Here is a 72,089-nt window from a genome sequence, read left to right as displayed (position 1 = left end):
AGGGTTGACCGTTGACTTTTGTTGATCGTTGACTCTTTGACTAGTTCGACTTCGGGTCAAACTTGAAGGAATTGGGTTATTTATTAAGGTTCCATCTTGGTTTGGTGCTAGTCGGTTCGCGGGAGCGATCAATGTCGAGAGTCAGCATGTTGATGTGTTTCATTGTGTCTTCGATTCAGGTGAGTTTCCTCATTATACTACGTGTTGCAATATATATCCTTGTATGTTAGGATATATGAGTAGTGGTATGCTGGTTAGAGTACCAATAGGTTGGTTATCGTCTAATAGGGTTCTCTAGGGGATGTATGTAGTTACGTAGGATAGCCTGAGAACTCTTGATCTAGGCTTTCTTTCTTGTTACTTGTTTGGTTATGGCTCTAGAGTGGGATATTCGGATGTCTATCTCACCTCTGGTTACATATAGTTATGCATTCCTTGGAGATTTGCCAGTAGCGATGTAGTGTGCTGTGAGAGGCCTAATATGCGGTAGTGGGTTGTTAGACAAGTAGGCTAGTGTAAATAATTGTCAGTGTTTATGTGTTTACTTGATTGCTTGTTTGATTATTTATGTCGACATACGGTGATGGGTCTGGTTGACGTGGTGTTGTTTTGTGTTGTAGGCCAACAAACCCAAGAACAATCCAGTCTTATGTTGTGGGCCCATAGGCATTCTGTGACATCCCGAATTTCACGGCCAGAAAAGACCGATTTAGTTTATGCTTTTTAAAATAAAATCAGAGTAATCTTCTAAAAGATGTTGCGGAATTTGTCCCCAGAAAAATATGATAAATATATTATCATGGCATTTTCGGAAGAAATGTATTTTATTCATTTTAAAACTTGGGATGTCATCGTCAATATAGAAGCATAAGCATAAACAGAACTTACATTCATTTACACTAATGATTTACATCTCCTTTAATCGCTCAGTGAAATATGTCTTCGTATTGATACCTGTGATACAAAGAAAACTGAGTGGGTCAGGCTTGGGAGCCTGGTGAGCATATAGGGTTTTCAACCCACAATAATACAATTATTATATTCAATCATCAAACAATCAACCCAATTACCCATCCCCATATCTCCCTTATTTCTTAAGGATTTACCCTAAGAATCGACTATCCTTCATCCATTCATTCTTCAGGATTGACCTAAGGAATTTATCCAAAGTCCATTGCTACCAAGGTTCATACAACAGGCACCACGTCACATAGTCGCCCGGGTTTATACAATAGGCGCTACGTCTCATAGTCGCCAGGGTTTATACAATAGGCACTACGTCTCATAGTCGCCAGGGTTTATACAATAAGCACTACGTCTCATAGTCGCCAGGGTTTATACAATAGGCACTACGTCTCATAGTCGCTAGGGTTTATACAATAGGCACTACGTCTCATAGTCGCCAGGGTTTATACAATAGGCCTCTCATCATTTTATCACACACCAACTATTCCATCTACCCATGTTATACCCAACATATTTGTAGATAAAATATATATATATACAGTTTAAATCATTTTAAAACTTGTATAAATCATTCATTCAACAATCATTTCAAATAAACAAACAATACATATACATATAGCACATATTTTATATAAAATACTTCATATCTATGTGTAAGATGAAAGTGACTATACACTCACTCGATAAGACGATAATCGGGCAGCACTTCGTTTCTTAAAACGATCGTTTCCAATAAAACCGGGGGCTTTAATGAAAAACCGGGTCCTGCGAGGTTGGAGCTTCAAAACCGAAAAGATAAATTTTCCGGGCTCTACGGGCACTTCGGGGCGTATTCTGGGCGTTAAAAATGATACCGGGGCTTCGGGGAAGTAGAAATAGCTAAAATATTGATTTAGGGGTGAAAAATGCCAAATTTCCAATTCTAGCCGGGAGATCTCGCAACCCCCCTATTTATAGGGTGCGAGACCGAAGTTTAGTGGCTAAGAAGGCTCCACGCGTCAGCTGCGAGGCTCGGAGGTGGCTTGGATGCGAAGGCGCGTCGGAAGCTTGTAGGCGAGACGTGGCTCGCTTCGGACACCTCCACGGATGCGACACGCGCCTGATTTCGGTTGGACCTCCTTTCGGTCGTATCAGCAGCTGACACGAGGCGGACACGCGTCGGTCTCGGACTGGGCCACGCTTCGGACTCGTCATCAGCATCGGACATGGGTCAGCAGGCGAGGCGAGGGTGACGTGGCCGAACACCAGCCATGCGAAATTCCTCGGATTTCGAACTTTTCTTGATTTTTGTGCTCCGAACTTCTAAAATCCATAACTTTTGCATACGGGCTCCGTTTTTGACGTTCTTTATATGCACACATAGGCGAAATTATGCTCTACAAATTTTGTTTAGACTCCGTTGGCTAATTTTGAATTTATTTTTAATATTATTATTTTTAACAGACCGGGACAGGAAAATCCGTTAAAAATTCATAACTTCTTCATCCGACGTCCATTTTCGTCTGTCTTTTTATCGTTATGCTACTATTAACGAGATATTCGATTCTCGTTTAGGTTGTGTCGGCTAAAAATCACTCGATCTAAAATTCGAGTTTTTAGTTGTCTACTGCTAAGCTGAAACTTAGAAAAATCATAATTTCCTCATACAAAGTCAGATTTGGGCGTTCTTTTTATGGACGATATCGATTTAACGAACACTACGACTTTCGTTTAGATCGCTAAGGCTAAATACTGCTCTATCGTAAATTCACCATTTACGTTTACCGGTGCCGTGCCAGTTCCGTCGCGAAACTTCGACGGGCCATAACTTCTTCGTAATAACTCGGATTTCGGCATTCTTCATATTTACAGAACCCTTGTAACATATACTACCAATTGATTAAGATTAATCCTTCTAAATAATCTTCCACCAAAAAGTCATTTTTGACGCTTATTGTCTTTAAATTGACTAGCCCGGATCTACGGGCGTTACACATTCCAGTCATAAGTTGTGGGCTCGGGAGCAATCCAGTCTTATTTTGTGTCCCCGAGGGCTTTCCAGCCATAAGTTGTGGGCTCGGGAGCAATCCAGACTTATGATGTGGGTTTGAGGGAATTCGGTCATAAGTTGTGGGCTCGTGGGCATTCGAGTCATAAGCTGTGGGCTCGGGGGAAAGCCATTCTTATGTTGTGGGCCCGGTGTGCATGCATTGTATGTGTATTGTGGTGTGTGGTATTTTGGGGGAACTCATGAAGCTTTAGCTAACAATTATGGACTAAATGTTTTTTAGGTACCGTTGGTGACCGTGGGAAGGCGAGGCGTGACTATACACACACATCAACAACAATGGAGGTTCAGTGTTATATTTATTACTATGATTTATAAACAACTACATTTTGGAACAAATGGGTTTTCTTAACTTGGAATCTATAACATGAAGTTTTACCTTAGTTAAAACCAAAAAAAATTGTTAGTGAAAATGGGACGTTACAAGTTGGTATAAGATCCTTGGTTTGAGGAATTTGGAGGAACAGTTGTGTGAATCCAAACTCAAACTAGGATCCAAGAATTTTCACAAATGTTTTTGGAAGGGAATTTTAATAAAATGGTTGGGTTGGAGACATGGGCTCAGTTTCTTGTCTTATTCTTGTTTGATTTCTGGATTGAGAATGTGAACGTGGACCTCTGTCTCAACCTTGGATTACCAAGAAGATGTGGTGTGTACAGTCAACCAGAGCCCAAACAGGAAAGTGATTCCAAAATACCCATACTGGTTTAATATGTTGATTTTGAGCTTGCTGATATGTGAATCGTTAGGATTACATGTTATTGAGTAGGCTAAGGATTCCTTCAGGGACTGTATGATAAGTATTTCTTGATTTTTGTGATACCTTATAACCTAGGGAGTTGCTTGTTATACATTATATGATTATGTGAATTGCTAAGTGTATGTTGATTAGTTGTAAATAGTAAAGATTACATAGCCTTACAATGAGTGGCTCAACCTTATTTCTTGTTCACTGTTTGGTTGTGGGCTTAGGGTAGAGTCATGTATTTGATAGTCTATTTGATCATGTATTGTGTACAACTAGAATGCACAAGGCAACCAACAGTGTGTAAGCGTGATTGAGGAGAATCCTAGGAGGAGCGCCTAGGAAGTTAGTTGCGGCTCTTAGGAGTGTATGGGTGTTAGTGCACCTAGAGGTGGTCTACTGCAATAACTTAGGACCTTGAGATGAATTCTGAGTCGACTACAGATAAGTGTGGAAGGTAGTATGGGCCCGTACTATTGAAAGCATAGAATCGTATGAGAGTCAATTGGGTAAGCGCGAAGCTTAGTGAGTTCCCCAAAATACCATATACCACAATACATATTGTAACGTCCCAAAAATACCGAGTCAAAATTTTATTTTAAATTATTCAAACCATTTAAAACATCATAGTAAAATCATAAACAATCAAAGCGGAATAGTTCTCCACAGGATGCAGTTTGATCAACCCGACCCTTCCTTTTGAAACCAGAAGTACCTGAAAACATTTTAAACATAAACCGTAAGCACAAAGCGTAGTGAGTTCCCCAAAATACCACATACCATACAAGCAACGGGCCCCGCCCAATAAGCATAATGGACCTCGCCCTAACTCGCATAAAGGACCCCACCCAATGAGTATAACGGGCCTTTCCCTAACTCTCATAACGGGCTCCGCCCAATGAGTATAACGGGCCTTGCCCTAACTTGCATAAAAGGCCCCGCCCAATGAGCATAACGGGCCTCGCCCTAACTCGCATAACGGGCCCCACCCTACTCGCATAATGGGCCTCGCCCAACATACAAAACATGCAAGTATCACACAGACAACTAGCATCCTACAAACATAATCCAGTGGGCCAACATTGGTGCCTTCGACTCATGAGTACAGTGAAGAGACTCACCTGAACTACTCAACAAAAGCCCAACAACTACCTCATCATTAGAACAGCCAACCCAAACTTTCTAAAAGTAAATTGAGACCAATCCTTAGTCAAATACTACCAAGTTTGACCAAAAGTGAAATTGGTCAAGAAGTCAACAGTCAACTTAGTCAAAGTCAACGCCACGTTGTGACCATTCCTTGGTCACGTCGTGAGAATGCAACGACAAAACAATCGTGATTCTGGACACTGTCACGTCGTGACACATCCTATGTTACGTCACGACTTCTGTTCAGAAGGCCAAAATCTTCATTAAGGGCTTAATCTCTTCAGACCAAGGCCCATAACCTCAGAACTAATTCCTAAATAGCTTCTTAATGGATAAAGTTTCCAATTTTATCCATTAGGATGGTCCAAACAACCAAGATGTAGTATTTAAGTCTCCAAGAGACCAAGAATGCATCTTTCTCAGCTAAATCCATTAAGTCCAAGTCTCCAACCTTCAGATCTGAACCAACATGATGTTTAGATGGATAAAATTCCACCTTTATCCATAATAATGTCTCAAGCTTTCAAGATCTAAACTTTAATACACCAAAATGGCCTAAATGACCAAAATAACTTGCAAGGATGAAAGGGAAGGCAAAAGCTCAAAACTTTCCTAGTCCAGGAGGTCCATGAAAACATTCTAAACTGATCAAACCAGATCTGAAACATACAATGTTCTTGGGACCTTGGAGAGTAATAAAGTTTCAAACTTTATTACCAACTCTCACTCAAAACTCATTAAAATGGACCAAAACACCAAATACACTTAGATCCAAAGATGAAACATAAAAAAGCTTGGAACTTTATAACTTACAAAGGTCTAGAAGGTAGATGAAAGTTGACATCTTTAATTTCCAAGCTTCAAGGATCAATCTTGCATGAAAACATTGCTCCAAAACCACCAAAGACTTCAATAAATGGATGAGATATGAGAGGGGAGGCTTAAATCTTGAAAATGGATGCTAGGGTTTCTCCCAAGAGGTTCTAGATATGATGGAGGCTAAGAAAATACCCTAAAACATGAATCCTTACCTTTTAAATACCTTGAAAACCCTAAAATTTTTGTGGGTTTTGGGCTGCACAGTTCTCACGTCGTGAGAATGGGTTTTCACCCAATTTCACTCCAACTTCAAACATTCATAACTTCTTTGTTTCAACTCCATTTTCATCATTCTTTATATGCACGAAATAGTATTGACGAGCCCCATAACCCTATCTAATTAATGTTGACTTAAAACACACTCAACTAAAATCCTTAATACATGAAAGAAGTATGAAACATCACTTTTCCCATTTTACCCTTTGACTCCAAGACACAAACCAAGGCTTTAATCACTTATCCAACATTATCATCATCCAATAAGGTCTAAACCATATTCCCTTGAAGCCTAAGGAGTTTACTTGATCCATTTATTGTCCACAATCTTGGAATAAGAAACTTCTCAAAACAGGATGTTACAACTCTCCCCCACTTAAACTGGATTTCATCCTCGAAATTCGTCTTTGTTAGGATCTCTGAAAAAAAATGCCAACACATTCCATAAGCTTCCTCTAACCACTTCGAAATCAGTGCATCTTATAAATAAAACATCAGAGACTACTTAGAAACCCACAACTGCCAACAAACAACCCAAAAAGTTGAAAATACTCAACCGCAACAACTATCTTTCTCTCCCTAACTTAAGTCCAAACTTCCACTGAGAACCACTCAAACCGGAAACTCTCAAAACTACAACCACAAACCAATTCCATCAATATACTTCCCGGAACCAGGAACCCATTAGTCTAAACTTCAGAAATGATACCCTAAGTCTGATAATCACCCCTTCGTCGTACCTACCCCTAATTCCCTGACTAGGAACACTACCAACCCATGCATAAAGAATACTCAAGACATCCCAATCGTGAATTTCACCCAAACCTAAATCTGAAAATTGTGCCCAAAACATTAAATACACACTTGACTTCCTGACAAATCATCACTATCTCGCTGCTCCCACGAGCATAGTGATGGCCAATCCAAGAATCTCATGTTGCATCCAAATCCCTTATCAGCTCAGGTGTACATCCACCTGACGAAAACACTCGAGACATTTACAGCGAACTTCATGACTCGAGATTTCAGAACGGAACAATAGTAACCAACTCCTAATAGAGAGTATGCAAGCAACGAGGATCAATATGCAAACATTCAACAAGAGACTTCTGATGCACCATTAATATTCCCAACATACCTTTTACTGACCACATGATCCGAACCAGCTGGTCATTAAGTGCCCTGAATACCAACAATGCACTAACACCTAAACATGCCAATAAGACTAACAATCCGAGACCTAACAGTCTCAATCAAATGACTACCAGGTCCCACCCATATGAATCATACAACTACTGGTTCACGATACATCATGACACATTCTAACCACTAAAACGACAATTTCACGGTACTACACCGATCTTTCCATCATTCCATCACTGTCCTAAAGACTCATGAACAACAACATAAAGGCCTAAAGATACTCAATCATCAACCTACCTACTTGCAGGAACCCAATCAACATCCCTCTCAACACTAACCAAAGACAACCTGAGCAATACCCTTCTATAAAGCACAATTCCTTTCATAAAACATGATACTACCAACACAAAAATAAACAAAAACATGGTCACACACAACCAGAGAATGAGATAGGTTGTTGTAATCTTGTTCCATTTTGAAGGCTAGAACCTAAATTAGAACCATGACAACATTCGATCCAAGTGTTCCTTTGCAATATTTTTCAGTCCACATACACCCCTCATGACAATATCTAATGGACTTACCACAATACACACCATCAAGAGACCCCATCACCAACCTTGGATCTACTTCGATGGATGCTTATCATATTTTAACGCTATTGGTGAGTTTGAAAGCTTGACGATGAACACAGAGCACATAAAGAAATTTCTAAGGCAAAGAGAGATAAAAAGCGTGAAGGGGGAATAGTTTGGCTTCAAAATCCTTTTATAGTTAGGTTTGTTGCGGGTCAGTTTGGAGAACCAATAATGACACCCGCATCCGAAACGGGTTTCATTAAATGTTGGGTACTCAATAACCCTGAAAGTGACAGTAAAACCCAAAATGGGAAGACGTTTGTTTGTGCAAAAAGGGTAATTATCGATTTAGCTCAGAGAAAACACTTAATCAATTTCTTATTTTGCATGCCAAAGCATGTTTATTGGAATTAAAAGATAATCATATAACCATTGAGTGAAAATTCTTAACGTTTCATTAAACAGAATTAAATGAAAACCTTAAAATTGAGCATTATTCATTTATGAGGTCGGAATAAAGAAATTCTGAAAGATATCAGACATAAGATGCTTCTGAGAAAAGGAAAATCGATCACTAATGTTTTATATTTATCTGAGAAGAGGCACAAATTCTTGTATGGATATCAGTGATAAAAGTTACATGGAAGATCTTAGAGGTATTAAGGTTTGAAATAGATTTGAGAAATTCCGAGAGCTAAAGGATTAGTGCTCGGAAAAAGAGAAGGAAACAAAATCACATTACAATTTCATATTTGAATTCTGAAATGTGTTTATCATGGAGATATCGGAATGTGAAAGTTCAGATCTCAATAAGGAGCTTCTCAATATCTCTGACAAAAGAATTTTCAGACCGAATTGGCTTGATTAGGCCACAACAACCTGGAAGAGATTAAAACTAGATGAAAGGTTAGACAAAAAGACATATAATAATCCTTTATTTTCTGAGAAGAAATATTTCCAAAAAGGAAATGTATTTAACTCAGAATTATTTGGTTTTTCGATGTTCCCATCAGAGAGTGCAAACTTCTTGGAAAACCCGAGGACCGGGCATCATCATTCCTATTTTGTTTAGAAAGCAATTGAATTTGGTCTCATCCTATGCCTTTGTAAAGACAACAACGATCTCGTGATCATTCGGAACAAAAAAGAGCTCAATGTTACCATTAAGAACATGATATTTAATTAAATGATACCGAATACCAATGTGCTTAGTGATGGAGTGTAGTATCGGATTATGAGAAATCGCGATGGCACTTTGTGAATCACAATAGATCAAAACCAGCTGAAATCGGAAACCATTGTCTAACAACTAAGATTTCATCCACAAAACTTGTGTTGTGCAGCTTGCAACAACGATATATTCCACTTCAGCTGTTGAAAGTGCTATGAAGTTTTGCTTATTGGACGACCAAATTTCCAATCTTCCACCAATAAATTGGCATCCACCGGATGTGCTTTTCCTATCAAGTTGCAGGCCACCATAATTGGAATTTGAATAAGCTTGCAACAAAAAACTTTCATTTGTAGGGTACCAAATTCTAAGGCTTTGTGTACCTTTGAGATATCGGAAAATTTGCTTCACAACCAATAAGTGATACATTTTCGCATTATCCTTGAACGTATCACATAAGCAGGTTGAGAACATGATTTCAGAGTGACTAGTAGTGAGGTATAGCAGTGATCTGATCATTACCCTATACTTCTTTTGATCAACAGATTCAACAGATGGGTTGGAAAAAATCTTGTGTCCGAAACCCATTGGAACTTTTTACAGGGGAACAAGTGTCCATTGAATACTTCTTAGAATCTCGTAAATTTATTTTTCCTAGTGAATAAAGATTCCCTTATTTGTTTGTTTGACTTGCAATCCGAGGAAGAAACTTAACTCACGATTCATACTGATTTGGAATCGGCTAACCATCAGCCCAACAAAGTCGGCAACCATCGTCGGATCGGTTGATCTAAAGATGATGTCATCAACATATATCTGAACTAGCATGATATGTTTCCCATTAGTTCTTCAGAACAGGGTAAGATCAAGAACTCCTTGTTGAAAACCAGATCGCTTCAGAAAACAAGTAAGAGTCTCGTACCATGCGCGAGGAGCTTGCTTAAGGCCATATACAACTTTCTAGAGTTTGTAGCAATGGTTCAAATTGGATATATATTAACAAAACCAGGATGATGTGGAAGGTAGACTTCAGTTTTGATTTCACCATTAATTAAGACACTTTTGACATCCATTTGGTTAACCTTGAAGGCCTTGTGAGTAGCATAAGCGAGAAAGATACGAATGCTTCAAGATAAGAAACAGGTGCAAAGGTCTCATCGTAATCTAGAACTTCAATCTATATGAACCCTTTGGCCACCAGTATTTCTTTGTTTCAGATGATAACTCATGCGTCATCGAGCTTGTTTCGGAAAACCCAACGAGCTCCGACAATTGGGTGATCCTGAGGAAGAGGGACAAAATTCCATACTTTATTTCTGTCAAACTCAGCCGACTCTTCTTGCATGGTTGTAATCTAATAGGAATATTCTAAATCTTCTTTGATGGGATTGGGTTCAACTGCAAAGCGAGTTTGAACTCTGGTGTTTAAATTTCCAACAACTTGATTAGGAGGATAATCCTTTATCTATATATGTAATCTCAAAAGTTCTTATTCAACAGATGATCCGAAATCAACAACGGGGTTGTGTCGCTCTCCCTGAATAGTTTGAATTTGAGCATGATGCTCCCCCTGAACTTCTGAACCAGAGATATTTGCGTCGTCATCATTTGGAAAGTCAAAGAAATTTTCATTATCATTGTTGTTCGGAATAGGATCAATTTCGAAAAATTGATCTGCTACATCTTGAAAACCTTCAACATTTAATTCGAGTGTTGGATTACTTCCCTGCCCTTTAGGTATAGAAGTGGAGACATCCTCCCCCTCAACTGTACATGGGAATACTTCAGAATAAAATGGAGGAAAAGTTGGCATCGGACCAGACATATTTTGAGAAGTAGGTGGATTTGGAGTTGGCGAGGGTCTTAATCGATATTCCGAGTCTAGAGATGTTTCTACAGGTTAACTTTCAAAATCAACTTCATAGATGACTTGATGATTTGAAGAACCAAGAGGTGGAGCATCAGAGTCCATGATGTGGGTTGTAAAATGGGTTGGTTCTGAGTTCTGAGTGAAGTTGTCATCAAAATTTATATCAACACTTTCTTCAATAACACGGGTACAACAATTAAGGACGCAATAAGCTTTGATTTAGCAGAGTATCCCAAAAAGATAGTTTCATTAGATTTCGGTTAAAACTTGGTGAGTTGATCACAATTGTTCTTGATAAACATCTACATCCGAATATGTGTAGAAATCAGATACTGGTCTTCTGACCGTTCATATCTTCATAAGATGTTATGTAGAGTCGTCGATTGATGATGCTTTGGTTTTGGGTAAAGCAAGCTATGAAGACTGCTTCAGCCCAAAGATAGAGATGTAGATTTGCAAAGTTCAACATAGATCGAGCGACTTCAATAAGAGTTAAATTTCTTCTTTCAATGGCACCATTTTGTTATGAGTGTTGGGAATAGAAGAGTTGTGTTCAATGACTTTTTCAATCAGGAATGATATAAGCGTGGCATTAGTGAAATCGGTTCCATTATCACTATGAACTCTTCAGACAGGTAGCTTTTTTTAAAATTCGGTTCCCTTGCTAAAATTGATGAGCTCAGAAGTTGATTCCGATTTCAATCTAAAAAAGAAACCCCAATTAAAAGTTGTGCAATCATCAACAATCACAAGGATGTATTTCTTTGGATGCAAACTTTTAACCATATGACCTTTCTAGTGGTTCAGAGATAGAATTTTCAATCAGAACCAGACGACCTTTCTTGTATTGCTTCCCACATTCACAAGTAGCACAAAGATGATCGTTTTTAAACTTGAGGAGTGGAAAATCTTTGACGATTTCTCCAGAAACTAGATCATTCATGTATCGGAAATTCAAATGAGTGAGCCTTCGATGCCATATCCAACTGAAATCACGAACGACCTTTGTAAGAAAACACATTTGAGGCTTTCCGAAAAATCATGTTAATATCCAATAGATACATATTTTTCTTTCGCTCTGACTTGATGAGACATTCTTTCCGATCTTCTGTCATGGCATAGTTACGCTTCTTGCAGAACTCAACTCTCCGATTTGCATCAGTAAGTTGGGCCACACTAATCAAGTTGTGCTTGAGATCAACCACATAAATTACATTCGAGACATAGAAGTTGCCATTGGTCAGTATGCCATAACCTCGAATTTGAGAATTTGTATTGTTCCAATAAGTAACGTAACCAAATTTTGGAGTCAAATTGAGATCTCGCAGAAAATCCTTATGCCCAGTCATGTGTATGAAACAAGAACTATCAATGTAACATATTATATCTTGTTCTGAAGCACAAAAGACTGCAAAATCAGTGAGTTTTGGAGTTTTTAGGCTCTGGGATAGAACGTGGGACTTTAGCATGGGCTTTGGACTTGGTTTTGGATTTTCGAACAGCCGAGATCTCAGATTGACATGATTTAGCATGTCAGGGCCCTTTCATTAATCCAGAAATCATATTCCACTTTTGGCGATTTAGACATGATGTTCTTCGGAATGACAATTTTCTGAGAAGATTTTTGAAGAACTGTTTTCCGAGATTCATTAGGAATGACATTCCCTTTAACTTTCCATTCATATTTCAGAATTGAACCTCTTGAGGAATTTTTTACACGAGAGTTCTAAATATCCTTTCCCTTATACACTGTTCTCATAGGCACATTTGATTTCAGAATCTTTTTTTTGTGTGAAAATCTTGCCTTCCGAGGTAGCAATGAGTATTAGAGAGGATACTTTCTAAGGAGAGTTACTTTATTTTGATGAAGTCTTAACATTAACATATTTTACACTATTTTAGCTAAATTATCATGATTATCCGAGCTATCAGAAATGAATGGTCATTTGAGAATCTTAATAGGAGCAAACGTATTGTGATTCCTAGTCGCTGGACTGACAACTTTTTGTGACACTTTCTAGTTCGAATTTTCAAGGAACCTAGAGCATTGTCTAGACCTAGTTTCCTTCTCTAAATCTTTTATAGCTTCTACCCTCGGATGAACAATATCCTTCTTGTTCAACCATGGTTTCTTGTTTGATTCAGATGTTGACTTAGAATATTTTCCAACAGATGGATTGTTGAAACAGGGTTTTATCGGAACTAGGGTAGAATTTGAAACAACTATGGATTTTGGAATGGAGGAATCAGACAATGAGTCGTCATCACACCTAATTTCTTCATCAACGTCACTATCTATAGATGCCCAAAATAAGTTATCATTTTTAGTTGGTCTATCAGAGTCATGTATGGATAGCTCAGGAATGATTTCCTCGATAAACATACTTGTTTGGAGGGCTAAAGTTTGGAAAATGAAATCCTGACCCCCCTGTGTCACATGGAATTTCTTGAGATAGATTCAGGTCCAAGGATATCAGAGGCGGAAGTTATGTGGAATCATGACATGCGATAGTGATTGGTTTGAACTCAGGAATCAGGGATTGATATCCTAATATAGGCTCTTGAAGGGATGAAAATGGAGAGAAAGGAGTATCGGAATAAGTGTGGTTCATAATGTCACCCATAAAAGTCAAGTTTTGAAATTCCTTCAAGGGACTAGCAATTGGTTTCAAAAAATCGCTTCCGAGACTAGGAGCTTTAGACCTTGGATAATGAATTTTATGAGTCATTCTTTCATTTGATTCAATAATATCAATGCAATTATGCAGACTATCAATCTCAGCATTAAGACGCATATTATCATTAACCAAAAGATTTCTTTCACTAACTGAAATAGCACATTTTTCATTTAAGATAATACATTCATCCTTAGCTATTACAAGTTCTCTTTCTAACGACTTTATCTTAATCTTGCAATCTTCAAAACATAATCTAAGTCTGGTTAATTCACTATTCAACTTCTTACTCACATTTATGACAGACTCATACGATTTTAGGATAACTGTCAAATCTGACTCGATTTGAGTTAGATAAGGTTAACAAACAGATAAATCAAATTTGTTTTCAGAGATCATGGATTTTACCTGCTAAATGATGCTTCTTCCAAGTGGGTCATTTGTTGCCATGTAGAAATAGTTGGGCTCATCATCCTCATCTTCATCTTCTGAACTAGATGACCAGTACCTTTCATCACATTCTATAATTTTCCTATCCACGAAACACACATTTTCCTAGAGTTATCCCCATCATCTCCAGATGACCAATACGCATCCACATTCCGAGAAACAGTAGTAACAAATGCTTTTCCACTCTCTGTTAGCTCTTGTGCATGACAAACATAGTAAGTAGAGTCTTTTACCTTCGGTCTCTGAGGAATTTCAGCCATACAATCTTTTACATAGTGGTTTCTAAGACCACATTTGTGAAAAATGATTCTAGGTTTAATTTAAGTTGCAATATCTTAAGGTTCCGAAGTTTGATTTGGAATGTTTAGCCGGTAAGATGGTGGGTTTTCAGTAGGTTTGGGATAAGTTTGAGGATTGCTTTGGTGAGGTGCTTGGTATGGATTTTGAAATATGTTCGAAGATGGTTTTTGATTGTTGTTCCATGGTCTCCTGTACTTAATAGACAATGTGAACTCTTGTTGGAAACGAGGTTCGACATCTGCAACATCTAGATCAGAACTTTCTACAAATGGAGAGTTCATAATGGGTGGAACATAATTAATAGCTTTGAAAGGGTCCGAAACAATAAGGTTCATAAGAAGTGGATTGAACGAACGAATTAGCGCAAGAGGACTGTCAGAGAGTTCTCTTAAGGTTTGAGCAACATTGGACTCATAGCCTTGCAGTTCGTCAAACAATTGATAGAGCTTTAGTTTCTTCAGAGATCCATTACTCTGAAGATAATACTTGACATTGCCTCATCCTTTTCCAAGATTGTTGATGAACTTTAAATTGTACTCAAGAGGAGTTCAGACTACACCATGTGTATTCATGTTGTTTACCACTATTCTGTACCGATTCGATGTCGAGGCTATAGATTTTTCAAGAGTTATAGTGAATGTATCAAAGTCATTCGCCACAGAGGTCAGACGCTTGTCTTTCATGTTTTTTGAACCTTCAAATAGATCTTGAAGAGTGTCCCATATCTCCTTAGCTGATTTTCACAACTTGATGTGCTCAAAGAGAGATGGTGAAACACCAAACACCATTTCAGATAATGCTATTTGATCGACATGGAGCTTCACAATGTCGTTGGTTGTTTGAGGTACATGTCTGAGTTCATCTTGATCCATGAGAGTAGCGGTAGCATCTCTAACCATTTGTCTAACAGGGACAAGAGGACCTTCTTTCACATATCTCAATATTTCTCCACCTTTTTCTTTTCCAACCAAGAATCTACTCGTTCTAACTTTCCAGTGATCATATTCTTCAACAACTAGCAATGAGGCTCTAGAAGGGAAACCCACGCTAGTTGTGATTTGCATTGAATACATTTGTTAAGATTGACTAGAAGCAGCCATTGTTGTGTGACATTTAAGAAAAAATGGTATATAGAAGAACTTTTATCCTGAAACAGAAATGATTGAGATACCAAGGTAATCTCATCGAATTATAATATGATCTTATGGATTCAAAGGACAACCATTTAGGATCCGATACTAATTGTAAGTTCAAGAACGATATCCAAGATATCTAGGAGAAGGTTTGATAACATAAACCTACAGATAAACACGAAAATGGGTGTTGATAATGTTTCTAGTCAAGTCTAGAAGATAATAAATACCTCAACAAAGTATTCACGATAATATGATAAGTAATAAAAGTGTGAACAAGAACAAAGAGAATGATAGAATGCGTTGACTGAATGATTCTTGATTTGATATTTCAAAGGTGAAAAAACGGTAAGGAATTACATGGGGGATGGTCCTATTTATACTAACATAGGACCAATCATATTAGGAGACAATTATACTAAAAGCTAATCACAAATCAACCACCTAACACTTCGGTGTGGTTGAACCTTGTCTCCTACATGCACTACTGAACATAAGACAAAATACAAAAAAAACAAAATTATACAATCATGGAATCACCCAGTCTTCAAACATCGGAACACAAACAACTTCGGATACTCATCAATCTCTGATTTCTTCACACTATATCTCATCGGGAAAGCAGTTAGCTCGGATCATAGAATTTCGGATTACCAAGGGATCACTTGTTTTGAACTAACACCCCCACCACCTTCTCTTTCTTCAACCTGAATTGAAGGATTCTTAAAATCGAAAGCTCACTTCGTCAAGGGTGTTTCCAGTGGTGATTTTTAAGGTAAAAAAAATCAATTTCTTTCCATTCTTTTGTTTCAAAATTCAAGAAGAGGATGGTGTTTCATGGTAGTTTTTAAGGAGGTTATGTTATGCTCGAAGAGCTAGGGGAGAGGTTTCTGTTGTTCAATTTGATTTTTAAGGTCAAACAATTTGATTTTTTCCGAGTTATTTTGTTTCAAAGTGCAACAAGAAATTATGTCAACTGATATCATGATCTTGATCATTGTTTTTGACATATTTTTAACTTCGAAATTGATTTGTTTCTTACTTCTAGCATCATTTTAATTATCATTGACCTAGCAAAAAGAGAATATTGTTGGTATAGATGAACATTTGAAAATATTTTTGTCAATTTTGCATTTGAATCTGGCTATGATAGAGCAACTATTTTTTTAGGAATTGTGAGAGTATGATTGAATGGTTGGTTCAATGGTAGTCAACTGTCCCTCCTGATTTTGATTAATTATATGCAGGCTTGGATAAAAAAGATAATGTAAAATAATGAGGATGTTGGAAAAGTCAACATGGCTTTTCGAAGGAAATTTAATTAATTTATATTCCAAATGTACTTTTTTATATACTTTTCCCTTTCATACTAACCTAACACATTGGTTCATTAACTATTTTTCTTTTTCTATAATTGTATTAATTGAAAGTTGAATCTTTTCCTCTTGAATTCAACAAAATCATTCCAGTATTTGTGGGCAATGTTATGGATAAATGTCATCAAGGGCTAATTTTCATTTTGAGCGAAACTATTGATAAACTTTTGTGCAGGTGATCAAATGTTTCAGGGAGAATTTAATTAGACATGTTTGAACTGAATATATGCTTATGATATTTGGCTTTGGTTATAACCCAATGTTTTAATTAATTTTCATGTCACCTATCAAACTCTCCAAACCATTATTTCATTAAGTTGTCACCCAATCTATAACACCTATTCTTACGGAATGGTTTAGCTAAAGGCTTAGCAGAATTAAAAATGGAGTTTTTGGGAAACATTCTATGCCATGATGTAACGCCCGCAGATTTGGGCTAGTCAATTTAGAGACAATAAGCATCAAAAATGACTTTTTGATGGAAGATTATTTAGAATGAATAATCTTAACCAAGTTATATTACATGTCACAAGGGTTCCGTACATATAAAGAACGTTGAAATCCGAGTTATAACGAAGAAGTTATGACCTGTCGAAGTTTCACGACAAAACCGGCACAACGTTGTGACGTAAAAAGTGAGTTTGCGATAAAATACTTTTTAGTCTTAGTGATCTAAACAAAAGTCTTAGTATATGTTAAACCGAGAGCGTTCATCAAAAATAACATCCAAATCTGACTTCGTATGACGAAGTTATGATTTTTCTAAGATTTAGCAAAGCAGTGCACAGCCTGTAATTCGAATTTTAGATCGATCGATTTTTAGCCGGCACAATCTAAACGAGAATCGAAGATCTCGTTAATAAGAACTCAAGGATAAAAAGACAGACGAAAACGGACATCGGATACAAAGTTATGAATTTTTAACAGACTTTACCTGTCCAGGCCTGTAAAAATATAACTTTAAAAATAAATCAAAATTAGCCGACAGAGTCTAAACGAAAGTTGTAGAGTACGTCGCCACCTACGCGTGGATATAAAGAATGTTAAAAATGGAGCTCGTATGCGAAAGTTACGAAATTTAGAATTTGGAAGTAGGCTGTTGTGAAGAGGGTGACGTGGCAAAATCTGGACCCTTGCTTGCACACCACGACCTCGCATCCGGAGGCGACACCTGCCCCCTCGTACGCACAATGTAGCCCTCGTATGCGCAGCGTACTGGGTATGTGAAACGTACCTCCGAGGAACGCCCATCGTACCGAGGACTAGGCTGCCTATAAATAGCATGCGAAGTTCACCACTTGTCCTCACACCTTAAACCTTCTCTCTCTCTCTCTCTCTCTCTCTCTCTTTAACTTCTCTGTAAACCTCTCCCAACCCTTAGTACTTCCAAAAGTGCTAAGAGGCTAGTCCCGAAGCGCAAGAAGGATCCGAGAAGAAGAGCTTTTCAGCTCGGAAGTTCTGCCCCAGCAGAACCCGGTTCCTAGCCAAACCTCCTAGTAAGTGAGTTATGCGGTACGGGGAATCTGGTTTGAAGGGCCGCATAGGGTTGTTGGATTTCAGAAGTGCTATAATGCCAAAATGGTCCTACCCTCCGATGTTTCATGTATGGCCCCTGTCTGTACATAGTGGTTGAAAAATATTCTTTAACACTTATAAAACAATATCGCCCAGAAAATCTCGCAATAAATATTAGACCAAAATTTAGCAATAATAATGCTAGGTTTCGTCGACGGAAAAGACGATTGTTAAAAGCGAAGCTTTGTCCGAGTTTCGAGTCATCACTTTAACAAGTGAGTGCATAGTCCCTTTCATGAATATGATTTTAATACAAGTATGGATTAGACATTGTCATTTGTCCTTAGTCCGAGAGTATGGAGAGGACATAGTTATTTGTCATTAATCCGAGAGCATGGATTAGACATAGTCAATTGTCCCTAGTCCGAGAGTATGGAATGGGCATAGTTATTGATCTGAGAGCATGGATTAGACATACCTGATCTGGGAGTATGGATTAGGTAAAGAGGTTAATTTTAGATCCAAGAGTATAGATCGTGTCGTTGTGAGGATCAACGGGGTGGGGTAAAATGGCTTATATGAGGTGAAATTATATATACTGTGAGGTATATATATATATATATATATATATATATATATATATATATATATATATATATGTTTGAGACCTCACAGTATATACAATTTCACCTCATATAAGCCATTTTACCCCACCCCGTTATATATATATATATATATATATATATATATATATATATATATATATATATATATATATATATATATGATATAACATTGTGGGATTGAAATCCCTATGTACTCACCGGTTTCTCAATCTGACCCACTCAGTTTATTTATATCACATGTATTGATACGAAGACACATTACACTAAGATATTAAAGGATATGTAAATCATTAGTGTAAATGAATGTAAGGTCTGTTTATGCTTATGTTTCTGTATTGACAATGACATCCCAAAATTTTAATATAAACAAAATACATTTCTTCGGAAATGCTTTAATAATATATTTATCATGTTTTCTGGGAACAAATTCCACAATATTATTCTTTAAAATGAATACTTTGTGTCACACCCCGACCATCGGCGGAAACACCAGGCAGTGTAACGTCATTTCTCGTATCATAGTTATCAACTTCTCGAAAACACATGCAATTTAAAATGCGTCAACATAAAGTTGGTGAGTTCACAGGTTTTGACTCTATATAAAAATAATACTTTTTCTGAGTTCAAAAGTTTAGTTTTGAAAGAATCATTTTTGACTCTCAAACATTTAGTATATATATCCTAGGTATAATGGTTTACTTACCAAATAAGTATATACCTATAAGTCTTATATATTAAAAATATAAATGTTTGTAATTTCATACAAACTAAATTGCTACGTATAAATCTTATTTCAATTCTATACGAGTAAAATCGGTACGTATAAATCTATTTCAATTCTATACGAGTAAGTACAATAGGTATAGTGTGTTGGATATAGTGTCTAAGTCCATAACTTTATTTGGTATGTACTTGACCCGACCCGGCATGGTCCATTTGGGTTGCATGTCATTGCAACACTTGGATAGACAAAATGAGAGAAAGTACACTTGTGATTATTAATATATTATAAGTTCTAATATATTAATAATAGTATTATTTAATTATTATTGATCAAGTATTAATCTAGTATTAATTTGGTGATCAAAGTGAGACTAATTAAATATATAGGGTTGATTATGACAATCATCAATTCTTTTATGGTGGATTAATGATCCATGGTTTATGGGTTTGGTTATAACCATATGGAGCTCCATGGATAGTCCATGGGAGTTACAAACCCATGGGTCATGAGGAATGAAGAGTCATGACAATTAGGGTTTACATTTGTAACTCCTAATTATGACACACTATAAAAGAAACCCTATAGCATGCAAAATGGGCACTAGAGTATTCTTGTGAGGGCATAGCCGATTTTGAAGTGTAGAAGTATTCTCTCTAGTTATTCCAAGGTTGTAGTGTTGTGTGAAGCATTTGAGGCACAACATTTGGGGTGCTAGGCGCACAAAGTCTTGAAGGAATCCAAGCAACAACAAGGTATGTATTTCTACTAGTTTTTATGTTTTATATATTCCCCATGCCATGCTAGTTAGGAAATAACCTTGAAAAAGAAATTTGCATGTATATAGAGAAAACATAGATTCAAGGTTATTAGGGTTGCATGTACACTTAGGAAGTGTTAGAATGCTCAAAACCCATCAGTGGTATCAGAGCCAGGTTTGTTTTCTGTTTACTTGATGCAAAACTGCTTAAAAATCGAAAATTCTGCACTCTGACGACTGGACTCGCCGAGTCCATGGGGAGGACTCACCGAGTCCATGAACAAATTCATCCTACTCGACGAGTAGAATAATGCACTCGACGAGTAGGAGCGTGCTGGGCAGTTTTTTCGAGTTTTGTTGCTGAAAATGGATTATCCCAATCTGTTTTGGACTTGTAAAATCTGTTTTTCAAAATGATAATGATTATGTTAACCCATTTTACATGAATTTTATCAATTTTCAAGTATTGTATATGTTTATATGATTTTCTTGAAATTGCTTGACATGAATTTGTGTTCATATGAGTTTAGAAGATCATAGGAATTATGTGTAACCTCCATGTGTGTTTAATTCATGATCTTAATGGCAATGATGGTGTCCATAACTTGTCCTCAAGTTATGGATAACCAAAAGTCACTTCTTTAAATTGTGATTAAAGAACTAAAGAGGTTTCATAAAATGAAGAGTCTTCATTTTATGAACCATTAAAAACTCATAAGTTACAAATTGAAGATACTTGGAATAGTTTCAAATCTTGCCCTCAAGTTTTGGAATTTGAAAAGTCTTACACTTTAATACTTTAATTCCAAATTGAACCTTAGATTTTTAAAAAGTTTAAAAATCAACACTTATACTATTATTATAATTTTATTATATAGATATGTATAAGAATATGTCATTCTTACCGTTAGTAGGCCTCATTCACGAAGCCGGTCTATAAGGGGGGTATAAGGTTGTTGCCTATAAAATGGTGACTTAATGGGTGTCCACTCTCACCCACCGCTTCCTTGATCAGTGGAGGGTCGTTAGCCGAACGGGTAGGATACGACTTTAAATACTCATTAAAAGTATAATGAATTATAAAGTAACTATACATTATAAATTCCCAATCTTAGTTACTTTAGGAAAATGTGAAATTGGTGCTAGCCCATAAAATTACACTTTGTACCTTACCAAGTCGTTAGTGGAGCGTGTGTGGTTAACCGGCACACTAACATGGACTAGTAAGTGTGGCAAAGGGTAACTTGACTTTATTATAGATCGGTGGAGCGTGTGTGGTTAACCGGCACATCGATTAGGTAATATTGTTGAGGGTACCAAGTCAATTTGTATGGTTATTCACACCTTGTTTGTGATCCTTGGCATCCCAGTCACAAACTTGAGAGGGCACAATCGAGATTCAAACATGCCATTGAAAGTTCAATGTATCTCAAAAGATCTAGGAGTTTCAAATCCAATTAAAAACTTACTTATATTTCGTTTTTATGGTGGAAATTGGTAAATCGTCATTTACCTACCTTCAACTATTTTATAATTTGGATTACGACATCCCTCTTCCAGTTATAAATAGGTTGTTGGGTCCTAGCCTTAATATTTCATATTGGGTGTTATATTAAGGACTTTAAATCAACTAACTTGAATTTCTCCCATTATAGATGTCTAGTTTAGACAGCTATGGTCTTCCCAAATCTTTAGGAACAAGCTTCCTAATGAAGATGATATCCCAAATGGCAACCAAGGTGAAAGATCAATCCCTTTGTTGTGTATTAGTGGGACTGGAAATCATACTTCACTTCCTCCACCTCCTCCAATAAATCTCCCTATCCCATAAGTTTCAAGACCTGATAAGTTCTAAGTCACTCAATCCCTATTGGCAAACAAAGTCTATATGTGCTTAGGTCTTGGAGATTAAGTCACATATTGACAAGCCGGGAGAGTCGGGTGTCGAAGTCTCAAGGTAGCTGGTTGTTGACTTGGTCACTCCCTGATGACAGATCACGACATGACCCTTAATGATCTTACCTATTTGCTTGATGATGCTGAATCAGCAATGATTTGGAGCATTGGTAAAGCAAAATTTAATTGGAAGATCAACTTCCCAAACTTCCATGGACATTGACAATGGTAACATTGGAGGTCCAGAAAGACTTTTTTCTTCCCAATTGAAAGGGATTGGCCATAGTCAACTCGGTTGACCAAATGGTAAAGAGAAAGGCTAAGTCTGTGTACCGTTTCCAAAGAGTCCATATGTTTCTGTTGCCAAAGGAAGGGCATTGGTTGCGAAGCTGCCAAATTTACCTAAAAGTCCATAAGGATAGTAAAGTCAAATGTTTGACTCTGCTTTAGGTAAAGTCCATCGTCTAACTTTATTAAGTTTCTATTCTGAGATTCTTATTGCATGATGTGACTGAGTCACATATTGATGTTTTAAGAATCAAAGAAGAGTGAAGAAACTTAAAGGAAGTATATGCTGATTCTGATCGTGAAGAAGGATTTCGATCGCATGGTTCGGTGATCAGAATTTTGAGTTGTTACTTAAGAGTTATGATATATTGCTTAGGAATAGATAACAACAAGTTTTCCATATGGATTGTAAGGATAAGTTTTCCGCAAAGTTTTAAAATAAAAGAAAATGGTTTTGATTTTATTTATTTTAAGTATCCTTACAATGACATTTGTGAAAAAGGCTGTTGCTTATATGTTTCCATTGATAAGCAATATGGGTAAATGGATTTGATTCTTTCATTAGTGGTAGTGTCATAATTTACCAAATAAGGAAAGATTCTCATCACCCAAGTTTCAGTTGAATAGAAACTTGGAATCATGCAAGTTGTATTGTGTGATGAATGAGAATTTTCATCTTTGGTAAATTAAGACTAATTCCTTGTTCACATTCGCATGTGAGTCAAGAGAAGGACTAAAGGATCGGGTACATTAAGTTGTACACTAGTCAGGTCCACCACAAAGGTAGATAAGATTATTCGTTATGATTTACTAAAGTTTAGTAAATATGGTTATGCTTGCGAGTATAAGTGTAATTCTGAAACATTGGAAAAGTTTCAATGTATGGCAGAATGAATAAGAAGAATCAAATAAGGCAGAAAGATAAAAGTTTCTCCAATCTGAAGAGATGGGAGAGTACTTGTGTATTTTGTTTTATGATTATCTTAGTGATTATGGAACCATATCACAATTGATCCTCTAAGGACACCTTAGTGTGTTTGTTGCCTGAGGAGAGGAATCGTGAATTGTTGAAATGGTTAAATCAAAAGATAATTCATACTTCGTTCCAAATACAAATCCTGGAGTTATACTCCAAGATTGTAACTTGAGTGACATAGTCTTTAGAAAGTTCATAACACTTGTCAAATGTAGAGTAAGATGTTTCCTATTCTTGTACATTTGAGATTGGTAAGTTGTGATGTTTTGGATAAAACAAAGACCAGCTAAGACCAATAGTGAGAAGTGTTTAACTTGATAAGAATCCGCACTAGTTCTTGAATATTTGTATTGTCAAGGAATGGTTCTTGACAAAGAGAAGTCTTATATGTCAAGAGGACAGTGGGAGTCTAAAAGATCCTGAAATAGTTTCAAGAACTAATTAAGAGTTTTGTTAATCACTAGCCCACGACCTGAGGTTTGTAACCTATCGTGTTGACATATTCTTATTTCTGTGTCTATTCCAGTTAAAAGTTGATTATGCTTGTGAGTTCTATGAGTTCTCAAATTTTTTGCATAACAACCCGGAAGCAATGGTGGGCATTGAGCTACCAGGTGGCAAGAAATTAAGATTGAACAAGTTCAGTCTATATGAGTTTGGATTTGTCACTAACCTTGTCTTGTGATTATGGTTATGACAAATTCACATGGATAGGAACACATACACCATAAAAATCTAAGTGTCATAAGGTTTCTCTTCGATTCATGAAAATGATGGTAAGGAAACTCTTTCACTAAGTAGATTTTGAGTAGATAGCAATTGTGAGAATGACAAAAGGTCTAAACATTATGATTACGACATCCCTCTTCATAATTGTTTAGACACACAAGTGAGCTATCTAAGGAAAGGTGTATGGTTTTGATAAAGTCTTATCAAAGAAATTGTGTATCAGAAATCTGAACTTTGGTAGAAAAGTCAATAAAGTGTTGGTTTCTAAAAGTCCACCTGATCTCTGGATACATGTCAAAGCTAGTGGGAGCATCAGTGTTATGCTAGTAAGATAATAATCATTATGCTAGTGGGAGCATGATTATTATGTTAAGTGTTGCAAGTCAGCAATATTAGTTATAGAAAACAAAAATTTCAATTCGCCTTGAAAAAGTTGTTTTACTATAATTAAGGGAGAGGATTTTATACTTCACTCCAATTCTACAAGCTTAGATTGAGAATTTAATCTACTTTAGTCAAGAATATATATGAATGTTATGCTGGAATGGTTCAACATAAGGAAATTCTATATATGTTGCGTTCTCAAAATTCGATTATGATTACGACATCCCTCTTCATAGTTCGAATTATGAAAACATGGCAAATAAAAAAAATTTATAGCATAAATCATGTCCCATATGCTTTGGGTATAGGTTTGATTACATGTGCTATAATATTCATCCATTCTAAATTTTCCAAATGCCTAGGGCATTAAGATGGAAAAAGGAATAGAACTGGAAATGACTAAAATGATTAAGCAATTGTCGAGGACAGTTTGAGGTTTACCAAAGATTGATTACTCATGGACAATTGGAAGTATAGAGTAAGGACCATATTGACATATTTTGAAAAGAGGCAACTCTTGTTCATAAGTGATGGTCAAAATGGTAATATGGAATTGTCTCCATAGGTGGAAGTTATTCTTTGAATCTGTGTAAGATTAAAGAACTTAATGCTAAGAAGGATGTTCAAAGGAATGTACTTTGAATTGGAGACTTCATTTCCATGGAATTGTTTTCCATTGGAATACTTTGTAATGTCTGTTGCCAAGTCTTTGTGACTTCTGTGTATAGTCATTACAAGGGGATCATTGCATATAAGTTTAGAATCTAACAGATTACAGTAAATGGCAAGAGTTTGGTATTCTTGCATTTACAACGAGGATTGGAATTGTGAAATGAGCATCATTGGAATATTGTCAATTGATCTATATGTAAACATAGTATGCATACTTGGAGTATGGCATAATTGTTGTTTGGAAAAACATAGTGTACATGCTTGGAGCATGGGACAACTAATGTTTTAATTCAAGCATAAAGTTGATTAATTGAAACATAAATAATGAGTAATCAATATGGTGCTTAAATAAAAGGTGTTTTTATTTACACTCAAAGTGTTGGGGCCATATAAGATTAGTATTATTCTTGTGTTTCACTTTGCATGTTTTGACTTCCAGAATAATTATGTTATGGTATATATCATATTATTCAAACCATCCACAGTCAGTCATATGTTGGAAGTAGATATGAATCAAGACTGTCATGAATTTGGCTTGTATGATTTGTCTAAAGTGCTTTAGACAATCCAATGGTTGCTACAACATTCATGAGTACTCATAAGGGCTGAGTATTGGATTCAACCCACGCTCTCTTGCATCACTTCATGGAATTTATCTCGAGTGATCGTGAGACGGTAATATCATATAAATCTTCAAACCTAGAGATATGAGTTGTTGACTATGAGTTGGTTATTCATTGATTGTACAAAAACGCATTGGTAACTCGATGTTATAAAACGTGCCTTTGTGAATAATTCAACAAGTAGTTAGTACAAGCATATCAGTCGAAGTTTATCTGTTCCTTCTAGAAATAGAAGCGATATCTGGGCCCCTCGATGATTTGGTTTTGACTTATGTACCGGGCCCGGTCAGAACCTAATTGATGTGTTCAATTTAGTTCTATGTCGAAACAAATCAGAGATCGAGAAACAAATGCTGGACAATAAGTAAGACCATGTTCCATGTGTTTGTCCGGCTGATATCATGAGAACAGAGGATTATATGATCACTTATCTTAAATTGCGTATCATCATCATCTCAGTTCCGAGAGACTTTGAAAGAGCTACGATTGCTAGTCGGATTTTGAAGTCATATTTGCAAATATAGTTATTAGACTTATCCAAGTGGGAGACTGTTGGATATAGTGTCTAAGTCCATAACTTTATTTGATATGTACTTGACCCGACCCGGCATGGTCCATTTGGGTTGCATGGCATTGCAATACTTGGATAGACAAAATAAGAGAAAGTACACTTGTGATTATTAATATATTATAAGTTCTAATATATTAATAATAGTATTATTTAATTAGTATTGATCAAGTATTAATCTAGTATTAATTTGGTGATCAAAGTGAGACTAATTAAATATATAGGGTTGATTATGACAATCATCAATTCTTTTATGGTGGATTAATGATCCATGGTTTATGGGTTTGGTTATAACCATATGGAGCTCCATGGATAGTCCATGGGAGTTACAAACCCATGGGTCATGAGGAATGAAGAGTCATGACAATTAGGGTTTACATTTGTAACTCCTAATTATGACACACTATAAAAGAAACCCTATAGCATGCAAAATGGGCACTAGAGTATTCTTGTGAGGGCATAGCCGATTTTGAAGTGTAGAAGTATTCTCTCTAGTTATTCCAAGGTTGTAGTGTTGTGTGAAGCATTTGAGGCACAACATTTGGGGTGCTAGGCTCACAAAGTCTTGAAGGAATCCAAGCAACAACAAGGTATGTATTTCTACTAGTTTTTATGTTTTATATATTCCCCATGCCATGCTAGTTAGGAAATAACCTTGAAAAAGAAATTTGCATGTATATAGAGAAAACATAGATTCAAGGTTATTAGGGTTGCATGTACACTTAGGAAGTGTTAGAATGCTCAAAACCCATCATAGTGGTCTACTTAATATACAAGTAATATACCTATCCGATTTTTATACTTAGAGTATAAGTCCTTGGGAAACTTATACTTAACATTTATACTTGTATATCGACAAAGTATAATGCTTCTAACAATTTGCTACCATGAGCCTGTAACCGCTGCTATGACATAATACCTCTGATAAAACACACTCATGATTTACCATGAGAAACAACACCCTCATGATTTACCATGAGAAACAATACACTCATGATTTACCATGAGAAACAATACCGCATGCTTCATCGACGCCAAAACAATAACAAGTAAAAGGATAGTTCGTCACTCGTTTATGGTTGACTGTAGCTAACAGTCACAAGTGGGGTAGTCAACCCGTATACTAATTATACACGGCTTCCTCGCTCACACGGGATTAACGGTTACAGTTCATAGGATTTCCGCTAAGATCCCCAATCTTAGTTGATGAATACAATTACTCATGTAGACTTCGACGGCTTCCTATAGCTCTAACAACAAAAGCATTTTCATGTCTAAAACCCTAAGTTACTAGACTATGCTTTTAAACATTAGTCCTAACTTCATAACATTTAGGCAGTATAACAGCTATAACTTGAAGTAAAACCAGGTTTTATCTTGACATAAAACCAATAACAACAACAACATATAACATACCGAGTTTTATATTTTCATAAAAATAACAATAACAACATATAGCATACCAAGTTTTATCTTGACATAAAACCAATAATAGTAACATACTTTATAAATTAACATATAGAACTTCCGAATATAACTTCGGAACTATATCGCACACAACATATATATATAGAATCCTAAGTATAACTCAAGATCTACATTAGTATAATAACATGCTAACAAGTCGATAATAGTTGTATATATTCAAAATATTATATTTAGAACAACTATATCCCGGTTATTATAACTATCTACGTTGATACTAATATACTATCATATAGACATAATAATAACGTATATACAATATTTAGCATGCTTTTTCCCCCAAAATATTAGAAAGTGGGACCGTGAAACTCACCTTAATATCGTACTTTGACGGAATCTAACTGAAAACGCTCAGCGGTTCGCGATCACCGGGCTCGGGAAGCGAAACGGCTTCAGCACACGAGAGAGAAAGAAAGTAGAAAGGGTGTAATGAGCCTTGGGGTCGAAATGGCTATTTATAGGCTGATTTTTGGCCCTCACGACGTGAAAAACGATAGGTTCACGTCGTGAATTATGGTAAGAGTTATCCCATAGCTTTAACGCGTGTTTTCTAGCCCCGATTCGTGTCCTGCAGCGTCCTCATGTCGTGAGAAAACCATGCGCACGTCGTGAGCTTTTGGGTTATCGTTCCGTAGAATTCTAGCTTCAAAATGTGGCAGTTTGACTCCTCACTTCGTGAGTTTTTATGCTCACGTCGTGAGTTCAGTCAAATTAGGGTTTCTGACAGCGACATCTTCGGAAGGCCATAACTTTTGCATACGAACTCCGTTTTTGACGTTCTTTATATCCACACGTATGTATTTACGAGCACTACAACTCTATTTTAGACTCCAATAGCTAATTCTAAGTCTATTTTAAATTCCTCTTATTATAGAGATTTATAGTGTTCGGTTTATCATAACTTCTTCACGCGAAGTCAGATTTAGACGTTCTCTATAATTTTGGAATCGTATGGATGTATACTTTGAGTTGTATCATAAAAGTTCATATTTGTATTAGAATTTATCACGAATTACATAGATAGTTTGTCACTTTACTAGTTTAACAAAATCACATTACATGATTGGCATAATCACATGTGATTATTATTGACTTAATTTTGACGGGTGTTACATTCTCCCCCCGTTAAAGAAATTTCATCCCGAAATTTATCTTATGGACGAGGAACTGTTAATTAGTTGGGGAAAACATTGTGGATATTGCTTAGCTCTTGATGTAACTTAAGTTGTTATGCGACAGAACCAATTCTTGCTAGAATTTCAAAAGGTTCTATATATCGCGGGTTTAGTTTTCCTCGTTTCCCGAATCGAATCATGCTTTTACAAGGAGAGACCTTCATCATTACTCTATCTTGAACTTGGAATTCCAAAGGCTTACGTCTTACGTCGGCATAGCTCTTCTGACGATCACGTGCTGCCTTTAATCGATCCTTAATTTGCATAATCTTTTGAGTTGTATCGTGGATTATTTCTGGTCCAGTGCGTAAGGTATCGCCTGTACGTTCTCTAGCCATTTTCGTATCTCCAACTTCTGCCCAATATATTGGGTAACGACATTTTCGTCCATAAAGAGCCTCAAACGGTGCAGTCTTGATGCTGGTGTGATGACTATTGTTGTAGGAAAACTCAATTAACGGTAAATGAGTATCCCATGCATTTCTAAAGTCAATAACACAGGCTCGGAGCATATCTTCTAAAGTCTGAATGGTTCTCTCACTCTGACCATCAGTCTATGGATGGTAAGTTGTACTCATATCCAGACGTGTTCCTAAGGATTTTTGTAGAGATTTCCAAAATCGTGAAGTGAATCTACTATCTCGGTTAGAAATAATAGAATTTGGAACTCCATGCAATCTGAAAATTTCCTTAAGATAAACTCTAGTCAGCTTCTCCATCTTGCCGTTCTCCTTAATTGGTAAGAAATGGGCGGACTTAGTCAATCTATGGACTATTACCCAAATAGTGTCGAACCCACTAGGAGTTTTGGGTAACTTAGTGATGAAGTCCATTGATATCTGCTCCCATTTCCATTCAGGTATTTCCGGTTGTTGAAGTAAACCTGAAGGCTTTTGATGTTCTGCCTTTACTCTAGAACAAGTCAAGCAATTGCTCACATAAGTAGCAATTTTCGCCTTCATGTTTGGCCACCAATAATGTACTTTTAAGTCTAAGTACATTTTGTCAGAGCCTGGATGCACGGAATATCTGGACTTGTGGGCCTCTTCTAAGACCAAGTCCCTGACTCCACCGAACTTAGGCGTCCAAATTCGGTTCATAAAGCGTCGCGTTTCGTCATCTTTTTGTATAAGTTGCTTTTCCATTCCTCGCAAAGCTTCGTTATTGATATTTTCTTATTTTAGAGCCTCAAGTTGAGCTTCTCTAATTTGTGTGGCAAAGTTAGAATGGATAGTTATGGTTAATGCTCGTACCCGACGGGGTTTAATATATTCTTTCCGGCTCAAGGCATCTGCTACCATGCTTGCCTTTCCGGGATGATAACGAATATCACATTCGTAATCATTCAACAATTCAACCCATCTTCGTTGTCTCATATTAAGATCTTTTTGATTGAAGATGTGCTGGAGACTCTTGTGGTCGGTAAAAATAGTACACTTAGTACCGTATAAGTAATGTCTCCAGATTTTTAGTGCAAAAATTACAGTTCCCAATTGAAGATCATGGGTAGTGTAATTATTCTCATGCACCTTAAGTTGTCGTGATGTGTAGGCGATAACCTTTCCTCTTTGCATCAACACACATCCCAATCCTTGATTTGATGCGTCGCATTATACAACGAAATCTTCTGTTGGTGTCTTTGGTGCTTCTCAATTCCTGATTGCTTCAATCTTGGAGGGGTCAACATGAATTCCTTCGTTGCTAACTACATGACCTAAAAATTGTACTTCTCTAATCCAAAATTTACATTCGTAGAATTTGGCGTACAACTTTTCTTTTCTTAGTAGTTCCAAGATCATTTGCAAGTGTTGACTGTGTTCTTCCTTGGTTCGTGAATATATCAATATATCATCGATAAACACTATCACGAATTTATCCAAGTACGGTTTTCAAACACTATTCATGAGGTCCATGAACATTTTTGGGGCGCTGATAAATCCAAAGGCTTAGCTAGGAACTTAGAATGACCATACCGAGTCCTAAATGTTGTCTTCGAAACATCGGCTTCTTGTACTCCAAGTTGATGGTATCCTGATCTGAGATCTATCTTGAATCTTCTAAAATCTTCAAGTGTTTTAGTCTATCAAACACCGTATCTAATTTTAGTTGTGCATCGGTCTAACCAAAATTAAACATAGGTGATCAGTCTACGTTTAGTCGTGGTTCGTCCCATGTACAATAAAACTCGACTAAGTAGTTTGACCTAAAACATTGTGTTGTACAGTTATCGAGGGTTTGGGTTTTCTGTATATTTGGTTTATACATGTGTTCTCATCGTGGGATTGAGTTCATACATAACTCTATATCTTTGTGTTTGTTGTATTCATTGGTATTATTAATTATTGATTGTTACTTCAGGTCTAGCTGATAAGGCACCGGCCAGTCAGGATAGTCGGTGGGCAGGATCATTTTAGCATATAGCCGTTCTGAAATCCAGCAACCCAAATCGACATGTCTATCCTGTCACCGCTCCCATAAGTAGTCCTTCAGTAATATAATTACTAATACTTTATATTGTAGGCTAAGGGATATACCTAAACCTAACAGAGTAAGCCCTAAACTATAGTCGTGCTTTCTTAAGAAAGTACTAATTCACTATAGTTAATAGCTCTGATACCAATATGTCACACCCCGACCGTCGGCGGAAACACCGGGCAGTGTAACGTCATCTCTCGTATCATAGTTATCAACTTCCTGAAAACACATGCAATTTAAAATGCGTCAACATAAAGTTGGTGAGTTCACAGGTTTTGACTCTATATAAAAATAATACTTTTTCTGAGTTCAAAAGTTTAGTTTTGAAAGTATCATTTTTGACTCTCAAACATTTAGTATATATATCCTAGGTATAATGGTTTACTTACCAAATAAGTATATACCTATAAGTCTTATATATTAAAAATATAAATGTTTGTAACTTCATACAAACTAAATTGCTACGTATAAATCTTATTTCAATTCTATACGAGTAAAACCGGTACGTATAAATCTATTTCAATTCTATACGAGTAAGTAGAATAGGTATAGTGGTCTACTTAATATACAAGTAATATACCTATCCGATTTTTATACTTAGAGTATAAGTCCTTGGGAAACTTATACTTAAAATTTATACTTGTATATCGACAAAGTATAATGCTTCTAACAATTTGCTACCATGAGCCTGTAACCGCTGCTATGACATAATACCTCTGATAAAACACACTCATGATTTACCATGAGAAACAACACCCTCATGATTTACCATGAGAAACAATACACTCATGATTTACCATGAGAAACAATATCGCACGCTCCATCGACGCCGGAACAATAACAAGTAAAAGGATAGTTCGTCACTCACTTATGGTTGACTGTAGCTAACAGTCACAAGTGGGGTAGTCAACCCGTATACTAATTATACACGACTTCCTCGCTCACACGGGATTAACGGTTACAATTCAGAGGATTTCCGCTATGATACCAATCTTAGTTGATGAATACAATTACTCATGTAGACTTCGACGACTTCCTATAGCTCTAACAACAAAAGCATTTTCATGTCTAAAACCCTAAGTTACTAGACTATGCTTTTAAACATTAGTCCTAACTTCATAACATTCAGGCAGTATAACAGCTATAACTTGAAGTAAAACCAGGTTTTATCTTGACATAAAACCAATAAAAACAACAACATATAACATACCAAGTTTTATCTTGTCATAAAAATAACAATAACAACATATAGCATACCAAGTTTTATCTTGACATAAAACCAATAATAGCAACATACTTTATAAACTAACATATAGAACTTCCGAATATAACTTCAGAACTATATCGCACACAACATATATATAGAATCCTAAGTATAACTCAAGATCTACATTAGTATAATAACATGCTAACAAGTTGATAATAGTTGTATATATTCAAAATATTATATTTAGAACAACTATATCCCGGTTATTATAACTATCTACGTTGATACTAATATATTATCATATAGACATAATAATAACGTATATACAATATTTAGCATGCGTGTTAGATGTCATTTTATGCATCTTATAGGGTAGTTTTTATCATCACTTTAGCGTAATATTTTGTACATTTGCATGTAATTTAGATAAATAATGTTCAGCTCATGTCTTTCGTTAGAATTCCCGTACTGCTCATGTTTTTATGTCAATTTCAGATAGTTCGAGTGGAGCAGTTGGATGTGTGTTTGGAGCTTAAAATGGAGCTTTGGACTTATGAAGGATGTTGAGGAATGTTTGGAAGATGCTTTGGTCAAGAAACATTCGATCGAATTGATCACACGAAGAAAGAATCTGCAATCTAAAGTTAAAGGATGTTGCTGGCAACTTTGACCCCCTGTCAGTATTTTGACCATATCTCGAGAACCGTAACTTCGATTGACGCGATTCAAAATGATCTGAAAAGTAGACGAAATTTCGGACGTCTTAGGCATAACCTGCGATCGCAGGTTTCCTTCATGTGATCGCATGGGGCCTTTTTACGATCGCAGGTTAGGTCGCAACTTGTCTCCGAGGTTCTTTTGTGCCAAAAATTCATCCGAAAGTGAAAAATGAAAACCTGCGATCGCAGGTTTTGTACATGCGATCGCAGGTTGGCCAAAAAGTTCCAGAATAGCATCCTACTTCATTAAAAAGGCACGAGACACGTTTTCTTCAGAACCTGCGATCGCAGCTTTGATACATGCGATCGCAGGTGCGTTGTTTTTGCTGCTGGACGTATAAATAGACCCTGATAGCATCCATGTAACCCAAGTTGGCGATTCCAGAGGTACCAGACGACGAAAATACAATTTTGGAGGCGTTTCTTCTTCGATTTTAGCGATTTCTGAAGATCTGAAGACTGTGGATCATCTCCTACGTTTAGTTTAGTAAGATTTAGTAGTTTAATGTTTCTTTTTATTGTTTTAGATCAGATTTTGGCCATGTATGGCTAAACCCTAGTTTTCAGTTCTGCATAAGACAAGTACTTTTCATGTGATTGATCATTAGATCTGGTTTTTGATTTGTGTTTCTATCTAGATTCTTCAGTTTTGTTCTTGATGAATGTTTGATTTTGATTCTTGTTAGTCTGATCACCTAGCTAGGGTTTTATCATTCCAGTTAATCAGTTAATAGAATCCGTAATTGTTCTAATTAATTGGTAATAAGTAACAAGTAATAAATCGGTTCCGTGTTTGGGATTTGACTTTATTATAAACTGTAAAAATCATACCTTTACGCTTCCGAGCTTGTGAGAAGTATTGGGTATTGCTCGGAATTTTACAAAGAACTTAATGCAACTTTTCTGATCTTAATTAAGAGCTTGTTTGATTAGATAGTAAAAAGTTAGGGTTAATTGAAGAGCTTGTTTTGGTTAACTAAATAAGCTAAAAGAGAAATTACTATAGCTTGTTAGTTTTTCTCAGTACCAGCTTAGATAGAACGCATCTCAAATAATCAGATCTGGACCAGTTGCATGATTAGGAAAGTCACAGCAGAGCTGAAACCATTTTTATTATTGATTTTCGTTTACTTTATTATCACTGCATTCCTAGTTATTAGTTTTAATCAAAAACCCCCCTTTTATATTCTGTTTCTTGACTAGATGTGCCTGATGCAAAAAGGCATTGACTTTTAGGCTGTGTCCCTGAGGATTCGACCCTGCTTCCCTGTGCTATATTTTTAGTGCAACCAGCAGTGATAAATTTATTTGTTTAATACGTGCGCGACAGCGGTTCTAACAAATTGGCGCCGTTGCCGGGGACACGGTACTGCTAATTGTTTTGTGCCAAAATCTTTACGTACAGGTAATCTAGTCTTCAGGAATGGTCGAGCCAACGACCTTAAAAAAGGGCGGCTTTCCGGGAGGCAACCCGATGAGTAGTTTTTAGTTTTTTTGCTTTCAATAAAGAGATGGTCACAGTCCCAAGCAAGCTTGGGGAAATTAGAGGATCGACGGAGTTACTGAAATCCAGATTTTTCGTCAACATTCATCGTCAAAATCAGATTTTTGCAAACTTATCAGATACATTCTTTCCTAGCTGCACATTTTTGTTTATTTTTTTTATTGAGCTGTTCATTCCTCTCTGAGCATTGAGGACAATGCATCATTTTAAGCTTGGGGAGGGGATTAGTGTAAAAAATTTTGCATTTTTTGTTAAAATTTTAATTTTTCAGTTTTTCATTTAAAATTTTCAAGTTTTATTTTTATTTTTGCATTTTATTCTATTGCATTTGCATATTAAAAAATCTGAAAAATCCAAAAATATTTTATTTTCTGTTTTTATTTTTCTGCATTCATAATAAAAAGCTGAAAAAGATTTTTATTTCTAGTTATTTTTTATTTTCTGCATACTAAAATTTTAAAAAAAATAATAAAGAAATTGAAAAATTACATGAGATGAGGATATCTTTTTACATTCGATAGCTCTGTTAAGAGGAAGTGTGATAGTTACCAAAAATAACCGTCTCATTACAAACAATTATAATTAGTATCATATAGTGCTTTAAATGTTTTCAATATGAACCAACATAAGAGTCAGATAAATTTTACAATGGAAGTGTGGGATGGAAAAACGAACAGTGTTTTGAAAATAATTTCCTTAGATGCCTTAAAAAGAACCTAGATTGGATAACCCTTATCATTCCTTGAAGTACTGAACCCTATAGTTTCTGCGCCTTTTGAGGTTAGGAGGGAACTCTCGTTATACCCACAAAATAGTTATCATTTTTGAAGTATTGAAGATATGGTGGGCCTCAAAGTAAAATCCGCGCCCGATCTATATATATGTTAGAATTGGTATATCAAGCAACTTGAAGAAATCTGCAATTCAAAGTCAAATCCAAGTCAAGTTCAAGTCAAAATCAAGAAGCAAACAAGTTAAATTTGAAGAGTTGATCAAGACAAAGAAGACGTGTGGTATAATGAGATTGATCCATCGATAGTGGAATCATAGGGGTAAGCTTGGATTTTCTGTCCATAATTGAGCTTACCGCGTTTACTGGACGAGTTCGGAAAAAAATGAGGGGTTGGTCAAGCTATGTTTTTATAAACGAATTTTCGTGAAATTATTTTTAAAAATACACTGTTTTCACAAATTTAATTCGGCGTAAAAATTATTTGCTCAAGCTTGGTTTGACTTATTAAATATGAAATACGAATCGTTAATATAAAGTATTGAGACTGTTATCTAGGTAGTGATTTCATTGGAGCTTCCTCGTTGTGAAATCTGATCATGTGAAAAAAAAAGAGTGAAGTGTTTTGATAAAGTTTAAATTTTTAGTTTCCTTAATCTTGTTTTAGTTTTTATTCTAAGATCCTTTTTATGTCATCTACATCTTTCTATCTGTTTGTAATGTTTTATCTTTTTCTTACTTGAGGACAATTAAGGTTTAAGCTTGGGGAGATTTGTTAGATGCCATTTTATGCATCTTATAGGGTAGTTTTTATCATCATTTTAGCATCATATTTTGTACATTTGCATGTCATTTAGATAAATAATGTTCAGCTCATGTCTTTCGTTAGAATTCCCGTACTGCTCATGTTTTTATGTCAATTTCAGATAGTTCGAGTGGAGCAGTTGGATGTGTGTTTGGAGCTTAAAATGGAGCTTTGGACTTATGAAGGATGTTGAGGAATGTTTGGAAGATGCTTTGGTCAAGAAACATTCGATCGAATTGATCACACGAAGAAAGAATCTGCAATCTAAAGTTAAAGGATGTTGCTGGCAACTTTGACCCCCTGTCAGTATTTTGACCATATCTCGAGAACCGTAACTCCGATTGACGCGATTCAAAATGATCTCAAAAGTAGACGAAATTTCGGATGTCTTAGGCATAACCTGCGATCGCAGGTTTCCTTCATGCGATCGCATGGGGCCTTTTTACGATCGCAGGTTAGGTCGCAACTTGTCTCCGAGGTTCTTTTGTGCCAAAAATTCATCCGAAAGTGAAAAATGAAAACCTGCGATCGCAGGTTTTGTACATGCGATCGCAGGTTGGCCAAAAAGTTCCAGAATAGCATCCTACTTCATTAAAAAGGCACGAGACACGTTTTCTTCAGAACCTGCGATCGCAGCTTTGATACATGCGATCGCAGGTGCGTTGTTTTTGCTGCTGGACGTATAAATAGACCCTGATAGCATCCATGTAACCCAAGTTGGCGATTCCAGAGGTACCAGACGACGAAAATACAATTTTGGAGGCGTTTCTTCTTCGATTTTAGCGATTTCTGAAGATCTGAAGACTGTGGATCATCTCCTACGTTTAGTTTAGTAAGATTTAGTTGTTTAATGTTTCTTTTTATTGTTTTAGATCAGATTTTGGCCATGTATGGCTAAACCCTAGTTTTCAGTTCTGCATAAGACAAGTACTTTTCATGTGATTGATCATTAGATCTGGTTTTTGATTTGTGTTTCTATCTAGATTCTTCAGTTTTGTTCTTGATGAATGTTTGATTTTGATTCTTGTTAGTCTGATCACCTAGCTAGGGTTTTATCATTCCAGTTAATCAGTTAATAGAATCCGTAATTGTTCTAATTAATTGGTAATAAGTAACAAGTAATAAATCGGTTCCGTGTTTGGGATTTGACTTTATTATAAACTGTAAAAATCATACCTTTACGCTTCCGAGCTTGTGAGAAGTATTGGGTATTGCTCGGAATTTTACAAAGAACTTAATGCAACTTTTCTGATCTTAATTAAGAGCTTGTTTGATTAGATAGTAAAAAGTTAGGGTTAATTGAAGAGCTTGTTTTGGTTAACTAAATAAGCTAAAAGAGAAATTACTATAGCTTGTTAGTTTTTCTCAGTACCAGCTTAGATAGAACGCATCTCAAATAATCAGATCTGGACCAGTTGCATGATTAGGAAAGTCACAGCAGAGCTGAAACCATTTTTATTATTGATTTTCGTTTACTTTATTATCACTGCATTCCTAGTTATTAGTTTTAATCAAAAACCCCCCTTTTATATTCTGTTTCTTGACTAGATGTGCCTGATGCAAAAAGGCATTGACTTTTAGGCTGTGTCCCTGAGGATTCGACCCTGCTTCCCTGTGCTATATTTTTAGTGCAACCAGCAGCGATAAATTTATTTGTTTAATACGTGCGCGACAGCGGTTCTAACAAATTGGCGCCGTTGCCGGGGACACGGTACTGCTAATTGTTTTGTGCCAAAATCTTTACGTACAGGTAATCTAGTCTTCAGGAATGGTCGAGCCAACGACCTTAAAAAAGGGCGGCTTTCCGGGAGGCAACCCGATGAGTAGTTTTTAGTTTTTTTGCTTTCAATTAAGAGATGGTCACAGTCCCAAGCAAGCTTGGGGAAATTAGAGGATCGACGGAGTTACTGAAATCCAGATTTTTCGTCAACATTCATCGTCAAAATCAGATTTTTGCAAACTTATCAGATACATTCTTTCCTAGCTGCACATTTTTGTTTATTTTTTTTATTGAGCTGTTCATTCCTCTCTGAGCATTGAGGACAATGCATCATTTTAAGCTTGGGGAGGGGATTAGTGTAAAAAATTTTGCATTTTTTGTTAAAATTTTAATTTTTCAGTTTTTCATTTAAAATTTTCAAGTTTTATTTTTATTTTTGCATTTTATTCTATTGCATTTGCATATTAAAAAATCTGAAAAATCCAAAAATATTTTATTTTCTGTTTTTATTTTTCTGCATTCATAATAAAAAGCTGAAAAAGATTTTTATTTCTAGTTATTTTTTATTTTCTGCATACTAAAATTTTAAAAAAAATAATAAAGAAATTGAAAAATTACATGAGATGAGGATATCTTTTTACATTCGATAGCTCTGTTAAGAGGAAGTGTGATAGTTACCAAAAATAACCGTCTCATTACAAACAATTATAATTAGTATCATATAGTGCTTTAAATGTTTTCAATATGAACCAACATAAGAGTCAGATAAATTTTACAATGGAAGTGTGGGATGGAAAAACGAACAGTGTTTTGAAAATAATTTCCTTAGATGCCTTAAAAAGAACCTAGATTGGATAACCCTTATCATTCCTTGAAGTACTGAACCCTATAGTTTCTGCGCCTTTTGAGGTTAGGAGGGAACTCTCGTTATACCCACAAAATAGTTATCATTTTTGAAGTATTGAAGATATGGTGGGCCTCAAAGTAAAATCCGCTCCCGATCTATATATATGTTAGAATTGGTATATCAAGCAACTTGAAGAAATCTGCAATTCAAAGTCAAATCCAAGTCAAGTTCAAGTCAAAATCAAGAAGCAAACAAGTTAAATTTGAAGAGTTGATCAAGACAAAGAAGACGTGTGGTATAATGAGATTGATCCATCGATAGTGGAATCATAGGGGTAAGCTTGGATTTTCTGTCCATAATTGAGCTTACCGCGTTTACTGGACGAGTTCGGAAAAAAATGAGGGGTTGGTCAAGCTATGTTTTTATAAACGAATTTTCGTGAAATTATTTTTAAAAATACACTGTTTTCACAAATTTAATTCGGCGTAAAAATTATTTGCTCAAGCTTGGTTTGACTTATTAAATATGAAATACGAATCGTTAATATAAAGTATTGAGACTGTTATCTAGGTAGTGATTTCATTGGAGCTTCCTCGTTGTGAAATCTGATCATGTGAAAAAAAAAGAGTGAAGTGTTTTGATAAAGTTTAAATTTTTAGTTTCCTTAATCTTGTTTTAGTTTTTATTCTAAGATCCTTTTTATGTCATCTACATCTTTCTATCTGTTTGTAATGTTTTATCTTTTTCTTACTTGAGGACAATTAAGGTTTAAGCTTGGGGAGATTTGTTAGATGCCATTTTATGCATCTTATAGGGTAGTTTTTATCATCATTTTAGCATCATATTTTGTACATTTGCATGTCATTTAGATAAATAATGTTCAGCTCATGTCTTTCGTTAGAATTCCCGTACTGCTCATGTTTTTATGTCAATTTCAGATAGTTCGAGTGGAGCAGTTGGATGTGTGTTTGGAGCTTAAAATGGAGCTTTGGACTTATGAAGGATGTTGAGGAATGTTTGGAAGATGCTTTGGTCAAGAAACATTCGATCGAATTGATCACACGAAGAAAGAATCTGCAATCTAAAGTTAAAGGATGTTGCTGGCAACTTTGACCCCCTGTCAGTATTTTGACCATATCTCGAGAACCGTAACTCCGATTGACGCGATTCAAAATGATCTCAAAAGTAGACGAAATTTCGGACGTCTTAGGCATAACCTGCGATCGCAGGTTTCCTTCATGCGATCGCATGGGGCCTTTTTGCGATCGCAGGTTAGGTCGCAACTTGTCTTCGAGGTTCTTTTGTGCCAAAAATTCATCCGGAAGTGAAAAATGAAAACCTGCGATCGCAGGTTGTGTACATGCGATCACAGGTGCGTTGTTTTTGCTGTTGGACGTATAAATAGACCCTGATAGCATCCCTGTAACCCAAGTTGGCGATTCCAGAGGTACCAGACGACGAAAATACGATTTTGGAGGCGTTTCTTCTCCGATTTTAGCAATTTCTGAAGATCTGAAGACTGTGGATCATCTCCTACGTTTAGTTTAGTAAGATTTAGTAGTTTAATGTTTCTTTTTATTGTTTTAGATCAGATTTTGGCCATGTCTGGCTAAACCCTAGTTTTCAGTTCTGCATAAGACAAGTACTTTTCATGTGATTGATCATTAGATCTGGTTTTTGATTTGTGTTTCTATTTAGATTCTTCAGTTTTGTTCTTAATGAATGTTTGATTTTGATTCTTGTTAGTCTGATCACCTAGCTAGGGTTTTATCATTCCAGTTAATCAGTTAATAGAATCCGTAATTGTTCTAATTAATTGGTAATAAGTAACAAGTAATAAATCGGTTCCGTGTTTGGGATTTGACTTTATTATAAACTGTAAAAATCATACATTTACGCTTCCGAGCTTGTGAGAAGTATTGGGTATTGCTCGAAATTTTACAAAGAACTTAATGCAACTTTTCTGATCTTAATTAAGAGCTTGTTTGATTAGACAGTAAAAAGTTAGGGTTAATTGAAGAGCTTGTTTTGGTTAACTAAATAAGGTAAAAGAGAAATTACTAGAGCTTGTTAGTTTTTCTCAGTACCAGCATAGATAGAACGCATCTCAAATAATCAGATCTGGATCAGTTGCATGATTAGGAAAGTCACAGCAGAGCTGAAACCATTTTTATTATTGATTTTCGTTTACTTTATTATCACTGCATTCCTAGTTATTAGTTTTAATCAAAAACCCCCCTTTTATATTCTGTTTCTTGACTAGATGTGCCTGATGCAAAAAGGCATTGACTTTTAGGCTGTGTCCCTGAGGATTCGACCCTGCTTCCCTGTGCTATATTTTTAGTGCAACCAACAGTGATAAATTTATTTGTTTAATACGTGCGCGACAGCGGTTCTAACAATGCGTTTTCCCCCAAAATATTAGAAAGTGGGTCCGTGAAACTAACCTTAATATCGTACTTTGACGGAATCTAACTGAAAACGCTCAGCGGTTTGCGATCACCGGGCTCGGGAAGCGAAACGGCTTCAGCAACGAGAGAGAAAGAAAGTAGAAATTGTGTAATGAGCCTTGGGGTCGAAATGGCTATTTATAGGCTGATTTTTGGCCCTCACGACGTGAAAAATGATAGGTTCACGTCGTGAATTATGGTAAGAGTTATCCCATAGCTTTAACGTCGTGAGTTCAGTCAAATTAGGGTTTCTGACAGCGACATCTTCGGAAGGCCATAACTTTTGCATACGAACTCCGTTTTTGACGTTCTTTATATCCACGCATAGGTATTTACGAGAATTACAACTTTATTTTTAGACTCCAATAGCTAATTCTAAGTCTATTTTAAATTCCTCTTATTATAGAGATTTATAGTGTTCGGTTTATCATAACTTCTTCACGCGAAGTCAGATTTAGACGTTGTCTATATTTTTGGAATCGTATGGACGTATACTTTGAGTTGTATCATAAAAGTTCATATTTGTATTAGAATTTATCATGAATTACATAGTAAGTTTGTCACTTTACTAGTTTAACAAAATCACATTACATGATTGGCATAATCACATGTGATTATTATTGACCTAATTTTGACGGGTGTTACACTCTGATTTTTGAATAAGCATAAATAAATTTTTTAAAATTACCGTGAATTTGAGGATGTCACACATGAAGTGGCATGGCTTAAATTATTGTGTTTTTCAGATGAGTCCCATGGCGTGGCAAGAGAAATGTCATGACGTGGCGACTGTTTTGGCCCAAGCCCATAATTTTTGGGTTTCCTCTGTATTTAAGCCTCTAACCTTATATTTAGGGCATCATTTCCATCCTCAATCACCTCCAAGAACCTTGAAGTAAACCCTAATACCATCTCCTCCATATTTGAGCTTACTTTTGGTGATTATATGCTTTTGGAAGGAAGAAGAAGACCCTTGTGGTGTAGAGAACCTCTAGATAAGCTTAGAGATTTCATTTGAGAAATGTTTAGACCATTGTAAGTGTTCAAGAGCCAAGCTTTATGTTGCATGCTTCTAGATATAGGTTCATTGTCCCCTTTTCTTCATGTTGTGGAAGTTTGGAGGAATGGATTCCATAAAGTTGGCAACTTTATGAATTTATGAGGCCCTTGGGTTTATATGATCTAGATCTAGAGTTTTATGGTGTATTTGGTCTCATGGACAAATTTGAGTTAATTTTTTCCATGTTTTTTTACCTATTTTGGAAGATACATGCATGTCCATAAATCACTAAATTTTATGATGATTTAGGTGTAGGAAATCCTTCTGGAAGTTATGGACTTGTGGATTTGGTGATTAAGTGCTTAATGGTTGAGTTCATGCCTTATGATGTTGTTAAGGACCTAGGTTTAGGGATATTGACTTATTGGGATGCCTTAATGGATAAAATTGGAAACTTAATCCATCAATACCTTGGAAAGGACTAGATCTGAGCTTTGTAGCTCATGAAGTGGAAGGAAAACCGCTTAATCTATTTAGCTGTTGAGACCAGTTTCCATGACATGGAATTTTGACCGCCACGACGTGGCGACCTGGGGGGATGCACGCCTATTTTTTCATTATTTTTCCACGGCATGTCAAATAGGAGGTCGCGACGTGGAGACTTGCTGAAGTTGGATTTGACCATCGACTTTTGACCATGGTTGACTTTCGGTCAATTGGATACTTTTGGAAGGTGGGGTAAGGGTTTACTTTGTGTAGTTTATTAGGAGGTGTATATCACTCGTTCATTGGCTATGAAAGTTGTTAGCTATAGACTACGTCTGTGAGGTAGGTCTTTTCACTATACTCTGTAGGATGGTAGTTGTCTTTGTGATACTTGCATGGAAGACCAGGGTGTAGCCCTTGGCATATGTATGAAAGACCAGGATTTGGCTCCTAGCAATTGCATGGAAGACCAGGATCTGGTCCTTGACATTTGTATGTAGGATGCTAGTTGTCTTCATGATACTTTCATAGAAGACCAGGATATGGCCCCTGACACTTGTTTATAAGACCAGAATTGGCCCTCGACATTGCAAGGAAATACCATGATTTGGCCCATGGCAGGAAGTGACTATAAGACTATGAATTAGCCCATAACATGCATTATCTTATGTATGGTATGTGGTATTTTGGGAACTCACTAAGCTTTTTGTTTACAGTTTTGTGGTTTAAATATTTTCAGGTACTTCCAGTTCCAAAATGAAGGGCCCGGCTAGACTGCACAACATTCCCCCGATGGCATTTTCCGACTGACTATTATTGTTTTACTTTGACGTATGAGAGATATATTACACTATGATTGGTTTTCAAATAAATGTTTGTATGGATTTGATGGTTTAAAAATGAAAATTTTATTGGTATTTTTGGGATGTTACATAATCTCCTTTGTTTCTGATAGTTTTATGTTACACACATTGCAAGATCTGATGAACAAAACTTTCTAAAGGCTTTGACGGCTTATGTATATGGTAATTACAAGCAATAAAGAGTATGACCAAATGAAGATGCAATTAAACATTGTTTTTAACATGCGAAAATGGAAATCATGGTGGTTTGTTTGTCAATAAGTTTCCCTTTCACATGGATATCTCTTTACATCAAGGTATAAAAGACCAGGTTTTCTATTTGGAAGGCAATCACATGCACTCAATTATTTCAAAGGTAATTCATTAGCCACTAATACCTAATTCTCTCTTTTTTTTACTGTGGATAAATAAATAAGGCCAAATTCAGTTCCATACTTTCTCTGTTAAGTCGTTCTTTATGCATGTAAGTCAAAAATAAACTACCGTTATGGATTACTCGATTAGGTTTTGATTTTATTTATAACATTAGATATGAAAAATCAAAGATGTTATTTACTATGGACAAAGACAATGAAATCTTGTGTTGAAGGATAAGATGGTTTTCCTCTTGTAGTGTTTTCTTAATGTTAATTGGACTAACATCTACCCTTTGTTCCCATATTTTTTTTAAATGATAAAATTTATAATTTATGAAACATCTGCCAACTAATTTATTTATCTCAAACTAAAATATCGGTTTCCAATCTAAATATTATTTGGTTTTTAATTGTTTAGCTTTTATTTATCTATATAGATTTGAATTTTATTCTTTTTATTTATGTATGTCTTTATGTTCCATTATAAGATTTAAAAAAAACAGTGGTATTGTTTCCTTTGAAGTTTTGAAACAATTTTAAATATTAATTAAAAACAACGATTTTAGATATTAATTAAGAAATAACGATGATAGATTTAAGAATAAAATATCAAATTCTATATAAAAATAACTATTTTGTACATTCATTATTAATGATTAAGATTTTTATACTCTATATATTTTAATTTAAAATAAAAATAAATAATTAAATAAATGAATAAGGGTAAATAGGTAATTTGATAATTAGTTTCCACAAATAATATCCTATAATTATGGTAACCATTGACTTCAGCTACTAGGCTTTTTAAAACCACTGTAACCCTAATCAAACCATCTCCAGCCGTCACCTCCATCCTTATGCCTCTCACCACCGGCCGCCACCCTACCCTCTTGCTCCTCCGACCACCGTATCCACTGCCCTTCTGTCCCAACCAGGTGGCGAGATTGGAGAAAGCCAACAACACATCCCCTTTTACAGACTTATCCCCTTCTGTCCCGATTTATCCCCTTTTCACGATCTAGGTATGATTTTCGATTAGGGTTCTTATTATATAAATTTGGGGTTGCTGGAAATCTTTTTCACACACACAAATCGGGAATTCCTTGATCATCAACTTGAAACCCGTTTTCTTCTTCTCTCTTGTGATACCACTTCTCGATCAACATCGCTTGTATGAGAATCCATGGACTCTTCCTCGTTCTCACTCTCAGCTTCTCTCCCTCTCTCGATTCCAGTCGCACACAAAACACACACACAATCCACCCACACCCATTTCATGTTGTTTCAGAGGATATTATGAACTTGATCGTCGAATCTGGTGTTGTTCCAGCCCTAGTACGACATCTTCAAGCGCCACAGTCACCATAAGAGGTTGTTACTGGCACAATACCGTATGAACATGAGGTGGAAAAAGGAAGTGCTTTTACTCTCGGACTTCTTGCAATTAAGGTGGGTACTCATTTGAATTGCATAACCTTGTCAATTAAAATAAACGAGAATCCAAAAGATTATATTTGATAAAATTACTGTTATTAATGGCGATAGATTGTTTCCTCTTGAATCCGTTCACAAACAATTTCTGAACACTTTCAAAAACCTTCCCATTGTTTTAACAGCCTAAGCATCAACAACACATAGTGGATGCTGGAGCCTTACCTCATCTGGTTGGTATTCTTAAGAGACACCTGGATGGCCAAAGTTCTCGAGCGCTGAATGGTGCCATAAGGAAAGCAGCTGATGCAATCACCAACCTTGCTCATTAAAATAACAGCATCAAGACCCTTGTTAGGTCTGTTTCCCTCCATCTTTTTCAGATGCTATTAATGTATTTTAGTACCTTTAGTTCATCACATTTTTTCATGTTTAGGGTTGAAGGTGGCATTCCACCACTTGTTGAATTGTTAGAATCCAGTGATGCTAAAGTGCAAAGAGCTGCAGCGGGGGCCTTGCGTACACTAGCTTTCAAAAATGATGAAAACAAAAACCAGGTTGATGCTTTTATAATTTAGTGAAGCTTCTTTTTGGGATCAAGAACTAAATTTTGTCTAATATATCCATGAAACATTTGCAGATAGTGGAATGTAATGCTCTGCCCACCCTTGTTCTAATGCTTCATTCAGAAGATGCTGCTATACACTATGAAGCTGTTAGTTTCTGTACCATTTCTTAAATACCAATTAGTGTGTATACATCTATTGCATTAGATATTTCAGTATGTTTGACTTTCTTTTGACTTTGGAAAGATGTAAAGGAAATGGCCAAAAGGATCAACGATTTATGTGGTAAGCTAATTCTATCGGAATAGAATCACGAATTCAAATTCTATCGGAATGGAAACACGAATTCTAATTCTGTTGGAATGGAATATGGATTTTTTCTCATTGATTATACATGTTCTACAATTTTTGGTTATTGGTTTTGGTGCAGTTAACAAGTCCGCTTATTTTTCCAAAGGAATATAGTTTTTTATTTATCATTTGCTAATGCGTTATTGGATTCTAAACTACAATTGGATTTGTTTTCACAGAAGTTGATGCTTGAAGAACGGTCAACAAAATTAAAAGTGTTTCTTAGCAACATTATTCTTTTAGAATGAATTAGTGTATTTGTTAGATTTTGATGTTTTTTTTTCCCGATTTGAAAGTTTTTTAGTTTTATTCTTTAACAATAAATGTAATTCTTAACAATTGTTACATGTATTCTATAAGAATTAATGTAATTTTTGTTTTAATTCTTCAATTGCTGGTTCGAGAATTTGTTATTCTACAAGAAATTTTTAAAGTCATGATCAAGAAATTTGTTATTCTAGAATATTATTATTTTTGAACATACTCAAACATATTCTGTCAGAATGTCCGAATTAAAAACCTTATAATTAGTAAAAATCGGATTTTTAAAATTAATAGAATCTATGATCCCTTAAAATATGCAAATTTCTTTTATTAAATATGTATTAATTGACTAAAATACCCTTCTAGTTAAATTAGATGGTATTTTTCAATTATTTTTAATTCAATAATATGTATTAATCACTTTCTTAAAATAAGTAAAATGATTGGTCCACATTTATACATACAATAACACAATAATTAGTTTTAATAGAATAACCTAAGCCCACAGGTTATAACCCAATGTACAAAATAAAAGATGTAAATTCCCTTGCGTGCAAGGCACATGGATAGGGTTAACGGACACCTTTAAATGTCATGAGTCGAATGGACCATTTGTGCAAGAAAAACCCACCATAAGGATAACTACATAAGGATAACTGGTGCAAGAAAAAAAAGGTTGGACTTAAATTGTCAAATCAATCATACCAATGGACCATTTGTGTAGTTTATTCTTTAAAAAAGAAACAAATTAATGTTTACGTGACAACCCAACTCACTCGGTCGTTTCAACTCAAGCCCATATTTTTTATATATATTTTCATTTCGTGCTTAATGGCAAGGCGTTTGACAAGACTTTGTTTATTTAAATTACATCTAAAAATAAGTTTTCATTGGAAATAATAGTTTTCTAAATAGCATTTGTACGTACGAAACAAATATATATATATAACAGATACCAACACAAAAACATAAACATAAACTTTATAATACTGAGCTGGTCAAACAAGATCACAAACTGTTACACCACCACCATTTCACCTCCTGCAGCCCCACCTTACTTCAATGGAATACTAATTAAACCCTAAACAAGACACAAAACGCAGCCATAATAAACAAGGATATATTATAACAAAGACGACAAAAGGACCAGAAATTTGATCTATCTAACAATGGTAGGTGGCTTGAGGTAATTTGCATTTTGCAGGTAGCTCCATTGCATGGGTTGGGTCAATTTCGTAAATAGGCAACAAGCTTGAGTCTTTCAACTTGCAGAGACATGGCATATCAGCTTTAGTGAGGGCAGCACAACACTCGGGTGTTGGTAGTGGAAGAGGGTCCACACCTTTTGCCACCGCCGGCTGGCAGGTCTTTAGGCCATCGGTGGTCACCCCACATATGGAGAAACCATTTGTAGTCATCGGTTCAGTCACAATAGTTGCAACCAGAACTAGAGCTACAATAACTAGCTTTGTGTAGGACTCCATTGGATATATTTTTGCGAGATTCTCACTTAAACTGTTTGTTTGTTGGTGTGTTTTTTGAGGGGTACGCATGGTTGGCTTATATAGAGAAAGAAAGTGCAACACTTGCTTGCATTTATGTGGTGAGAGGACAAAATGGTCCTACCACATTTTTTTAATTATTTTAATTATTCTATCCATTAGGTTGAGTATTTGTAGGGTTGTTTACTGTTTGGATAAAACTGAATTGTCCAATTGGACAATTTGGATTGGACTATTTGGTTCGGATATTCGGATCTTTGGATTGGTTTTCAACAAAACCGAATTATTATTTTGGATTTCGGATTAATTTTGGTTTATATAATAAGAACCGAATAGTCCAAAAAAACCGAATAAACATTTATTATCTATTTATCTATAATATATATCTATAGTTATTTATTAATTTTGTAATTTATTTTTTCAAATAGGTTCAAAACGTTTCACCCGATAAAAAAAACATTAATATGCATTTTCTCTTAAAAGTTTTCTATCTATAAAATATTTAACTATAATATATCTTATTAGTAGTTGTTTATAAATTTCAAATCACAACTAAATGATTTGTTTTCGCTTCTTGTGTAAAGTTTGGTAATATTATAATTATATGTCATTTTAAAATGTTTCGGTTTTTTAAAACCGAATTATAAAAACCGATCCAACCGAATTGTAATTTGATCGGATCGGATCGGATTTGAATTTAGTTTGGATTATTTGGATCCATGTTTTGAAAACCGAAATCAATTTGGATTCACTTGATTGGATCGGATCAAACCGATCCATCCAAACGAACACCCCTAAGTATTTGAGTGAATGAGAGCTTTTATAATTCATTAGTTTTTTATAATTTTCTCCTTTAAAAAAAAAGAACAAAAAGAAAAAGAACAACATTTGGAAGAGGTTAAAGCTTTTATTTTAAATAAAAATCTCATAATTAATACTACAGAAAGTATTTCAATTCGCCATCTTGAAAGTAGACAACGAACATATTAATGACAACTTATTGTCACATAACCACATTGAGAGGGTGAACGAAATGTTTCATCCATTTAAGACATATGCTCTCGAAGTTGATTGATTATTAGAGATTAGGGCCGGTCCAAACGTATTTTGGATCCAGAGCGAGACGGAAAAAATGGCCCCAAAATTAGATGATGCGACTTATTATTTAAATTTAAAAAATTTAATACCAAAAAAATTATTGTGATTTAACGCTATAAATAAATTATGTTTTTTGTTCAATATTTTGATGTTTATCGGTAGATTATACTTTTATTGTTCTTTTTCATTGCTTTCTACAATAATAATGGGCATGCTCCTCAAAAACAAAAAGAATCATAAGCCCAAGAATGTGGTCCTTTTCTCAAAACTTTGAATGATTGTACATGACCATTTTCAAAAAAGGTCCTTTCATGCATCTTATGTAACTGTTTTTAACAAAGCACACCACAAGAAAGCATTATAAAAACACACAAGAACGAAAATATGTCATTTTACACAATTTAAAAATCAATTAGGGTGATTTCAAACTGATATTAGCAATATGGGGTTCCACCAATAATAGCAATGAAGTTTGAAAGAACTTTGTAGCAACAACAATAAGATAAAGTTGCAGCAACCGCAACTACATGTAACGACCCAATTTTCAAAAGAAATTTTTCATTTTTAATTAACCAAAACACGTTCCATCAATCACGTAATCCCAAATACAATTGTTTTCAAATTCATAACAACAACAATTTTTATTTTAAAACATCAGAGTGTCCCATGATAACGACTGAGAGAGAGAGTGCACACCGCGCCATCAAGCTTTGCCCTTGCCCTTGGGCTCACATGTACCTGAAACAAATCCACAAACTGTAAGCTAACGCTTAGTGAGTTCCTCAGAGCATACCCCACACACAATCCACATAACACATATCATATTAGCTATAAAAGCTACATATATATCACATAAGCCATGCATACAACAAATAGGGATGCCTTGGGCTCGTCCCCAGGGTCTTACTCCAGGATGTCATGGGCTCCCCACATGGTCTTACACCTAAGTGTCATGGGCTCTCCCATGATCTTCGATAGGAAAGCCATGGGATCTCCATATGGTCTTACATCCAAGTGTCATGGGCTCTCCCATGGTCTTCCATACAAACATACCACATATACCACTAGCCTTCTTCCTAGCTCATACCAACTAACATGCCACATAATACAACTTCAACTAGGATACCACATATCATAAAATGGGCCGGCCTTTGTGCCTTAGACCCATTGGTATGGTGAGGAGACTCGCATCTCGAATGCTGAGTTGAAGGCTAAGATCAGATGTATCCCACACACTGCTCCTCCTCACTGCCTATAACCCACATGTGATGAACTTGTTATAATCCCATAATTACCCTCAAAGTCAACCCTGGTCAAAGTCAACAGTCAAGGTCAACAGTCCATGTTGACCTCAACTCGTTGAGTGCATCCTAGCAACTCGTCGAGTTCCTCCCGTTATCATTCTACGGAATCCCGTATCAACTCGTCGAGTCACCTTAGTGACTCGTCGAGTTCATCAAATGTCCAGAAAGCTAAACTCCGTTCAGACCAAAACCCTAATCCTTCACTGCACCTATCCAGAAACTCAGAGACTGACAAACCCTACCCCGACTCGTCGAGTCAGCTAAGGGACTCGACGAGTTTCTTCAGTCCTTTTCAAGTTCATCCATTTTCAGTGGGATCTAAGGTCCCAAACTCCAGATCCAAACTCTCCTAGTGCAAATACCACGTAAAGTTGCAAACTTTACATGCATGCAAGGCCCTTCAAGGCCATAACATCGAAAATAGGCTTCTTACAAGGTTTTTGTGCATGGAAAGGGTCTAAGCTATATAAAGTGAGCAACTTTATGTCATTGGGGACCTAGAGAGGTCCAGATCTGGAACCATATCCTTGTGATAAGTCTAGATCCGAGTTTGACTCCATTTTGCACCAAAAATGGTCATTTACTTCCAAGAAAAGGGATCTACTCAACTAGAGATCAAGGTGACGACTTTATACCTCAAGATGATGGCCAATACAGAGTAGATGTTGGATCTATTGCTTCTCTCCTTGTTCCTTCCTATTCAAGCTCTAGAATCCTTCACAAATACCCCAAAATTGCTAACAAAAGCTCTTACTCTCACTCAAGAAGGTACAAGGTCGAATTAGGGTTTCCTCTGGCTAGTAGGGTGATAAGGGAGGCCACAAGAGGTGGATTATGTTCTTTAAATAGGGTACAGACCCTAAAAATTAGGGTTTCTCTTTACAGTTCCTACTCGTCAAGTCGGGGCCTTCCGACTCGTCGAGTAGAATCCGAATCACGCGTCCTCATAATAGTCTCTACTCAACGAGTTGGAGCACCCCAACTCGCCAAGCCCATGCACAAAACCCTAAAAATCATATAAATTAATCAATACCTGGAACAGGTGTCACACTACACGTGCAATATCTTTCAAAAAATGAACAACTCCGACAAAAACAAACTTTTACCTTCCAAAGCTTAACCAAGGGTAGTATTTGAATCATCATCAGTACCCTCAGTGATCCGATAATTCCAATCTATCTCAATACTGAACAGTGATTCAAACGATATCAAACTTTTGATACTTTATCTCCAAATCTGAAACTTAAAATCTTTGATTAGAACCAAAAGACTTTGTTTGATCGAATCCAAAGTGATTTCTTTGGACCCCACTCGCGATGTTAAATAAAGTTGTGAATATTGACGAGGGCTCGTGCGGTACTAAGGAATGACCTCCTAAGAATGATGGGAATATCTCCGTCTTCTTCCATATCAAGGACAAAAAAATCGGTCGGAAAACGAATTTGTCAACTTTAACGAGTAAGTCTACTATTATACCTCATGGATATGTGACAGATCGGTTGGCCATATAGATAGCCATTCTTGTTGGCTTTAACTCTAGAAGATCGATTTTCTTGAAAAACTAATATGGCATCAAATTTATGCTAGCTCCAGAATCGACAAGTGTGTTCGTCTTTATTGAATTTCCAAACTTGCAAGGAATTATAAGGCTGCTCGGATTATTCATATTTGTTACCACTGTTGAACATTGCTCGTTTAGGATAACTTCTGAGGCTTGCTTTAATTTCTTTTGATTGATAAGAAGATCCTTGAGAAACTTTATATACTTTGGCATTTGAGCAATCGCATCGATAAATGGCATTTTGATTGAAAGAGCTTTCATTTGATCCATAAATTTCTTATGCTCTTGTTCTAATTCTACTTGCCTTTTTTTACGAGATATGACAGTGGCAGTTGATACAGCTTCACAAACGGGACTTCGTAACTTTTCTGTGCAGGCCACGACATGGTAGTGGGCTCACCACATCGTGGACTCTGGGAAGATGCATTTTTGTTTTCATTCTCTTTGACTTCTTTCCCTGGTTGTTGGTCGTTGGATGTTTGAGTAGCATTAATGATCACCAAAGATTTAGACTTTTCATCTCCATGAGTAGAAACAGCTAGTACGTGAGCTCGTGGGTTGACTTTGGTATTGCTCGGAAAGGTACCCGGTAAATGCTCATGTAAAAGTTGAGCTAATTGTCCTACTTGCTTCTCAATATTAAGGATTGACTCTTGCTGATTTTGTAATGTGGCTTGTTGATCTTTTAATGTTTCTTGTTGGTCTCGTAATGAAGCTTGTTGTTATTTGAGGGCTACGTCGGCATCGTTATGACTTTTCTCGCTTGCTTCAACAAATCGGGTTAGGATTGACTGGAGATCGGGTTTCTTTTTGGGCACCGATTTCTCTTGTTCTTAAAACCCTCGACCTTGTTGTTTATAATTCTCCTTTTTTTTCTATCTTGTATTCATCGTATGGTTTCCACTCTCGTTTTAGATTTCTCTAATCCTCATCGTATCTATCACCACTCGAGTAGCACACTTAGGCTTTCTTATTTCCATTCTCGTCTAAGTCACAATCTTTCGTCAAATGGGGATCGCTATAGATGTCACAACCGACATGGATGTCATGTATGTTTTGATTTATTTTCTTTATACTCCAATCCAAGGTGTCGAGTTTAGCGGTTATTGCAACTAGTACATCAAAATCGCCAGTTGATCTTCCTCGTGTGACATCGTCTCTTAGATTATGATATTCCCTAGAGTATTTTGCAAATTCTTCAATCAAAGATTTATTTCTTGCCAGATTCTTCTTCATAAACGGTCATTGGGAGTCTAGAAGTTGGGGGTGCACACATTAATCCCATTATAGAAAGTAGATATATCTCGTTGCACGTTGAATTTATGTTGTGGGAAATTACGTAGCTTAACAATCTTTGATGGAGGGCTAAACTGATGTATGAATTGCTCCTTTAGATTGTTCTATGTCATAATCGTTCTGAGTGGTAATGATTTTAACCAACGCTTAGCCGCATCTTTGAATGTGATTGGTAGAATTCTTAGCATCACCTCATCTCTTGTTATCCTGGGAGTGTTGAAGTAGTCAACAATTTCGAGGACCTCATCAATATGTTGGTAGGCGTCCTCGTTGTCTTTTCCATGTGTCTCTTTTAGCATATTAAGATTATGCCCTTTTAGCTCAAAGTTTATTGCATCCGGGATTGCCGCTCGTACAAGGCTTGGTCTGGTGCCATCCCTGGTACGTTGCGCTTACTGCTCCCTCGCCATGTCCGCAATTCCAGCCATGTTTCCTTCTTGGTCGCTTTTGTCTTCGGATTTTGTATCTGGGTCGTACCCACTTTCTTTCTTTTCTGGTTTTCTTTTGAACGGAGAGATTACTTCATAAGTGAAGCCTTTGGTCATTAACTAAATGAAACAAACAAAAACAAAGCAAAATAAAGGCATAAAAGGAACTAAAATGAAAAATAAACTAAAACTAAAAACTAGTTTCCACAGCGTGGAGAGAGGTTCACCACGTCGTGGTCACTAGAAAAAAAAAAAAAAAACTTTTTATGGATTTTACCCCACATAACGAATAATTATAAGCTAATAAAACTATAACAAAATAAACGACAACGACCCCAAACACTTGACGTGTTATTTTTATACCATTAGTTTTAAATTTATAAAATCCAGTCAAATCTTAACTAGTTTTAAAACACAAATAGGAAGTGTACCTAGTCATAAAGAAATGTAGTCTAAGATAAAAAAGGGTGTCGAACTCTCGGCTATGATTTTGGTTCAAATAAATAAGCTAAAAATTAAACTAAGAAAATACTATAAGTTTGGGGGGGGGGGGGGGTGTTTTGATTTTACAACTTCAGAAGCTTAAGTTATCACTATCAAACTACTAATGCAAACAAAAAGCTAATAACTTGATTTTAAAGCAGTATATTTGAATTATTGCCACTAGAATGCAAATCCCTCTGGTTTTCTATGTTTGACATGTTAGCATGTAATGAATTAATGAGTTGGTTACCGAATTTTATGACTACTTATCTTGGTCGGAATTTATAGAACTAATGATTAATGAACATCTAATCTCAATGATCATGCAATTAGAGAACTCAAAATCATTTAAATAATTCAACTATGAGCGAACGATTATTATCAGTGATCATGACAATAAATCAAGCATAACATGTATAATTATAATTCTCTAACACAATCAAAGTTAATAATTTATATTACCTAACTCAAGGATTGGATAAATCTACAATTTAATGATCATAAACAGTCAAGAATCAAGCTAATGTAACTAGATTGATCATTTAACTACACAAAACTCACTAGTAGGTAATAAAAATCATAACTTTAATATGAAAGATAAATGATCAATCGACCACAAGTTTAAATCCAACTCACATAATCCTACTAACGAATTCAAAGCATATTAACTAGGGTTCATCTACATCTAGTGAAAGTAATAATGTTTTTAGCCTTGCATCATAACTAGAAAACTGAAATTAACGAATTCGAGATTGCAATACATGATATAAAACAAACCGAAACAAATAAATCGATGAATTCTCATCGTGATCTTCAAATACACACTTCCAAGGTGTTCTTCAGCTCTCAACAACGCCTGAGATCGACAAATAAATTGCTCCCCAAGTTGGTGGAAGTTGGCATCCGAATTAGGATTGCAAAACCCGTAATTCATAGATTTTGCATCACCACGGAGTGGTAGAGGTCTCACCACGTCGTGGTGTTGAGTTTCCTTGTTGCGCATGAACACATATATCGAAACGAAAGTTTTTTGCGTTTTTAAGGAAATTTCTTAAGGGCGCGGTGCACCTTATAAGGGATACGGCGTGTCTTCAAGCTTTTCATCCGGTTTTGTTTTAGTTTTCGTCCATTTTAGTTCCGTTCTCCTCCTTTAGCATCTCAGCTTTCATCTTAACTGTAAAATGAATGTTTCAAAGCATATTAAGTATCATATATCTTAAAATATGACATTTTAATTAAATATATTTAAAAAATTGCCTAAAATATATAGTTAAATAAGGTCATATCATCGATAGTGGATGTGGTGTTGTAGATGTGCAATAACATTGAGGAGGTGGGATGGTAAAAACAAGGTTGATGTATTTTATTAAACAAATTTATGAATAAATTAATAATATAGATAATTATATAATATATAAATAAATAATATTAAAGGCAAAATAGTCTTTTTATATCATCCAGGACCAACCATACAATAAAAACATAAGTGGGGACTGTCAAGTTAAAAAAAAAAAAAAAAAAAACAAAACGTACAAATTATCCAAACCACAGAAACCATTCATGTAATTTACTCTTATTTTAATTAAGGATTAATTTTTAGTTATTATCCTTATTAGTTGGTAATCATCTCCTAAACTAGAGATATAGCATAGTCTCTTATAAATAAGGTATTTATCATCATAGTTTCTTAAGTTTTTGAGATTTAATAAAATTTATGAAAGTGTTTATAAAAAATCCTAAAAACATAACATATTTTTTGTTGTTCTTTGTTACCGTTAAATTTGGTCATTTGTATTCCAGTGTATTTTCCGCTCAGCAGCATTTTTAATCGGGCACGCACAACCATCATCTTTGTTTGTTATTAATTGTATTAATCGGCATTTTCATCTTCTTCATTTTTATTAATCAAAATCACAATCTTTTCTACTATATTAATAAGGGAAGTTGAGTAATCTAACTAATTTTTAATGTTTAATTGAAAAAAAATAACTTATTTTTTTAGCAAAAATAACCACTTTGTTCGAAATTTGTATTTCAGATCAAGAAAAAACATGTTTTTTTGACTAAGTCCGGAACGACACTCGGGACTAGTATTCACATTCCGGACTACTGTTCACATTCCAGATTAAAATTTAGGAAAAAAACTTCAAAATTTCAAGAACACGTCTGAAATTCGAAGAACAACTCCAGAATTTTGAGAAAAAAAATTTTGTTTTTTACTTAAATTTAACAATATGCTAAACAAATATAGTAAATATGAACTATATATTATATTAGTGCATAAAATTAGAAATTTTATTGAAAAACGATTATATTAAACACTTAGAAATTGACATTGCGACACAAATTGAGATATTTAAAAAAAAAAAAAAAAAAACTAGGAAAAAACTAAAAAATAACTCTGGAATTTGAAAGTAAAACCCAAAATAGAATATTCTATGAAAAAAAATTGAAAAGTACTCTGGAATAGTCTAGAATGAGAGCAAATTATCTTCTTTAAAAATTTTAGACAAAACTTCAAAAATGGTCCCTGTGGTTTCACAAAATCTGAAGTTTGGTCCCTAATTTACAAAAACCTCACAGATCGTCCCTGTGGTTTCAAAACTTTTAACATTTGGTCCTTCCGGCTCACTCCGTTACCATTTAGTCGTTAAGTAAGGAGCATTTTTGTCATTTCACTACCCAGGGATAGGGGTGTAAGTGAGACAAGCCAACTCGTGAGAAACTCGAGACCGACTCGGAAAATACTCGAAATCGACTCGACCTTAATCGAGTCGAGCTCGAGCTCGAGCTACTCGAGTACCTTATCGAGCCGAGCTCGAGTACTAAAATACTCAACTCGTAAGGCTTGCGAGCTTAGTCGAGCTTAGTGTAATTTACACATATGTCATTTCTTTATAATTGTTCATTTATAGAATATGTCATTTCTTTTATAATTATTAATTTATGATATATATGGTTGATGTTATATTGATATTAGGTGATTAATAGTGGTTTTTTTGGTAGTTTTGACATTTGCATGTGGAATGTTTAATATTTCTTACTAAATTTAGTGATTTTGATTTTTTTTAATATTAGTCGAGCCGAGCTCGAGACTGTCGAGTATTTCACGAGCCCAGGCTCGAGCTTAAAATCAAGGCTCGAGTCGAGTTCGAGCCGAGTTTCGAGCTCGAGTATTTTAGTCGAGCCGAGCTTCGAGCTTGGTAGTATTCGGCTCGACTCGGCTCGTTTACACCCCTACCCAAGGACCATTTATGAGGTTTTCTATTACTTTTTTAAAAAAAATGAATAAAATTTAATATGCAAAGGGTCCCACCCCCATCTCTCTCTCTCTCTCTCCCTCTCTCGTTTCAACTTATGTCTAAGCTTTAACGAATACACTCGTCTCTCCTCCGCCACCGCCTCCACTTCTTCCACTGTTGTACGTAACCTCCATTCTCGCCCTCACCGGAAATCTAATGCTAACTGGTCCGCCATTAAAGCTGCCACCAACCTTTCCTCTGATGGGATTCTCCATCTTAGTCATCTTAAGCTTGTACGCCTTGTGGGATCGGGGAATCGTGGTCGGGTCCTCCTATGTTGCCTCCGAGACTGAGAACACGCACCATTGTTGAGGCGATGCTATGGATTCAATTTGAGTTGGGGATTTAATTTCTGGAGGGGAGTCATCACCACAACTGTTGGATTCATTTAATTTCATGTTCTGGTCTGACTTCTTGGAGAGGGATTTGATACAAGGTTTCTGATTTCAAGTTTGAAGATTGATTTGAGTGATGAATATATTTGATATGGGTTTGTGGGATTCTATCCATTTCCAGATTACCTAAGTTATAGGTTTTCACAGGTGTGGTGGCAAGACTGTCTTCCCCAGCGAGACTGTAAAGAAAAGTTAGGGACCATCTGTTCTATCGTTATCCTGATTCTCCGGCGAGAGTGGTGGTGGTCGGTACCGGTGATTCTAGGTTTGTTTTTGTGGGCCGATTCTAATGTTCCTCGTCGGTTGATTCTAATGGCGGGATCCAGCGGTTGGATGATTGGGTGAGTCCGATCAATCTGTTTTTGTTTCCAAAATCTTAGTTCGACGACGTTCTTGAATCATTGCTGGAGATTGAAGACAGGTTCTTCAACTTACCAAGGATTAAATCCTTGAAGACCTTTCAACAAGAATATCAGAAGGTAAATCTTCAAAAATTCGATTCTGGTAATTACAATTGGACCAAAACGGGAACAAGAGTGACAGCTATGGCCAAAACCTTCATCTGGATTCTAACGATTTTCATGTTCTGGGTTCTAACGAATAGACCCTTCATCTTCATGTTTTTGTTTCAAGAACAAGAACAAACTCGTTTATGGGGATCGATTTTCAGATCTCGATTTATGGGCTTGAACACAATTCGATTTTCAACATCACACCCACACACATTGGACACACTTATGGATCTGGAAAAGGACCTGAAGATGTCTTCTTAAATCGTAAGTTCTTGAGAGAGAGAGAAAGAGAAAGAGAGAGAGAGAGAGAGAGAGAGAGAGAGAGAGAGAGTGTGTGTGTATGTGTGTGTGTGTGTGAGTGAGTGCGGGACCTTTAATATTAAATAATTATTTTTTTTTCTTTTTTTTTAAATAAGGCAAAACTTCATAAATGGTCATTGTGGTAGTGAAAAGACAGAAATGTTCTTTACTTAATGGCCAAAAGCTAACGGAGTTAGCGAAAATGACCATATGTTAAAAGTTTTGAAACCACAGAGACGATCCGTGAGGTTTTTGTAAATTAAGGACTAAACTTTAGATTTTCAAAAACCACAGGGACCATTTTTGAAGTTTTGTCAAAATTTTATTTACATACGTTAGATTACTGAATTTCTCTATTAATAATCGTTGTTGGTATTGGTAGAGTCAAACATTTTTACCTTTGTAGGCATTTTTCATGACCCATCACATATTTTTATAAAACAAAAGTATTTGAAAAAAACAATGTTTCTTTAACTAATAATGGTTGAATGATTTATTAAAAATGATTTACAATTTTTACAGTATATGTAATAAATTAGGGTAATAAACATATGTTATTTTAATAGTCTTATAATAGTTTGATCTCGTGAGTCTTTATGGGGTGTTTGCTGGCATGCCTGACCTTGTGCATCACGGGTTTGCTTAGGATTATGATATAATTTTCTTTTATTTTTCTACTAAAAAACTAATTATTTTTTATAATCTATTAATCAAATTATAATAAGATCCGATTTTATGACTATTTAAAACATGCATCCGACTACCATGTGATACTCGATACTGCAACCATGTTTTCGTTGTATTTATTTATATAACTAAAAATTACTAAGATAAAACATAATGATTCTTACCTTTTAATCTTATATATAATTATACTATTCAGTAAATTAACAGAATTAAAATAATATTTTAAAATGAGATTTCATAATTCTGTTCTCGTGACATGCTAGAAAATTTTGAGGACACTGTTTTTGATCGTGGTTTTTTTTTTTCGTTTGTCTCATTTTACAAGTTGCAAAAGTAGATGTGTGGTGGAAAGAGATCGACAAAGATTCGAAGTACATTATGTTTTATAAAGTAAAAATTCATATGATGCCTATACTTTTTTGAACGTTAAGTAAATAAATATTTATTAAATTGGAGAAGTTATTGATCTTGGCTTCTTGCAAGTGATTATGGCCAATAATGTTGCGTAATGGATCACATGTTTTGATTACGATATAGATCTATCGTCCAAAGAGGTCGAAGCTAACACCATTTTGGGAAGAAAAATAGTATATAAAAAAAATTATCGCTTTCTCGAGTTTTGTAAAAGTGATAATGTGGTTTTCTTAGCATAACCAAAAATCATTGAGTGTTAGAAAACTTAAACCTTGACATAGTAAAGCCGAGTGGGCCGATTTTTACAATTCGCAACATGAATGCCCACCTACCTATGCAAACTCAATACTAATATATAAACAGACACAAACTAGTTGTAGATTAGTAGTTATATACATTGTAAATCAGCTAATATTAGGGAAATCAAATATGACTAATATATTAAAAACAAAAAGTAGATAACAAACTCAATACTAATATATAAACAGTATTAACAAGTGATTTTGGTTCATAAGTATGTTTTGGTTATAGCTACCATTTTTATATCGTTGTTTAATAATAATCTTACAAAATATTCACAATTATAATTATAATTTTGATTCCATATTTTTTGGTCAAATTATTATAGAAGGTAAATTTTATGATGGACCATTATAACCCTTTAGAAGGTATTGTAGCGGGCCCATAAGAAAACCCCAATTGTTTGAAGTAATGGGTCAAAAGTCATATGGTTCAAGTTGGGGCTAGCCCACTTGGCTAACAAGAAGGTTCTTAATCTAACAACTAACTAGGAAGTCCTGAGTAATATATATATATATTATTTGTCATTTCAAAAAAAAAAGTCATATGGTAAAACAGGTAAGTTCCTTTATAATCCAGGCTGATTGCGTGATGTTGCTTTATAATCTCAATAATAACTCAAAAATCTATATTAATATTTATATCGAGTAAATTACGCAAATTGGTCAATCTGTGTGTTTGATCTCTAGTTTTTCCTTTTAATTTGGACGGCCTCTAAGATGTGATTTTGTTGTATTTTTTGTTACAGTAAGAACTAAAAAGACTATATTACTCTTCTTGAATTCTTTTTAATTATTTATTAATTAATTTATGTGTTTCTTTTTTAATTACCATTAAAGAGACAAATAGGAACACCCCTTTCCCAACCCAACGTGAATATCTATCTCTCTTCGTCTGTATCTAATTTCCCCTAAACCTCCCACCCAGCCTCTCATCGTTCTTTCACTCCACCGACATACCCTCACCATCATCGTCCATCTTTCGATGCACAAAGCTACATAGCCATCGACACACTCTGAAGAAAACTTGAAATCAATTGAAATCTAAAACCAAGAAGTCAATCCTAAAACCTGAAATCAAAGAAATTTTGAAGCCAGTCCGACGTCACCTTCATACACATTGCCTTCAAAGCATCATCATTGTCACTTTTAACAGCCACTACGGTAGATTCTGCCAAATCTATGATTTTGATTTCACAATGGTTGCTTTAGGTGGTCCAGGATGATGGTCTAGTTATACGAATGATTTGGGGTTTTGTTATTTTGATGTCCGACGATAGAAGAGAAAAGACCGCTGGAAAATTTTAGAGTCGTCAATCTAAATTTGAAAGTCGCCAAACGATCTGCACTCGGAAGACGTCGTCTGCTCTATCGATCTGTACCGCTGTCGGACCACCGGAAACCACCAACACTGTAACATCCTGTTTCGGATCGTTTTGTGGTTTAAGGCTCATGGGCCGTAATCCGGGTATGAGAAGGTTTTGAGGCTTAAAGGAGAAAGGTTTAGGCCTTTTTTGGATATGGATAAGGTAGGTTGTGTGATAAAAGAGTTCGGGTTGTGCTTTAGAGCCCAAGAGTATCGGTAAAGACATTGGCTCGGTCTTTTAAGGATTTTGGGTTTTGTTAGGGAAGTTTTAAGGCTATGGTGTATCGTTAGAAGCGTCGGGTTTCTCGTCACCTTTTCGTGGATATAAGGTTCGTTGGAAACAAACCTAAGACGAGAAAGTTATGGCAATTTGAAATAATTGGCAGATTTAGTCCTTTATGAAAAAGGTTTTCAAGTAAGTCCCATGCGTGCATGGAGGAGGGTACGTTCATGGGGTGAGTACGCCCAGCGTAGGCTGGGGGTACGACCAACGTAATGAGCAGAGTGCCAAACCCTAATTTTTAGGGTTTGGGCATTATTTAAACATATTTATGAGCTCAAGGCTCTTTCATTCTCATCCTCCAAAGTCCTTGAGACCCATTCTCGAAAACCCTAACCCTCCCAAGAGTGTTGTGAGCTTATTTTTGTGCTTTTGGGTGCATTTTGGTGCATGTTCTTGAAGAAGGTGATTGCTTCAAGTTTGGAGTCCAAGGGAAGGCTTTTAGATCCAGACTCTCCACTCCATTCTCAGCTCATTTGAGGTATAAAGATCTGAACTTGCTCTTTAGAAGTCTAGATCTATGATTTTGTAAGAATTGTCCTCTTTTGGATCTCATGGGTGGGATCTAGTAGTTGTTATCAATTCAAGAGCTTTGACTTGCCACTCTTGACATTTCTGAGGTTCAAGATCCTTAAAGTTTGCATCTTTAGGTTTAAGAGTCATACATGCATGTGTTAAGGTGCTTAATATGAGTCTTAATGGTTATTTTTGGAAGTTGAGTCCCATTGAGACATGCAAATTGATAAAGTCGCCTACTTTATCGGTTAGGGGCTTGTAATGAAGCTTCCCTGAGGTTTGGATGCTTTGGGCTAAAGTGGTTAAGTCAAAAAATCGAGTTTTTGGACCAGAGCAGTACGTCCCGCGTACTGATTTAAGTTCCTTGATCAGGATTTGCGTGTACGCTGAGCGCACCAAGGGAGGTACGCCCCGCGTAATCTCGTCGTGGGCTTTTTGGGCTAGATCTCGTTTTGGGCTAGATCTCGTTTTGGGCCTTAAGTGTTTGGGTCTTGATTTTGGGCTTGCTGTATTGGGGATTTTTGGTTAGAGGAATATATATGTCTTGGACCCTTGTGTTGGGCTTGCCATTTTGGACTTAAGTTTAGGGTTGGGCCTTGGTGGGCCCAATCGGCTTGGGTTATTTATGGGTCGGATTAGTGGACCGTCTTTAGACTTAATGTGTGGGGGCTTGGTCTTAGATCCTAATTGAGTTTAATTGTGGGTTTAGCTCAGTGTTAGGGACTGGTATGCAGCAGCAGCAGTTGTAGGATATGTTCATCATCTGAGGTGAGTCTTCTCACTGTACTTACCTGTGTGGTAATTTATGTGTGACCGGAGGGTCTTATTCGTGTTATTGACCGGAGGGTCTTATTTACATTACTGACCGAAGGGTCTTATTACATTATTGACCGGAGGGTCTTATTTGCTTATACTGTGATATGTGTTATTGTCCATCTTGTCTTTGTGAATTATGTTGTTATATGATTCTGTTATATTGAGTTATGACCGGAGGGTCCATATCGAGACGTGAGACCGGAGGGTCTTCACTGAGACACATGATCGGAGGGTCCCTTTCGAGATTCAGCCATGAGAGGCTAATATTTGTGTATGTGGTATTTTGGGGAACTCACTAAGCTTCGTGCTTACCGTGTTGATTTAATTGTGTTTCAGGTACTTCTGTAAATTGCGGGAAGGCGGAAGCATGATTGTACACATTCGCCGGCTTATGAGATCTTGTGGATTTTGGGATACTCTGATATTGTTTTGATAACAACTTATAATTTATGTGATAACTTGAATCTATGAGTAATGATTGGTGAATTAAAAATGAAAAAATTTGTCTTGAAATTTGAGGTGTTTCAAACACCACCCATAAATCAGAGTACAATCGAGCCGCTGGAATACTCCACACCTCGTTGATGCCCTTCAACATCGTCATCCGTCATCATCTTCTCTCATCTACCTTTAGATCTGTTGGAAATGTAATTTTTGGTCGATTCTTGTTTGAATACATTGATTCTAGTTTTGATTTCTAATTTAAATTTCTTGTTTGAATGTTTGGTTTTGATTTCTGGATTTGATTTCTCGTTTGAATGGATTTCTGGTATCGAGGTATCGAGGTTAATCTAGAATTTTTGATTATTTTTTTCGGTGGGAGAGATGGTTGCAATTTAGTCTAGTGTAGAGTTGGTAGTGATTTTTGGGGACATATTGGTTGTAGTTTACTCCGGGAAAAAGAAACCAGATGGATGGACATTTAACAATAAATAAATTAATAAACTAACAATAATAAATAACAAAAAGATAAAGATAAAGAAATACATTTAAAAATAAATAAATTAGTAAGGGTAATACAGTCATTTCACATCTGGTAGGGACCAAACGCGTATAAAATTACATTTCAGGAATCATCCGAGTAAAAAAAAAGGAGGGGGGGGCATACATGCAAATTACCCCAAAGTCGGTTCAAAATATATCATATATCTTAAATTATATTCATTTGAAACACTCATATTTTTAACTTATGTTACTTTATTTTTTCGTTAATTGAAATATTTTACATATACACGATCATTATTTTCATATGTTGTTACTCATATTACATGTGACAATGATTTATATTCATCGATCTCTAAAAGAAAAAAAACATAAATAATAAGATCTTAAACTTAAAAAATAGAGTGCAACAAAATAAAACAATGAATATATATGTACAACAACCTACAATCATAAAATTGTAACACTTAATGAAGAATTCATTTGAGTTTCTCAAGTATTTTGATTCATAAATATGTAAATTTAAAGCGATAAACAAATACATGTAGGCCAGGGGCGGAGCTTGAACATTTTATTTGGTGGGGTCGGAAGTATAATATGTATAAAAATCGGTGAGCAAGGGGGGCACAACTAAAATTTTATATTTTTGGGCCTAATATGTATAAAATTAATGTATAGGAGCTATTTCTAACCAAAAAATCAAGGGTGTGGGGGAGGGGGGCACAGCCCCTCTCACCCTAATAAAGCGCCCCCCTGATATAGACTTATAAATGTTATAATGAAGTTTTTAACAATGAGTTTGTAGATTTTTTATATAATCTTTAGATTGTATGTTATTTAAAACAATATAATATGTTTTTTAAATGATTGATGTATTATACACTAACGAATAAAATATAAATACATTTCCTACAGTTAAATACATGAGACACCCACCAATTTTGTATCATGCTAACTCATTACATAGTCGTTTTTTATAATACATTAGGACTACATTATTTGAAACTTTACTTTAAAACAAATATGCAAACATAAGTTATAATACCAAATCCAAAAAAATGTGTTATTAAGTTATTGAGAAAATTACACGGATGGTCCCAATGGTTTGGTGTTACTTGCACTCTTCGTCCCTGGAAAGTATTTTTAACTAGGATCATCCCTATAATTTTAATTTGTTACCCGCCTAGTCTCTTACTTAACTTTCCGTCTGATTTGGGGTTAGGAACCCCTCACGTGAGTGGCATGTTGGGGGCATTTTTGTCCTTTCATAATTCAACGGACTTAAAACTACTTCTCTTTCCTTCTTTTCTCAATCGGTGCTTCCACTTCTCCTCTTCTACTCCATTTCTCTTGCTTCGTGAAGATTGAAGATCCACAAAATTGATTATGGCGAAATGCAACTGTGGAGCTGTAGGGATTATACGAACTTCAGGGACAAAGAGAAACTCTGGTAGGCCATTTTATGCATGCCCTTTACAGGTCTTGAGTTATCAATTGTTTTGGTAATTTCTATTTTAACCCTAGTTTGTGCTAATCGAGGCTATTGAAAACTTCAGGGACCAAGAAGTGGATTTATTTCGTGGGTAGATGAAGAAAATCATAAGCATGAGACAGAAAGCCAAAATCTTGAGCTTGAAATCCATAATGAAGAACTTCAAATCCAAAATCGTGACCTTGAAATCCAGAATGAAGAAATTGAAATCCAAAATCGAAACCTGAATATGTTGTTAATTGTCAGTTGGGTTTTGTTTTTTGGGATAATTGTTTACAAGTTGTAGTATTAGGTATATCAGTAGTGGTTTTTGGTTGAAGATCATCTAATGCAAGGGTAATATTAGCATGTTTGTATTGCTGCATTTTAATGGATGCATTTTAATGAAAGGGTATATTTTGGTACAATTAATAATTGCACTTTGTTGTCTTACAATGGATTACAATGGATTATTACCATCTTGTATTGCTGGAATTGGGGGAGAAATGGTATCTTTGGGTACATTAATAGCTGCACTACAAATGGTATCTTTTGGTACTTTTCATTCAACATATGACCAATAAACATGCCAAATAAAATGAACAAAAACAAATGTCAAAGTACCAATAATTCATCCATTAGATAACATTAAAACAAAAGCATTACATAAAAGTTTAACAAAAAACAAATGTCAAAGTACCAACTGCAATTGTTTTGGTGATACTAAACACAAAACAGTTTAACCAAAATACAAACATCACATGACATAAGAGTTTAACCAAAATAAAAGAATCACATGACATAAGATTTTAACCAAAATAAAAGCATCACATGACATAAGAGTTTACAATGGAGCCTTCTCTTTTCCTTTCTTCTTCTCTTTTCCTTTCTCCTTCTTTTTTCCTTTCTCCTTCTTCTTTTTTCCCTTCTTCTTCCCAGATGCACCACCAACAATTGGTAACTGCCCATTGCAAGTCCTGGCATTGTGTCCTTTGTTGTTACATTTGGTACATGTAACAGTTTTTTGTGCTCTAGAAACTGTATTCCCTTTGATCATATCCTCTTTTTCTGAAGCTGACTTCCTTTTTTTCTTTTTTGGTCTCCCTATTGGGACACGGTGTTATGGAGACAATAAAGTAGTTGGACAAGGTGACTTCATCCACATTCTCCTACCATTTATTGGATCCACTTTGAATGAGTACATATTCCTCTAGGTTGATAGCTAATAACATTCATGAACAAAGGTTTCTGGAATACCAATTGCAACATTATTTCTCCTCATGTCCCAAATTGTAGATACAACATGTTTGCATGGCATTCTAGTTATTTCCCACTTCTTACATGAACAAGTTCGTTGATTCACATTCACTACACACTGGTCTTGCCAAGGTCCATTAACTTGGTACTTCCCATTTCCACAAAACGATGCTATAGTGGTGTCTGGGTTTTGAGTCTGCACTTCTAACAAATAATCTTGTAAGATCTTTTACTGAGTGGCATAATCACCCCTGATAATTTTTAAGGCTGCTTCTCTTGCCCTAAAGGCTTTCATCTTAGAAATATCTACTTTGTAAATACGTTGAAGCTGTTCCCTTAAAGCCTTGACTGGAATTTTTGGGTTTGCTTCCACCAGTTGTAGAATTTGCTTTGAAAGAAACTTGTAATCACAAGCCCTAACCTTTCTTGTTTGAAGACATTTATGTTAACTAACATATGTTTTAACTGTCCAATACTTGTCACGCTTCCACTTACTAGCTAAAAGAACCCAAGGACACTTACCTTCTTCGTTGACTACTTCTTGATCAGTCCCACCGCCTAGGCTTGTTATGGTTCCCTTGCATACAACCCTTACTCTGTTTTTATCATTCTTCTCAAAGTCCAATTCCCTTCTTGTGTCTATTGCATGTTGGTTAACCCTATCTTTAAACTTCTTTGACGAATTAAATTTATGATATAAATAGAAAGGCTCACTAACTTGGGCGTTCTCGTTCTCATGTGCCCTTCTAATAACTTTAATTTTTTTGTTTCTCGTTCTCATGTGCCCTTCTAATAACTTTAATTTTTTTGTTTCTTTCACCTTCTATCCCATCATCCGATGAAGACTCAGACAAGAAAAGTTCATTGTCTATAACTTTAATGTCCGGTTCATCCCATCATCTGTAACTACATGATGCTTTCTTTTAGAAGCACCTCGAATCCACTCAACATCTGGGTCAACATTCAAGTGGAATTCTCTCTTGTCAACTTCAACATCATCAATGATATTGTCTTCGTCCACAAGAAAGTCACCATCTTGACTGTCACTATCATCACCACTGCTACTATCATCACTACCATGTTCAATTTCAGTTTCCATGTCAATTGCATTATCAGTTTCCATGTCCACGTTGTCAATTGAAGGCTCATTTCTAATAGGTGAAACAGGAGGGTTGTTTCTATTAGGCTCAAATGGCGACACATCATTAGGCTCAACTTGTGTATCATGCCATTCCAAAAACAATCTTTTTGGGGTACAATCAATCTCAACTATACGTACCTTAGATGGGTTTGGGGACATCGAGTATATATGTAATTTCGTTTGCCCATGCTCTGTATACACCTTTATTAGCTTATGTTGACCAGCATATTTTGCTAAATGCCTTACATCATCATCTGAAGCTAAAGAGAACAAGCCAAAATCCACATCACAAAGTGGCCTTCGAAAATGATAGTACATCTCCACATGTAGGTTTTCATCGATATACCCAAGTTTCACCATCATGTCATCAATATCATGAACACAGAAAGTCTCGATATCTACTAACTCAACATAATGTCTATTTCCGTTTACATACTTCCTTCCAGGAAAATCAGTAAACTTTCCACCATGGTTTAATAGCATGCAAAACATAGTCGGATGCTAATGTAAGGAAATGCCCAAAAAATGGATTAACAATTTATTAGGGTTGTAGGATTTCACGTAGCAAATGCAAATAAAAAAGGGATTAATGGTTAGTTCGTGTAAACTTACCATATTGAAGACGAACTTCTGCTTCACTGATGATTCGACCTCGTGCTTCACTTAATTTCCAAACCGGCATTGTTGATTATTTGGAAAAGCATACAAAGTTTTAACAGATGATTAGGGTTTTTGGTTTGAGAAATGAAAGGGATTTCATCTGACAAGTGTGTGTTTTTGTGTGTTTTGGTTTGACGATGATCAGAATTGTAAAACCATCCGTCTTTTAAATGGCACTAATACATTGTAGGGTTGAAAGGACAAAAAATGTCCCCAGCGTGCCACTCACGTAAGGGGTTCCTAACCCCAAATCAGACGGAAAGTTAAGTAAGGGACTAGGCGGATAACAAATTAAAGTTATATAGATGGTCCGAGTTAAAAATTCTTTCCAAAGACGAAGCGTGCAAGTAACACCAAACCATAGGGACCATCCGTGTAATTTTCTCTAAGTTATTTGTCGTAAGAAATGTTTCAATGTAAGATAAGGTTAGACATTAAATAATCATACTAAACTCAATTTAAATATTTCTATCTTGTTAAATAAGTATCATAAGTATCAAATAATAATAATAATAATAACAATAATATATATATATATATATATATATATATATATATATATATATATATATATATATATATATATATATATAAAGTTATTGAGTTCTAGTAGTTTAACACTAAATAAACTCTAGTTAGAATTTGAATAGTTGTAATATTAATATAAATCTCTAATATGTTTAACCAACAATTTTTTGAAGATGTATATTCTTAGTTTACAATATCATATATGGTTTAACTAATATAATTAGAAAATTTATTATGGTGTTGATGAATATTTTACTAAAATGTATATGATTGAAAACATATAACAACATGACGATGTATCCAATAAAATGTAATAAAAAAGAAACTCAAAGAAATTAAAATAGATTTTAATCGTAAAATATTCCTTATTAATTTCTATTTTTTTTCTATTATGTTCTAAGCATCTTTATCTATATTTATCTATATCTATATATATTTATCTTTATCTTTATAAAATGTATAAAGACTATTCAAATCAATATGGTTCAAGTTATGTTATCTATCTTGAAACATATTCATCTGAAAAACTTCCAACTCTTCAACTTTCTACTAACTAACACAACATTAATTTATTTTAATATTAAAAAATTTCAACTTTCAACTAATTAACCAATACTAGTCAAAGTTTTTTTAACTTACAAGACTTAATTAGTAGTTATGACACCTAATTGGTTAGAATGAGGATATATAAAGTTCATCTTTGTAGATTAGGATGCTCGCGTTTGAAAAGAAAGATAGAAGCAAAAATGACTTGAGAACACGTATCTTTGCTTTAAAGATGCATGTTTATTTATATTAAACCCAAAAAAAAGGAAGATAAAGAAGCTAAAACAAATTACACAAAACAGGAGACATGATGCATGCTTAGTTTTCTACCTCAATGTAACCTGATGGAAAGTTATCTACTTATCTATAAAAACCAATTATACCAAAACATTTTATATTTTATCCAATTATATCATCGTAAATGTAAATTATATTTATTATATTGGTTTACAAAATGCAATTTACATCATGACGAGTAGCTCGACAAACACCGTCATTGGTGTTCGGCAATGCCAAAATTATGACGAACTCAATAGCCAAATGCCAAGTCTCTCTCTCCTCTTCTCAACCCATCTCAATGACTATTTTCTCTTTTCTTTTTCTAAATTTTTAGCCTATATAAATACAAACCAACTCTACTATCTTATACCACAATAATACTTCTATTTTCTCTCTAATACGCGTATATATCTTCAATTTGTGATGCAAACAACGATGGTCTTTCTATAAACATTCAATATTTTAAACAATGAGGAAGCTGAAAGTTTGTGCCTAAAAACACAAGATATATATACAAAGAGACCATGAATAGTTGGCACCGACGTCTCATGCAAGACTATTTTGACGAGCATGTGACTTTTTAGTGGTACTATTTTCAATGACAATTCTAAATGCACATACATTTATATGAACGTATAATTGAAATTGACGAGAGAGTGTTGATATTTCCAACAACGTTCAGATGCAAGAGATACAATCGGATTTAGTCGACTATAAAAATGCACATTCGCACTTCGTTAATTAGCATACGACACCCCAAACGACGTGTTGGATGGGAATTTCAAGATGTCTTCGCGGACCGTAAGGAAAAGTCTAAACAAGCTTTGCAAAGATGACTAGGCTTCACGCTCTACAATATTTACGCAAGCCTACTTACAAAGACATCTGACAATTGTCTACTCATCGTGAAAGCGTACACGGTTTTCTTTGAATGCTCGGAAGCTTGGAGTGCCTCGATTAGGCATGGGTAAATTGTCCTACGACATACCATGACGATTATACTTGAATCAGTGGCCTCACAAGATCAATTTTCATAAAACCATTTGCGAAACCTAATTCCATGATGGCAGTCAAAATAAATCCACACGATATTGATATTCGGGAAATGTAGAGAAATAATAAGCATGTAAGTTTGAAAAGTTTATCCCATTAGAACTTTGTATCCAAGAGAATAAAGTCTGAAAAGTTTAGCCCATGATAAGCATGTAATTTTGGACCCATTAGTGACCTAAACTAGGGGTGAGCATTTGGACCGGTGGACCGGACCGGACCGTGTCCGAACAGGTGAACCTGACCAGACCTTTTTTTGGACCCCTGGGCCGGTTCTCGGTTCTAGGAATCCATCAAAACCGGTCCGGTTTTTTTCCGATCCAGTCCGGTTTTTACCGGGTTTAGAATCGGTTGGACCCGATTTAAAAAAAATGGTAATTTGTGAAAAATTTTAAACAACCATAACTCATTCATTTTAAGTCGGATTGACATGCGGTTTTTTCCAACGTTTAATTTACAGTTTGTAGATGAATTTAGACTATAATTTTGTTGATTTTGATATTATATTCAATGAGTTACAGTCTTTCAAAGTTGAGCTATAAAAGCTGAAAATTTTCAGCTTTTCAGCAACATTATTAAAATTTTGTAATCTGTGAAAATTTTAAACAACCATAACTCATTCGTTTTAAGTCGGATTGACACGCGATTTTTTCCAACGTTTAATTTACAGTTTGTAGATGAATTTAGACTATAATTTTGTTATTTTAGTATTATATTCAATGAGTTACAATCTTTCAAAGTTGAGCTATAAAAGCTAAAAAATTT

General features: G+C 35.6%; 1 protein-coding gene and 1 long non-coding RNA gene across 2 annotated transcripts; one reads left to right on the top strand and one right to left on the bottom strand.

Moving 5' to 3' along the window:
* Positions 1-46,051: 46,051 nt before the first annotated feature.
* LOC145114719 (uncharacterized) lies at positions 46,052-46,431 on the top strand. The gene is made up of 3 exons (XR_013711173.1): positions 46,052-46,068; positions 46,147-46,267; positions 46,351-46,431. It is a non-coding gene; the product is annotated as an uncharacterized LOC145114719 (long non-coding RNA).
* Positions 46,432-48,054: 1,623 nt separating this feature from the next.
* On the bottom strand, positions 48,055-48,375 carry LOC145113247 (putative lipid-transfer protein DIR1). Its single transcript, XM_079049358.1, has one exon. The coding sequence runs from the start codon at positions 48,373-48,375 to the stop codon at positions 48,055-48,057; it is 321 nt and encodes a 106-aa protein (XP_078905484.1).
* Between the last annotated feature and the right edge of the window lie 23,714 nt (positions 48,376-72,089).

This window comes from Lactuca virosa, chromosome 5 (assembly GCF_052849685.1).
Source record: "Lactuca virosa cultivar CGN04683 chromosome 5, Lactuca_virosa_CGN04683_v6, whole genome shotgun sequence".
In the NCBI taxonomy this organism is placed as follows: Eukaryota; Viridiplantae; Streptophyta; class Magnoliopsida; order Asterales; family Asteraceae; genus Lactuca; species Lactuca virosa.
This window is presented reverse-complemented; position numbering and strand designations above follow the sequence as displayed.

Bases quoted from the DNA above. Each gene is read 5' to 3' on its own strand.
- LOC145113247 (XM_079049358.1), bottom strand. From the start codon at position 48,375: ATGGAGTCCTACACAAAGCTAGTTATTGTAGCTCTAGTTCTGGTTGCA.